The 68778-nt window shown below is 65.9% G+C and overlaps 2 protein-coding genes across 2 annotated transcripts; both read right to left on the reverse strand.

Moving 5' to 3' along the window:
* Positions 1-6156: 6156 nt before the first annotated feature.
* On the reverse strand, positions 6157-51601 carry FIS1 (fission, mitochondrial 1). Its single transcript, XM_050933220.1, has 5 exons — positions 51490-51601; positions 9160-9292; positions 8792-8868; positions 6856-6961; positions 6157-6658 (listed from the first exon to the last, which is right to left on the reverse strand). The coding sequence occupies exons 1-5, from the start codon at positions 51532-51534 to the stop codon at positions 6561-6563; spliced, it is 459 nt and encodes a 152-aa protein (XP_050789177.1). The 5' UTR covers positions 51535-51601; the 3' UTR covers positions 6157-6560.
* A 2867-nt stretch (positions 51602-54468) lies between these two features.
* LOC127039720 (snaclec alboaggregin-A subunit alpha-like) lies at positions 54469-58277 on the reverse strand. The gene is made up of 6 exons (XM_050933576.1): positions 58262-58277; positions 57777-57895; positions 57367-57465; positions 56699-56845; positions 55441-55558; positions 54469-54539 (listed from the first exon to the last, which is right to left on the reverse strand). Exons 1-6 carry the CDS (start codon positions 58275-58277, stop codon positions 54469-54471), a joined length of 570 nt encoding a protein of 189 aa, XP_050789533.1.
* Between the last annotated feature and the right edge of the window lie 10501 nt (positions 58278-68778).

The following is a 68778-nucleotide window of genomic DNA, read 5'->3' on the forward strand; positions in this document are numbered from 1 at the left end:
TGGGGGACTAGGAGCCAGGACTCCTGGGTTCTCTCCCCAGCTCTGGGAGGGGAGTGGGGGCTGGTGGGTTAGAGCGTGGGGGCCGGGAGCCAGGACTCCTGGGTTCTCTTCCCGGCTCTGGGAGGGGAGTGGGGGCTGGTGGGTTCGAGCAGGGGGGGCTGGGGGCCAGAACTCCTGGGTTCTCTCCCCAGCTCTGGGAGGGGAGTGGGGGCTGGTGGTTAGAGCGGGGGGGGGGGCTGGGAGCCAGGACTCCTGGGTTCTCTCCCCAGCTCTGGGAGGGGAGTGGGGGCTGGTGGGATAGAGCAGGGGAGCTGGGAGCCAGGACTCCTGGGTTCTCTCCCCAGTCAGGTTGATTTTGTGCCTCTCTCTTTCCCTCTGGGTGCCTCAGTTCCTCTCCTGCAATCCCCCACCCCCCTTGGCCGGTGTATTTAGGCTGTGGGGGGCGCTCTGGAGCAAGAACTCCCCCGTTGTGGGTCTGCGCATCACCTGGCCCCACGGGGCCCCACTCCCAGGCAGGGCCGGGCAGCCTCCCCGCCAGCGCGTATCCACGCAGCCCAGCCTGGCACAGCCTGGCACACTGGCCGCCCACCCAGCTGCCGCGGGGAAGATTGACGGGCTCACCCCAGCTGGGGCCAGCGGCAAACGGCTGGTTTCACGGTGCCCCAGCCCTGCCCCCCCTTCATCCAGGGGGGTCCTGCGTCCCTCTGATCCTTGTGCCGCTCCGTAGACAGGGACCCTGGCCTTGAGCCCTGGGTGCGAGAGTTGCCACCCGACCCTGGGGGCGGAGGGTGCTGCTCTCTGCCCCGAGGACAGGCGCCCCGGCTGGGGAAGAGCGCTTGCAGGACCCTGAACAGCCCAGCTGGTGCTTGCCGGCAAGTTGCTGCTCTGGGGATGCAGACGAGCCCCGTTCAAATCTCACACAAATCCCTTGCCTCAGTTTCCCCATCTGGCAAATGGGATTGAAAACCCTTCTCCCACTCCGGAGCCCCCACCCTGTTGGGCAGCAGTGCCTCGTTAGAGGTCTGGGCCACGCTTGGCACAAGGGGGGCCCCCATCTTGGGGGCAGCCATGCAGGGGCTGGCGGGGGGGGCACCTTATCTCACCTTGTATGACTGAGTTTAAACACACTGGGACCAACCATCGGTGACAGCTGCACAAACCCCTGGCGGATCCCGGCTCCATGCCCCCCTTCCTCCTCCCCACCAGATCTGGGGGGGCCGCAGGAAGCCCCCTGTGGAAAACTGAACCAGACCAGATCAGAGGATCAGCGAGGGTCCTGGCTCGCGCTCGAGGAAGACATCAGGTTTGTTATGGGAGATGGGGCAGGCCTGCGAATGGGGCAGGGGCCAGGGCTGGCTGACCAGATGCGGCCCACGGGCAGTTGTCTCGTGCCTGCCCCACATATTTTGGGCAGTCGGGGGGGTGCCACCGGGCACACCAAGGATCCCGCTTTCCCATGCTTTGCTTACACCGTTATCCAGGAGCCCACCCCGCCAGGCGCCAGGTTTGGGGTGCCCGTGGCCTCACCCTGGGAAACCGCTCACTGGCCCGAAAAGGGGGGGCACTCCCAGGCTCAGTCAGAGCCTAGCACAATGCGGACCCTGAGCTCCCAGCCACAGGTTCGGGTTCTGTCTTTCTCTGCTGCGGCCCAGGGAACCGGCCTCTCCGCCGCTTCACGGCACGTGCACCTTTCCCCGAGGTCCCCAGCCGATGCTGCGGCCAGAAAGGGCTAATGCGACCCAGGAACACGTAAACCGGGGGCTCTCGAGTGGGAGCAGAGAGGGGATTTTACCTGTCGATTTGGCCCTGCTGTGAGCCTGGGTCTGGCTCTGGTGCCCACAATTCAAGGTGGATGCGGATAGATTGGAGAGGGGTTGGAGAAGAGGCTTGAGAAGGATGAGAGGATTCGAAAACCCGCCTTGGCGTGAGAAACGCAAGGAGCGTGCTCAAGGAGATGGATTTGGCCCTGCTGGGATCCTGGGTCTGGCTCTGGTGCCCACAATTCGAGGTGGATGCGGATAGATTGGAGAGGGGTCGGAGAAGAGGTGCGAGAAGGATGAGAGGATTCGAAAACCCGCCTTGGCGTGAGAAACGCAAGGAGCGCGCTCAAGGAGATGGATTTGGCCCTGCTGGGATCCTGGGTCTGGCTCTGGTACCCACAATTCGAGGTGGATGCGGATAGATTGGAGAGGGGTTGGAGAAGAGGCTTGAGAAGGATGAGAGGATTCGAAAACCCGCCTTGGCGTGAGAAACGCAAGGAGCACGCTCAAGGAGATGGATTTGGCCCTGCTGGGATCCTGGGTCCAGCTCTGGTGCCCACAATTCGAGGTGGATGCGGATAGACTGGAGAGGGGTCGGAGAAGAGGCTTGAGAAGGATGAGAGGATTTGAAAACCCGCCTTGGCATGAGAAACGCAAGGAGTGCGCTCAAGGAGATGGATTTGGCCCTGCTGGGATCCTGGGTCTGGCTCTGGTGCCCACAATTCGAGGTGGATGCGGATAGATTGGAGAGGGGTCGGAGAAGAGGCGCGAGAAGGATGAGAGGATTTGAAAACCCGCCTTGGCATGAGAAATGCAAGGAGCACGCTCAAGGAGATGGATTTGGCCCTGCTGGGATCCTGGGTCCGGTTCTGGTGCCCACAATTCGAGGTGGATGCAGATAGATTGGAGAGGGGTCGGAGAAGAGGCTTGAGAAGGATGAGAGGATTCGAAAACCCGCCTTGGCGTGAATCGCCAGGAGTGCGCTGAAGGAGATGGTTAAGGGGGGACAGCTCGATCCCAGTCTACAAGAAGCTACACCAGGACCAAGCTTTTAATAACGGGCTCTTTGGACCAGCCAAGAAAAGTCTGGGGATTTTTAACGGTGACGGTAATTAACCACGGGAACCATTTACCAAGGACCCTGGTGGATTCTCCATCACGCATCATTTTGAAATCAAGGCTGGACGTGCTTCTGAAAGCTCGGCTCTGGGAATTAGTTTGCGGGGGCCATTCTGCAGATCAGACCAGGTGATCACCACGGTCCCGGCCGGCCGGGGTGGGGGAATCTCCAAAACTATGCCCACAAGGATTCTTTCTAGAGTGGAAACTTTAAAATCGGGGCTGGATATCTGCTCGAAAAGGTCAACCGCAGTTCAAGGAGGAACGAACCCAGGGCAGCACCCGGGGCCCTTGCAGGCTGGAATCAATACGACTCCCTGGCCGCGTTCCTCGAAGATATTTAGACCCACGTCTCCTGCGCGTACGGGGCGGTTCGAGCTGCGCCGAAGGCCCGAGAGGATGGGGGGGGAAGCCGGGAGAGCTGTCTCTTTAAAAGCCACATGTTTACAGGAAGGAGCTTGTAAAAACTCGCTCGAGATAAAAAGCAGATAAGAGAATACTTGAAAGAGGCAAACGGTGCCAATGAAATGGGTCCGGCTGACACGGAGCCCGGGGAGGGGGGAAAGGAGCAGCTGAGGATTTCACCCCCTCCAGGCAGCGCAGGGGTTGTTTACACGCCCGGGAACAGCCCGAAGGTCGGCCGGATTTTCGCCCCCAAATACGTCGGGGAAAGCAGCCGTGTCAGCTTTACGTATTGCCACCAATCAAGCTGATTTTTTATTAAAAAAAGACCAATTCATTCTTACTGCGCCATGTAAAAATACGTCCAAGTTTATGACGTGTCGGTGCGGGAAAAATATGAGACTTCTCAAGGCCAAGTCCAAGCCTCCCTTTCGGTGGTCACACCATGCCGAAACCCGGCATTTAGACAGTGCAAACATGGCCCTGATTCTCATACACCAGTGAGAGAAATGGGGGACCCAGCCGTTACCGGCCTGCGCGTCTCAACTCCTTTTGCTCTGGGAGCAGAGAACAAGGAAGGGGTCGGGTCTGCAACTCAGCAGGGTTGCTAGAGAGGCCGGCGAGCCCCCGTGTCTCAGAGCCAGGAGAAGGCACAATGCCAGAGAACGGCCAGCCAGGATCCAGCCATCAGCTCTGGGCCCCTTGGCGCAACCATTTCACAAGTGGCAGGACCCAGACGCCCCAGCCCCAAATGAAAAACTGGGACTTTGATGAAAAAACATCAGAATTTTTAAGCTCCCCCCCGAATCCAGTTTTTAGGAGTCCTCAAAACTCCCATCCAGCTTCCACAGAGCACGTGAAACATCCGCCTTGCGCCCACTTCCTGGGAGCCCCCCAAGGTTGGGAATTTTCGTTGTAGTTCGTGGTAGCGCTTCTGGGTCACCCAGAGGACACCACCCCAGAAGCAGGAGTTCAGCGCGGGCCAGGAGAGGTCAAGCCGGCCGAGCCGGGACACAACACATGAATTATGGCCGGTCAGCGGGTGGCCAACGTCCAGAGGGGAGAGGACCTGGCGAAGAGGCTGAATTGAGGACAGCGGCTGGGAGATACATTAAGAGTTTCCTGCTCCCATGTCTGACCACAAGCCAAAGCCACCACTAGAGGACTGGATGGACAGGGCTTCGCTCAAGCCAAGGACCAGACCCTGCTGGTGCACGGAGAGACGGGTGAGGGACAGTCACGCCTGCACAGACCCTTGGGTTAGGCCAGAAGGACCCGGGAGACCATCTAGCTGGGCTCCTGCAGGCCACATGGCGTCATTCACCCTATACTCCCCGGCTTGGCACGTCTGCCCCCCTGGATCCGAAGACCCCAAGCGACGGGGAAACCTGCAGCCAGCCCCGGGAGCTCCTGGGAGATGTTTGAAAGACGGGATACTCCCAAGCATTTTAGCTGATGCTTTGGCCTGCCTCTTCCACCCCAGCCACCCGCCTCCTGCCGATACCAGGGCACACCCCAGCATCGCTCCCTCTTACAAACCAGAGCCTCGAGGCCGTCCCCCAGCCCCTGGGAAAGGACGTCGCCCCGCAGCACCCAGAGTCCCCCGTCCCCCAGAGCAAAGATCCCTCTCCTAGCCCGCTATTTCCGAACTGGGAGACGGGATCCTGCCCGGGCCCCAGACGATGGCCAAAGGTGGCTAAGATTTGCCACTAATAACCCCCGGGTCTTATCCAGCCAGAGAGCCCCACATGCTTTGCAAAAATCCGCAGCTATTTTCCCGTCCGAATGTCTCCAGCTGCAACTCCCAGCCAGGAAGTTTGGTCTGCCAGGTGGAAGAGCCCCCGGTTATCAAATCCCTGCTCCCCGTGGAGGAACCGCCCCCACGAGCTATTTCAGAGTCGCCGCATCCCAGGTTTGAGTCCCAGTGGTGGTTCCTAGAGGTACAACCTTCCCGGGGGGGTCCGGAGGCACTGGGGGCGGCCCCTTGACTTTGCTACTTTCACACCTTTTTTTAACGGGGTTTTCTCCCTGGAATTTCTTACCCTTTTTACAAGGGGGGGGGATAAATTCCACGGGCTGAAACTACCCACCTCCCCGTGACACAGCAGCAGCAGGGTTTGAACTCTAGCCCTCACCCCAGCCTCCTCTCCAGGACCAGCTCCAGGAGCTGGCGGCCATAGAAGGTTGTTATCTCAAGGAGGAGAAATCAGAACTCAAATCCCGCTGACTTCACAGCTGAGGCGGCGGTTGGCCACTGGGCCCGTGGGAGGAGAGGGGCACAGGCAAAGGTCTCCACCCGCTTTTCGTCTCAGCCCCATCCCGGGACAAAGCCAGACCCCTCCGGGCGAACATCCTGCTGCCTAACAAAGGCTGGCCCCAAACAATCGGCCACATGGGGCGGCTGCCAGCTCCCCCCTCCCCAGCAGCAGCCGCAGGGCCAGGAACAAAAGGGCGATCGCCCGGCTGGCAGGGCCTGCATGCGAGACCCGCCTGCCATGTGAAGGGACCCAGCTGTTTACGCTGCAATCGGCTGGATTGCCATGGGCCGTGCCCGTGTGTTTACTGCTCCTGGCCAGAGTCCGGGGTCCAAGGCGAGCCGCTTATCGCCCGAGAAGTTTATTGGCCAGGAAATGAGCTCTGCCAGGCGAAGAGGGCTGACCGGACGGGATGGGCAGAAAGGGCCCCTCGCCCGTGGCCTCCCGCCTGCAAGGGGCACACAGCTCTGAGGACTCCATCGACTCTAGCTCCCGCCTCCTGCCCGCGGGGAGATGGGGCCCTCTCTCCCAGCCAGCGATTCCCCCCCACCAGCGTGTCCCCCCACATCTGCTCGTGCTGAGCTGGCCGGGAGCGGGCAAAGCCGAGATCCCGCTGTGGGTCAAATCAGAACCAACCTTTATTTACATAGGGAAGGCAGCGGTTAGAGCAGGGACAGGAGGGGTGCGTGTGGGGCGGGGAATCCTGGCGCAAGGGGGCCCGAGACGGAGGAGCCCGGCGGCCGGAGGTCAGACCATGCCCCGGCCCCCTGCAGGGGAACCACTGCCCGAGGCCCGCGCCTCCCCAGCCATCTCCCCCTGCTGCCGGGGAAAGGGGGGCCGGCCGATCGCCCCCCCCACCTCTCTGGCCGAACCCCTATTGCACTGATTACCCCCCCGAGCACGGGGGGAGGAGGATCCCAGGGAGGAGTCGCCACGGAGGGGGAAGATTAGTGACTCGGAGCGAAGTTAGCGCGTGGGCTCCCGGGCCCGGCGGGAGGGGAGAACGGGGGGGCGCTCCGGAGGGCTACGATTTCGACTTGGAGATGGCCAATCCGATGAGGCCGGCCAGGCCGGCCACGCCCAGGGCCATGCCGCCGACGATCGCCATGCCCACCAGGCCGTCTGCGGAGAGAAGACAGGGCTCAGCCGCGGGGGCGGGGCCTCAGCCCGCCAGGCCCCGCCCACCTCTCCCCTCCCCCCCCAGCTGGCGGTGGGGCAATGCATGCTGGGATGCAGAGAGGCACTGGGGCCCGGCTGGGATAACGGGGGACAGGGCCGAGAGGGAGCCTGGATTTCGGGGGGCGGCGGAGGGGGCTCACCTTTCTGCATGGCCTTGTCGATGAGCTTCTCCAGCTCCAATGCCTGCGTGTTCGTGGGCTCCGTCTTCAGCAGCCCCCGGATGTACTTCAGCGCCTGCTCGTACTCCTGGGGGGCAAGGGGGTGGTCAGCACCCACGGTACCTCCCCCCCCGCCCCCCACCCTTCCCCTGGCACAAGCCCCCGCCTGGCTCCTCCCATCCCGTCACCCTCCTCCCACTGATCAGCGTTGAGCATCGCCCCCTCCCTGCTCTGAGCCCCCCGGGGCCCAGCCCTCCTCTCGCCTATCAGCACCTTGGGGTTTATGAGCTGCGGCGGCAGAGTCCATAAACCGGGCCCCGCCCGGCCACAGCCCCAGCTCCGCCGATGAGCCGCCCTGCGATAAGGCGGGGGCGTCCCTGTGCCCGCTCCCCCCGCCGGGATTCAGCACCGGGGGGACCCTGGCCAGGAAAGTTAACCCACTTCCTTTCTGGCCCCCCCAGTCTGCTCCCTGCATCCCTCTGCAGACACGGAGGGGGGGGAAACGGGGCACGGGCCAGGGCGAGCTGGCCCTCGCCCCCTCGTCGGTCCCTGATTTTTGAGGCTCCCCAAGTCCATATAACCCACTCCCTGTGCCCCCCAACCCTGTCCCTGATTTTTGAGGCTCCCCAAGTCCATATAACCCACTCCCTGCGCCCCTCCAGCCTGTCCCTGATCTTTGAGGGTCCCCAAGTCCATATAGCCCGCTCCCTGAACCGCACAACCTGTCCCTGATCTTTGAGGGTCCCCGAGTCCATATAACCCGCTCTCTGCGCCCCTCAGGTCTGTCCCTGATCTTTGAGGGTCCCGAGTTCGTATAACCCGCTCTCTGCGCCCCTCAGGCCTGTCACTGATCTTTGAGGATCCCTGAGTCCATATAACCTGCTCCCTGCATCCCTCGAGGGTACCCGAGCCCGTATAACCCGCGCTCTGCACCCCTCAGGTCTGTCCCTGATCTTTGAGGGTCCCCGAGTCCATATAACCCGCTCTCTGCGCCCCTCAGGTCTGTCCCTGATCTTTGAGGGTCCTGAGTTCGTATAACCCGCTCCCTGCGCCCCTCAGGCCTGTCCCTGATCTTTGAGGGTCTCTGAGTCTATATAACCGGCTCCCTGCGCCCCTCAAGGGTACCCAAGCCCGTATAACCCGCTCTCTGCGCCCCTCAGGCCTGTCACTGATCTTTGAGGATCCCTGAGTCCATATAACCTGCTCCCTGCATCCCTCGAGGGTACCCGAGCCCGTATAACCCACGCTCTGCGCCGCTCAAGCCTGTCCCTGATCTTTGAGGATCCCTGAGTCCATATAACCTGCTCCCTGCATCCCTCGAGGGTACCCGAGCCCGTATAACCCACGCTCTGCGCCGCTCAAGCCTGTCCCTGATCTTTGAGGATCCCTGAGTCTATATAACCTGCTCCCTGCATCCCTCGAGGGTACCCGAGTTCGTATAACCCGCTCCCTGCGCCCCTCAGGCCTGTCCCTGATCTTTGAGGGTCTCTGAGTCTATATAACCAGCTCCCTGCGCCCCTCAAGGGTACCCAAGCCCATATAACCCGCTCTCTGCGCCCCTCAGGCCTGTCCCTGATCTTTGAGGGTCCCTGAGTCTATATAACCGGCTCCCTGCGCCCCTCAAGGGTACCCAAGCCCGTATAACCCGCTCTCTGCGCCCCTCAAGCCTGTCCCTGATCTTTGAGGATCCCTGAGTCCATATAACCTGCTCCCTGCATCCCTCGAGGGTACCCGAGCCCGTATAACCCACGCTCTGCGCCGCTCAAGCCTGTCCCTGATCTTTCAGGGTCCCTAAGTCCATATAACCTGCTCCCTGAGCCCCTCGAGCATGTCCCACCCAGCGCCCAGCCCCTAGGCACAGCTCCCCAAGCCACCCCAGGACCTGAGGGGCAGCCACGCCCCCCACCCCCACACTCACTTTCAGACGGTAATTGGCCACGGCCAGGTAGAAGACGTAGTCCCGCTGCTCCTCCTTGCAGCCTCTGGGCACCAGGTCTAGATGGCAGAGCGGAGACGGGGTTACCGGGGGCTCTGGCTCCAGGCCCCCCTACCCCCCCGATTCAGGGCAAGGCAGCAGGGCCGGGGGGTGGCATCGGGGGAGAACCAGGCAGACAGAACCAAGGAGGGGAGACCCTGGCCAGCCTAGACTTACCCGGGGTCGCCCTGCCAGGCGGCACGGTTCCCAGAGGAGTGGGCAGGCCTGTGCCGGGTGTCTGCCTCAGTGGGCCAGGCCGGGCAGGGCCGGGGCAGGGAACCAGGGGGGAGCGGGCGCAGGGCGTCACTCACCCTCCAGCAGCACGATGCCCTTTCTGATGTCGTCGTTGTATTTGCTGCGCACCAGGCACCAGGCGTATTCGAACTGCGTCCCCTTGGAGACGGTGCCCCCGCTCAGCTCCGCGTTGTACTTCTTCTCAAAGCGCTGCGGGGAGACAGTGGGGTGAGACCCCCACCCACCCGCCAGGACCCGGCTTGGGGGCACACGCCTGCAGGGACCCAGCTTGGGGGCACAAGCGGGGCCAGGGACCCCGGCCTGCAGGGACCCGGCTTGAGGACACATGCGGGGCTAGGGGCAGCGCCAGGAACCCCTCTCCTGCCGGAACCTGGTTTGGGGACACACACGGGGCCAGGGGCAGCGCCAAGAACCCCCACTCGCCGGGACCCAGCTTGGGGACATACGCGGGGCCAGGGGCAGCGCCAGGACCCCCCCTCCCGCCAGGACCCGGCTTGGGGACACACGCAGGGCCGGGGCAGGGCCAGAAACCCCCCTCCTGCCAAAACCTGGTTTGGGGACACAGGCGGGACCAGGGGCAGTGCCAGGAACCCCCCTCCCGCCAGGACCCGGCTTGGGGACACACGCCTGCAGGGACCCGGCTTGGGGGCACAAGCGGGGCCAGGGACCCCGGCCTGCAGGGACCCGGCTTGAGGACACATGCGGGGCTAGGGGCAGCGCCAGGAACCCCTCTCCTGCCGGAACCTGGTTTGGGGACACACGCGGGGCCAGGGGCAGCGCCAAGAACCCCCACTCGCTGGGACCCAGCTTGGGGACACACGCGGGGCCAGGGGCAGCGCCAGGACCCCCCCTCCCGCCAGGACCCGGCTTGGGGACACACGCAGGGCCGGGGCAGGGCCAGAAACCCCCCTCCTGCCAAAACCTGGTTTGGGGACACACGCGGGACCAGGGGCAGTGCCAGGAACCCCCCTCCCGCCAGGACCCGGCTTGGGGACACACGCGGGGCTAGGGGCAGTGCCAGAAACCCCCCTCCTGCCAAAACCTGGTTTGGGGACACACGCGGGACCAGGGGCAGTGCCAGGAACCCCCCTCCCGCCAGGACCCGGCTTGGGGACACACGCGGGGCCGGGGCAGGGCCAGGGACAGCACCGGGAACCCCCACCTGCCGGGCCCCGGCTTGGGGACACACGCAGGGCCAGGGAGAGGGTGGGGGTAAGATGGCAGAGCAGGGCCTGTCACCCCTAACCCTTCATACCCACCCCTAGGTGTACACAGGGGAGAGAAAGGGAGAGAGAGAGACACACACACACTTCCCCCACTCAGGTTCAGGACTCCTAGGTTCTCTCCTCAGTTCCGGGAATGGGGTCTAGTGGTTAGAGCGGGGAACTGGGAGCCAGGACTCCTGGGTTCTCTACCTGGCCCTGGGAGGGGAGTGGAGGCTGGTGGTTAGAGCAGGGGGGGCTGGTTCCCCTCCCTGAGCCAGGGAGAGGAGTGGAGTCTAGCTGGGGAAAGAAGCCAGGATTCCTGGCTCCCAGCCTCTCTGCTCTAACCACTATACCGCGCTCCCCTCCCCAAGCGGGGGGAAGACCCCTGGGAGACCCAGGCTGGGAAAGGATCACCACAGATCCCTAGCCGGGAGCATTTCTGTCCCGGAGCCTGTCTCCCTCCTGGACTGGGCCAGGCTCCAAGAGGAACAAACTCCCTCTGATTCCGGGTCTCTGATGTCACATTTCACCCGAGCCAAACCACACACTCAGCTACTGCACCGGGCGCGGCGGAGCCACGGGCGGCTGGGCCAATCCCGCCCCTGCTCGGCCCAGGGTACCAGCCTCCACCACCCCCGCGCTCCTGCGTGTCTGAATGCCTGGTATTCACACCCTGCCTGCTGCCAAGCCGGGAGGGGCTGCAAAGGGCTTGGGAGGAGAGGATTCAAATTCAAAACCATCTGGACAACCTGGAGAAAAGGTCTGATGTACACAGGATGAAAATTCAAGAAGGAGAAATGCAAAGTGCTCCACGGCGGAAGGACCAAGCAGTCGCGCACACACAAAAGGGGAAAGGACGGCCTAGGAAGAAGAACGGCGGAAACGGATCGGGGGGTCACAGCGGATCTCAAGCGAAATAGGAGTCAGTGTGACGCTGTTGCAAAACAAGCGAACATCATTCTGGGCTGTATCAGCAGGAACGTTGCAAGCAAGACACGAGACGCCATTGCCCCGCTTTCTCCACACTGATTAGGCCTCAGCTGGAGCAGTGCGGCCAGTTCTGGGCACCACGTTTCAGGGAAGATGTGGCCACATTGCAGCGAGTTCAGAGAAGAGCCACAAAACTGATTCAAGGTCTAGAAAACATGAAAAAAAAAAATGTGCACTGTTTAGTGTGGGGAAGAGAAGCCTGAGAGGGGACATGACCACAGTTTTCAAGTGCATAGAAGGTTGTTACAAGGAGGTGGGAGAAAAATTGTTCTCAACCTCTGAGGACAGAACAAGAAGCAATGGGCTTAAATTGCAGCAAGGGCGGTTTAGGTTGGACATTAGGAAAAACTCCCTAACTGTCAGGGTGGCTAAGCACTGGAATAAATTGCCCAGGGAGATTGTGGAATCTCCATCACTGGGGATATTTAATAGCAGGCTGGACAAACACCTGTCAGGGATTGTCTAGATAATATTGAGTCCTGCCTTGAGTGCAGGGGATGGGACTAGACAACCTCGCGAGGTCCCTTCCAGTCCTACGATTCTGTAATCATCACTCAACGCATGCCTGGCGAAGGTGCCTTTGAAACCCTCCCCCCACTAATTGTTTGCTGATCGTTAATCCCCTTGCGGGATGGCATTAAGCATTACGAACCTAGGCCAGAACGATACCTGGCTTGCAAACACGGCAGAGCGAGTCGTTCAACAGGTCCGGCCTAAACAGAGGAACGTGCGTTTGATTTGCTGACCAGCCTGATACTCGGGCCTAAGCCAACCAAGGTCCGTGTTTCCGGGCGATGGAGAAGCGAAGCAAAGGTCACATTTTGGGAACAAATATGTGATCTTGACATTATGCCTTTATTTCATCCGGTCCACGCCTCAGGCCCGAGAATATTCAGCGACATCTGAGCCACCGACCAAGAATGACGGACCCATACGCTCTCGTCTGGCCCACAGCAACGGGCCCTGCCATTGACTCGCCAGCCCGGTGCTCCATCTTCCCGAGACGGACTTTTTCCCTATTTTCCCAACCAGAAAGAAAAGCAGGAGGATGCAGGAGGTGAGACTGGGAGGACCTGGGAGCTCAGTGGCACGAAAAACAACAAAAGGCCACTGCAAAGATGTGGCCAAATTTTAAAAAACTAACCAGGGAATCCCCCGTCACTGGAGGTTTAGACAAACAGAATTTCCCCATCGGCGGCCAGGTTTTCCATCCGGATGGGCTGCTTTTTCCTCAGATCCGCTCTAGTTCAAGCAGGAATTCCGGGCAGCGATCCGGCCGGTGTCAGACGGGTGGTTATCTGGGGGGCACTGGGGCCGTGGGATCTACGAATACAGGGAGCTCGGCGATCCTTGAGCTCTGTAGCCCCCTCGATCCATAGCCAGCCCCCGCCATGGCCAGCGTCACTGCAGCGTTAGCCGACACTTTCCCATAATTCCCAGGGAAGAGATCAGGGGATGTCTCAGCTCACCTTGGTAAAAAGAACCACAAGGTTACGCCCCTTGAAGTCCTAGCAACAGACACGGGGGGTGGCACAGCCCCAGAGAGGACCCGGTAAGTTGAGGGCGGCCGCTCGGCCCGTGGTGCCGATGGCCTGGGCTTCAGGGACACAGGCCCCAAGCCCGGGGCCGCTGCAGAACTCGAGGACTAGAACCTGCCCGTCTGCAAATCCACTTCGGCGTGGGCTAGACCGTCACTTTGGGCCTTCCTTCACGGGCCACGGCGGAGAAGGCTTGCCAGCACGCTCCTTGCGGTTCTGAATGACGCCAACCACTGGAATCCAATCTCATGCTTCAGGGGCTCACCCGCCGGGGTCAGGAAGGAATTCCTGGCTACCACGCACAACCGGCCGGCTGGATTCACTAGGGGTTGGGGTTGCCTTCCTCTGAATCCTCCACGACTGGCGAGGGGATGCGGCAGAAGGCGGGACAGCAAAGCCTCTTTCTAGCGACCCGGTTCTTGCTCATAAGTTCGGGGCCCAGCCGATCCCCAGAGCGGGGCTCAGGAGGGGATTTCCCCCAGATTGGCAGGGATGTTGGGGTTGGGGGGTCTCGCCCAGGTCTCTCCCGCGCAGGGAACAATTGAGTCTCCTGAGGATTGAAATGTTCGGTCTGGCCTGGGCTACCCAGGTCAGTCTCGATGCTCTAACAGGGCCTTGTAGGAAAGTCTCCCCCTGCCTCCACTTCCCTGCCCCTGGCGCCCTCCTCCCATCCCAGCTGCTACAGCGACTGGCAGATGAACAATTGACCCTGCAGCCTTCCGCCCCACGGAGATTAATAGGGGATTTCCCCTCCCCAGGCTTCCCCATTCCCCACCCTCGGCATGCCCGGCAGAGGTGGCGCCGGGTCCGTATCTGGAAGGCCGTTTTTACGATCAGCCGTCCCGCCCTTGCCAAGTGAGAGCTGGCAGCTTTGACGGTGCCACCGGGCACCCGCCTGACCCCCACACTCCCGCCCTAACGCTGGGTTTGATAAACAGAGCGGAGAGGAGAGGCCCGGCCGGTCGAGGAAGTCAGACGACGACTGAGAAATGCTCTTCTCATTGTAGGCTTCCCCCGCCCCGCTCCATGGAGGAAATTAAACCCGGATTCCTTTGTTTCAACACCCCCACGCTTGCAACACCACGGCACCGGAGCTGGGACATTCCAACCAAGGGTATCGGTGCGAGCCCTGCCGGGCCGCCCGCTCGCGGCGCTCCCCGCTGGCCACCTGCCATTCTCCCAGGCGGGCGGCGCGGCCTAGCAGACGGAGCCCCGGGACCGCCGGACACCCGGGATCTAGTCCCAGCTCTGTTGGGTGACCGCTTCCCCCCTTCTGTGCCTCAGTTTCCCTCGTCTGGAAAACAGAGAGAAGAATCCTGACCTTTGTGAAGCCCCGGGGATTATTTTAAACCAACCGCCCCACAAAGCGAGTGACTAAGCAGGCGTCGGGGCAGACTGGCCGACTCTGAGCTTTCTGGAAGAGAAGCCGGTGACTGGGCTCCATCTGGGGGAAGCGAGCCCGGGAAGGTCCCTTGCCGGTCTCCAAGCCCAGGCCCAACGGCCAGGGGCCGTGTGGGTTTGCTCAGAGGACACGAAGGGTTCGTTAGAGCCTCGCTCCCCGGGGGGAAAGCCCAGTTAAACCACAAAGGGCTGGGGGCTGGAGGCTGGGGGGCAGCCCAGATCGGGCTGGAGGGGAGCTGCAGACCAGGGGGCAAAATGCGGAGCCAGAGGAACGCCGGTTTCTCCGTCTACATCGGGGTGGGCAAAGTTTTTGGCCCAAGGGCCACATCGGGGGTTGCAAAACGGTATGGAGGGCCGGGCAGGGAAGGCTGTGCCCCGCAAACAGCCTGGGCCCCGCCCCATCTGCCCCATCCCGCTCCCTGACTGCCCCCTTCAGAACTCCTGACCCATCCAACCCTCCTGCTCCTTGTCCCCTGAGCACCCCTTCCTGGGACCCTGCCCCCTATCCACCCCCCTGCTCCTTGTCCTCTGAGCACCCCTTCCTGGGACCCTGTCCCCCATCCAACCCCCCTGCTCCTTGTCCCCTGAGCACCCCCTTCTGGGACACTGCCCCCTATCCAACCCCCCCTGCTCCTTGTCCCCTGAGCACCCCCTCCTGGGACCCTGCCCCCTATCCAACCCCCCTGCTCCTTGTCCCCTGAGCACCCCCTCCTGGGACCCTGTCCCCCATCCAACCCCCCTGCTCCTTGTCCCCTGAGCACCCCCTCCTGGGACCCTGCCCCCATCCAACCCCCCTGCTCCTTGTCCCCTGAGCACCCCTTCCTGGGACCCTGCCCCCTATCCACCCCCCCTGCTCCTTGTCCTCTGAGCACCCCTCCTGGGACCCTGCCCCCTATCCAACCCCCCTGCTCCTTGTCCCCTGAGCACCCCCTCCTGGGACCCTGCCCCCCATCCAACCCCCCTGCTCCTTGTCCCCTGAGCATCCCCTTCTGGGACCCTGCCCCCATCCAACCCCCTGCTCCTTGTCCTCTGAGCACCCCCTCCTGGGACCCTGCCCCCCATCCAACCCCCCTGCTCCTTGTCCCCTGAGCACCCCCTCCTGGGACCCTGCCCCCCATCCAACCCCCCTGCTCCTTGTCCCCTGAGCACCCCCTTCTGGGACCCTGCCCCCATCCAACCCCCTGCTCCTTGTCCCCTGAGCACCCCCTCCTGGGACCCTGCCCCCCATCCAACCCCCCTGCTCCTTGTCCCCTGAGCACCCCCTCCTGGGACCCTGCCCCCTATCCAACCCCCCTGCTCCTTGTCCCCTGAGCACCCCCTCCTGGGACCCTGCCCCCTATCCACCTCCCCTGCTCCTTGTCCCCTGAGCACCCCCTCCTGGGACCCTGCCCCCTATCCAACCCCCCTGTTCCTTGTCCCCTGAGCACCCACTCCTGGGACCCTGCCCCCTATCCAACCCCCCTGCTCCTTGTCCCCTGAGCACCCCCTCCTGGGACCCTGCCCCCCATCCAACCCTCCTGCTCCTTGTCCCCTGAGCACCCCCTCCTGGGACCCTGCCCCCTATCCAACCCCCCTGCTCCTTGTCCTCTGAGCACCCCCTCCTGGGACCCTGCCCCCTATCCACCCCCCTGCTCCTTGTCCCCTGAGCACCCCTCCTGGGACCCTGCCCCCTATCCACCCCCCCTGTTCCTTGTCCCCTGACCGCCCCCTCCTGGGACCCTGCCCCCATCCAACACCCCTGCTCCTTGTCCCCTGAGCACCCCCTCCTGGGACCCTGCCCCCTATCCAACCCCCCTGCTCCTTGTCCCCTGAGCACCCCCTCCTGGGACCCTGCCCCCTATCCAATCCCCCTGCTCCTTGTCCCCTGAGCACCCCCTCCTGGGACCCTGCCCCCTATCCACCTCCCCTGCTCCTTGTCCCCTGAGCACCCCCTCCTGGGACCCTGCCCCTTATCCAACCCCCCTGCTCCTTGTCCCCTGAGCACCCCCTCCTGGGACCCTGCCCCCTATCCAACCCCCCTGCTCCTTGTCCCCTGAGCACCCCCTCCTGGGACCCTGCCCCCTATCCAACCCCCCCTGCTCCTTGTCCTCTGAGCACCCCCTCCTGGGACCCTGCCCCCTATCCAACCCCCCTGCTCCTTGTCCCCTGAGCACCCCCTCCTGAGACCCTGCCCCTATCCACCCCCCTGCTCCTTGTCCCCTGAGCACCCCCTCCTGGGGACCCTGCCCCCTATCCAACCCCCCTGCTCCTTGTCCCCTGAGCACCCCCTCCTGGGACCCTGCCCCCTATCCAACCCCCCTGCTCCTTCTCCCCTGAGCACCCCCTCCTGGGACCCTGCCCCCTATCCAACCCCCCTGCTCCTTCTCCCCTGAGCACCCCCTCCTGGGACCCTGCCCCCATCCAACCCCCCTGCTCCTTGTCCCCTGAGCACCCCCTCCTGGGACCCTGCCCCCTATCCAACCCCCCTGCTCCTTGTCCCCTGAGCACCCCCTCCCGGGACCCTGCCCCCTATCCAACCCCCCTGCTCCTTGTCCCCTGAGCACCCCCTCCTGGGACCCTGCCCCCTATCCAACCCCCCTGCTCCTTGTCCCTGAGCACCCCCTCCTGGGACCCTGCCCCCTATCCAACCCCCCTGCTCCTTGTCCCTGAGCACCCCCTCCTGGGACCCTGCCCCCTATCCAACCCCCCTGCTCCTTGTCCCCTGAGCACCCCCTCCTGGGACCCTGCCCCCCATCCAACCCCCCTGCTCCTTGTCCCCTGAGCACCCCCTCCTGGGACCCTGCCCCCTATCCAACCCCCCTGCTCCTTGTCCCTGAGCACCCCCTCCTGGCACCCTGCCCCCATCCAACCCCCTGCTCCTTGTCCCCTGAGCACCCCCTCCTGGGACCCTGCCCCCTATCCAACCCCCCTGCTTCTTGTCCCCTGAGCACCCCCTCCTGGGACCCTGCCCCCCATCCAACCCCCCTGCTCCTTGTCCCCTGAGCACCCCCTCCTGGGACCCTGCCCCCTATCCACCCCCCCTGCTCCTTGTCCCCTGAGCACCCCCTCCTGGGACCCTGCCCCCTATCCAACCCCCCTGCTCCTTGTCCCCTGAGCACCCCCTCCTGGGACCCTGCCCCCCATCCAACCCCCCTGCTCCTTGTCCCCTGAGCACCCCCTGCTGGGACCTTGCCCCCCATCCAACCCCCCTGCTCCTTGTCCCCTGAGCACCCCCTGCTGGGACCTTGCCCCCTATCCAACCCCCCTGCTCCTTGTCCCCTGAGCACCCCCTCCTGGGACACTGCCCCCCATCCAACCCCCCTGCTCCTTGTCCCCTGAACCCCCCCTCCTGGGACCCTGCCCCCATCCAACCCCCCTGCTCCTTGTCCCCTGAGCACCCCCTCCTGGGACCCTGCCCCCTATCCACCCCCCCTGCTCCTTGTCCGCTGAGCACCCCCTCCTGGGACCCTGCCCCCTATCCAACCCCCCTGCTCCTTGTCCTCTGAGCACCCCCTCCTGGGACCCTGCCCCCTATCCACCCCCCCTGCTCCTTGTCCCCGGAGCACCCCCACCTGGGACCCTGACCCCATCCAACCCCCCTGCTCCTTGTCCCCTGAGCACCCCCTCCTTGGACCCTGCCCCCTATCCACCCCCCTGCTCCTTGTCCCCTGAGCACCCCCTCCTGGGACCCTGCCCCTTATCCAACTCCCCTGCTCCTTGTCCCCTGAGCACCCCCTCCTGGGACCCAGCCCCCTATCCAACCCCCCCTGCTCCTTGTCCCTGAGCACCCCCTCCTGGGACCCTGCCCCCTATCCAACCCCCCTGCTCCTTGTCCCCTGAGCACCCCCTCCTGGGACCCTGCCCCCTATCCAACCCCCCTGCTCCTTGTCCCCTGAGCACCCCCTCCTGGACCCTGCCCCCCTATCCAACCCCCCTGCTCCTTGTCCCCTGAACCCCCCCTCCTGGGACCCTGCCCCCTATCCAACCCTCCTGCTCCTTGTCCCTTGAGCACCCCCCTCCTGGGACCCTGCCCCCTATCCAACCCCCCTGCTCCTTGTCCCCTGAGCACCCCCTACTGGGACCCTGCCCCCTATCCAACCCCCCTGCTCCTTGTCCCCTGAGCACCCCCTCCTGGGACCCTGCCCCCTATCCAACCCCCCTGCTCCTTGTCCTCTGAGCACCCCTTCCTGGGACCCTGCCCCCCTATCCAACCCCCCTGCTCCTTGTCCTCTGAGCACCCCCTCCTGGGACCCTGCCCCCTATCCAACCCCCCTGCTCCTTGTCCCCTGAGCACCCCTTCCTGGGACCTGGCCCCCTATCCACCCCCCTGCTCCTTGTCCCTGAGCACCCCCTCCTGGGACCCTGCCCCCTATCCAACCCCCCTGCTCCTTGTCCCCTGAGCACCCCCTCCTGGGACCCTGCCCCCCATCCAACCCCCCTGCTCCTTGTCCCCTGAGCACCCCCTCCTGGGACCCTGCCCCCTATCCACCCCCCCTGCTCCTTGTCCCCTGAGCACCCCTCCTGGGACCCTGCCCCCCATCCAACCCCCCTGCTCCTTGTCCCCTGAGCACCCCCTCCTGGGACCCTGCCCCTTATCCAACCCCCCTGCTCCTTGTCCCCTGAGCACCCCCTCCTGGGACCCTGCCCCCATCCAACCCCCCTGCTCCTTGTCCCCTGAGCCTCCCCTCCTGGGACCCTGCCCCCTATCCAACCCCCCTGCTCCTTGTCCCCTGAGCACCCCCTCCTGGGACCCTGCCCCCTATCCACCCCCCCTGCTCCTTGTCCCCTGAGCACCCCCTCCTGGGACCCTGCCCCATATCCAACCCCCCCTGCTCCTTGTCCCCTGAGCACCCCCTCCTGGGACCCTGCCCCCTATCCACCCCCCTGCTCCTTGTCCCCTGAGCACCCCCTCCTGGGACCCTGCCCCATATCCAACCCCCCTGCTCCTTGTCCCTGAGCACCCCCTCCTGGGACCCTGCCCCCTATCCAACCCCCCTGCTCCTTGTCCCCTGAGCACCCCCTCCTGGGACCCTGCCCCCATCCACCCCCCTGCTCCTTGTCCCCTGAGCACCCCCCTCCTGGGACCCTGCCCCCTATGCACCCCCCCCTGCTCCTTGTCCCCTGAGCACCCCCTCCTGGGACCCTGCCCCTTATCCACCCCCCTGCTCCTTGTCCCCTGAGCACCCCCGCCTGGGACCCTGCCCCTTATCCACCCCCCTGCTCCTTGTCCCCTGAGCACCCCCTCCTGGGACCCTGCCCCCTATCCAACCCCCCTGCTCCTTGTCCCCTGAGCACCCCCTCCTGGGACCCTGCCCCCCATCCAACCCCCCTGCTCCTTGTCCTCTGAGCACCCCCCTCCTGGGACCCTGCCCCCTATCCACCCCCCTGCTCCTTGTCCCCTGAGCACCCCTCCTGGGACCCTGCCCCTTATCCAACTCCCCTGCTCCTTGTCCCCTGAGCACCCCCTCCTGGGACCCTGCCCCCTATCCACCCCCCTGCTCCTTGTCCCCTGAGCACCCCCTCCTGGGACCCTGCCCCCTATCCACCCCCCTGCTCCTTGTCCCTGAGCACCCCCTCCTGGGACCCTGCCCCATATCCAACCCCCCTGCTCCTTCTCCTCTGAGCACGACCTCCTGGGACCCTGCCCCCCATCCAACCCCCCTGCTCCTTCTCCCTGAACACCCCCTCCTGGGACCCTGCCCCCTATCCAACCCCCCTGCTCCTTGTCCCTGAGCACCCCCTCCTGGGACCCTGCCCCCATCCAACCCCCTGCTCCTTGTCCCCTGAGCACCCCCTCCTGGGACCCTGCCCCCTATCCAACCCCCCTGCTCCTTGTCCCCTGAGCACCCCCTCCTGGGACCCTGCCCCCCATCCAACCCCCCTGCTCCTTGTCCTCTGAGCACCCCCTCCTGGGACCCTGCCCCCTATCCAACCCCCCTGCTCCTTGTCCCCTGAGCACCCCCTCCTGGGACCCTGGCCCCTATCCAACCCCCCTGCTCCTTGTCCCCTGAGCACCCCCTCCTGGGACCCTGCCCCCTATCCAACCCCCCTGCTCCTTGTCCCCTGAGCCTCCCCTCCTGGGACCCTGCCCCCGATCCAACCCCCCTGCTCCTTGTCCCCTGAGCAACCCCTCCTGGGACCCTGCCCCCTATCCAACCCCCCTGCTCCTTGTTCCCTGAGCACCCCCTCCTGGGACCCTGCCCCCTATCCAACCCCCCTGCTCCTTCTCCTCTGAGCACCACCTCCTGGGACCCTGCCCCCCATCCAACCCCCCTGCTCCTTCTCCCTGAACACCCCCTCCTGGGACACTGCCCCCATCCAACCCCCCTGCTCCTTGTCCCCTGAGCACCTCCTCCTGGGACCCTGCCCCCTATCAAACCCCACTGCTCCTTGTCCCCTGAGCACCCCCTCCTGGGACCCTGCCCCCTATCCAACCCCCCTGCTCCTTGTCCCTGAACACCCCCTCCTGGGACCCTGCCCCCTATCAAACCCCACTGCTCCTTGTCCCCTGAGCACCCCCTCCTGGGACCCTGCCCCCTATCCAACCCCCCTTCTCCTTGTCCCCTGAGCACCCCCTCCTGGGACCCTGCCCCCTATCCAACCCCCCTGCTCCTTGTCCCCTGAGCACCCCCTCCTGGGACCCTGCCCCCTATCCAACCCCCCTGCTCCTTGTCCCTTGAGCACCCCTCCTGGGACCCTGCCCCCTATCCACCCCCCTGCTCCTTGTCCCCTGAGCACCCCCTCCTGGGACCCTGCCCCCCATCCAACCCCCCTGCTCCTTGTCCCCTGAGCCTCCCCTCCTGGGACCCTGCCCCCCATCCAACCCCCCTGCTCCTTGTCCCCTGAGCCTCCCCTCCTGGGACCCTGCCCCCTATCCAACCCCCCTGCTCCTTGTCCCCTGAGCACCCCCTCCTGGGACCCTGCCCCCTATCCAACACCCCTGCTCCTTGTCCCTGAGCACCCCCTCCTGGGACCATGCCCCCCATCCAACCCCCCTGCTCCTTGTCCCCTGAGCCTCCCCTCCTGGGACCCTGCCCCCCATCCAACCCCCCTGCTCCTTGTCCCCTGAGCACCCCCTCCTGGGACCCTGCCCCCTATCCAACCCCCCTGCTCCTTGTCCTCTGAGCACCCCCTCCTGGGACCCTGCCCCCCATCCAACCCCCCTGCTCCTTGTCCCCTGAGCACCCCCTCCTGGGACCCTGCCCCCTATCCAACACCCCTGCTCCTTGTCCCCTGAGCACCCCCTCCTGGGACCCTGCCCCTTATCCACCCCCCCCTGCTCCTTGTCCCCTGAGCACCCCCTCCTGGGACCCTGCCCCCATCCAACCCCCCTGCTCCTTGTCCCCTGAGCACCCCCTCCTGGGACCCTGCCCCCTATCCACCCCCCTGCTCCTTGTCCCCTGAGCACCCCCTCCTGGGACCCTGCCCCCTATCCAACCCCCCTGCTCCTTGTCCCCTGAGCACCCCCTCCTGGGACCCTGCCCCCTATCCAACCCCCCTGCTCCTTGTCCTCCGAGCACCCCCTCCTGGGACCCTGCCCCCTATCCAACCCCCCTGCTCCTTGTCCTCTGAGCACCCCTTCCTGGGACCCTGCCCCCTATCCAACCCCCCTGCTCCTTGTCCCTTGAGCACCCCCTCCTGGGACCCTGCCCCCCTATCCAACCCCCCTGCTCCTTGTCCCCTGAGCACCCCCTCCTGGGACCCTGCCCCCTATCCAACCCCCCTGCTCCTTGTCCTCTGAGCACCCCCTCCTGGGACCCTGCCCCCTATCCAACCCCCCTGCTCCTTGTCCCCTGAGCACCCCCTCCTGGGACCCTGCCCCCTATCCACCCCCCTGCTCCTTGTCCCCTGAGCACCCCCTCCTGGGACCCTGCCCCCTATCCAACCCCCCTGCTCCTTGTCCCCTGAGCACCCCCTCCTGGGACCCTGCCCCCGATCCAACCCCCCTGCTCCTTGTCCCCTGAGCACCCCCTCCTGGGACCCTGCCCCCGATCCAACACCCCTGCTCCTTGTCCCCTGAGCGCCCCCTCCTGGGACCCTGCCCCCTATCCACCCCCCCTGCTCCTTGTCCCTTGAGCATCCCCTCCTGGGACCCTGCCCCCATCCAACCCCCCTGCTTCTTGTCCCCTGAGCACCCCCCTCCTGGGACCCTGCCCCCTATCCACCCCCCCTGCTCCTTGTCCCTGAGCACCCCCTCCTGGGACCCTGCCCCCTATCCAACCACCCTGCTCCTTGTCCCCTGAGCACCCCCTCCTGGGACCCTGCCCCCCTATCCAACCCCCCTGCTCCTTGTCCCCTGAGCACCCCCTCCTGGGACCCTGCCCCCTATCCACCCCCCCTGCTCCTTGTCCCCTGAGCATCCCCTCCTGGGACCCTGCCCCCCATCCAACCCCCCTGCTCCTTGTCCCCTGAGCACCCCCTCCTGGGACCCTGCCCCCTATCAACCCCCCTGCTCCTTGTCCCCTGAGCACCCCCTCCTGGGACCCTGCCCCCATCCACCCCCCTGCTCCTTGTCCCCCTGAGCACCCCCTCCTGGGACCCTGCCCCCTATCCAACCCTCCTGCTCCTTGTCCCCTGAGCACCCCCTCCTGGGACCCTGCCCCCTATCCAACCCCCCTGCTCCTTGTCCCTTGAGCACCCCCTCCTGGGACCCTGCCCCCATCCAACCCCCCTGCTCCTTGTCCCTGAGCACCCCCTCCTGGGACCCTGCCCCCTATCCAACCCCCCTGCTCCTTGTCCCCTCAGCACCCCCTCCTGGGACCCTGCCCCCCATCCAACCCCCCTGCTCCTTGTCCCCTGAGCACCCCCTCCTGGGACCCTGCCTCCTATCCACCCCACTGCTCCTTGTCCCCTGAGCACCCCCTCCTGGGACCCTGCCCCCTATCCAACCCCCCTGCTCCTTGTCCCCTGAGCACCCCCTCCTGGGACCCTGCCCCCATCCAACCCCCCTGCTCCTTGTCCTCTGAGCACCCCCTCCTGGGACCCTGCCCCCATCCAACCCCCCTGCTCCTTGTCCCCTGAGCACCCCTTCTTGGGACCCTGCCCCCTATCCAACCCCCCTGCTCCTTGTCCCCTGAGCACCCCCTCCTGGGACCCTGCCCCCATCCAACCCCCCTGCTCCTTGTCCCCTGAGCCTCCCCTCCTGGGACCCTGCCCCCTATCCACCCCCCTGCTCCTTGTCCCCTGAGCACCCCCTCCTGGGACCCTGCCCCTTATCCACCCCCCTGCTCCTTGTCCCCTGAGCACCCCCTCCTGGGACCCTGCCCCCTATCCAACCCCCCTGCTCCTTGTCCCCTGAGCACCCCCCTATTGGGACCCTGCCCCCTATCCAACCCCCCTGCTCCTTGTCCCCTGAGCACCCCCTCCTGGGACCCTGCCCCATATCCAACCCCCCTGCTCCTTGTCCCTGAGCACCCCCTCCTGGGACCCTGCCCCTATCCAACCCCCCTGCTCCTTGTCCCCTGAGCACCCCCTCCTGGGACCCTGCCCCCATCCACCCCCCTGCTCCTTGTCCCCTGAGCACCCCCTCCTGGGACCCTGCCCCTATGCACCCCCCCTGCTCCTTGTCCCTGAGCACCCCCTCCTGGGACCCTGCCCCCGATCCAACCCCCCTGCTCCTTGTCCCCTGAGCACCCCCTCCTGGGACCCTGCCCCCTATCCAACCCCCCTGCTCCTTGTCCCCTGAGCACCCCCTCCTGGGACCATGCCCCCTATCCAACCCCCCTGCTCCTTGTCCCCTGAGCACCCCCTCCTGGGACCCTGCCCCCTATCCAACCCCCCTGCTCCTTGTCCCCTGAGCACCCCCGCCTGGGACCCTGCCCCTTATCCACCCCCCTGCTCCTTGTCCCCTGAGCACCCCCTCCTGGGACCCTGCCCCTTATCCAACTCCCCTGCTCCTTGTCCCCTGAGCACCCCCTCCTGGGACCCTGCCCCCTATCCACCCCCCTGCTCCTTGTCCCCTGAGCACCCCCTCCTGGGACCCTGCCCCCCATCCACCCCCCCTGCTCCTTGTCCCCTGAGCACCCCCTCCTGGGACCCTGCCCCCTATCCAACCCCCCTGCTCCTTGTCCCCTGAGCACCCCCTCCTGGGACCCTGCCCCCATCCAACCCCCCTGCTCCTTGTCCTCTGAGCACCCCCTCCTGGGACCCTGCCCCCTATCCAACCCCCCTGCTCCTTGTCCCCTGAGCACCCCCTCCTGGGACCCTGCCCCCATCCAACCCCCCTGCTCCTTGTCCCCTGAGCACCCCCTCCTGGGACCCTGCCCCCATCCAACCCCCTGCTCCTTGTCCCCTGAGCCTCCCCTCCTGGGACCCTGCCCCCGATCCAACCCCCCTGCTCCTTGTCCCCTGAGCAACCCCTCCTGGGACCCTGCCCCCTATCCAACCCCCCTGCTCCTTGTCCCCTGAGCACCCCTTCCTGGGACCCTGCCCCCTATCCAACCCCGCCTGCTCCTTGTCCCCTGAGCACCCCCTCCTGGGACCCTGCCCCCTATCCAACCCCCCTGCTCCTTGTCCCCTGAGCACCCCCTCCTGGGACCCTGCCCCTTATCCAACCCCCCTGCTCCTTGTCCCTGAGCACCCCCTCCTGGGACCCTGCCCCCCATCCAACCCCCCTGCTCCTTGTCCTCTGAGCACCCCCTCCTGGGACCCTGCCCCCTATCCAACCCCCCTGCTCCTTGTCCCCTGAGCACCCCCTCCTGGGACCCTGCCCCCATCCAACCCCCCTGCTCCTTGTCCTCTGAGCACCCCCTCCTGGGACCCTGCCCCCTATCCCACCCCTCTGCTCCTTGTCCCTGAACACCCCCTCCTGGGATCCTGCCCCCTATCCAACCCCCCTGCTTCTTGTCCCCTGAGCACCCCCTCCAGGGACCCTGCCCCCTATCCAACCCCCCTGCTCCTTGTCCCTGAACACCCCCTCCTGGGACCCTGCCCCCTATCCAACCCCCCCTGCTCCTTGTCCCTGAGCACCCCCTCCTGGGACCCTGCCCCCTATCCAACCCCCCTGCTCCTTGTCCCCTGAGCACCCCCTCCTGGGACCCTGCCCCCATCCAACCCCCTGCTCCTTGTCCTCTGAGCACCCCCTCCTGGGACCCTGCCCCCTATCCAACCCCCCTGCTCCTTGTCCCTGAACACCCCCTCCTGGGATCCTGCCCCCTATCCAACCCCCCTGCTTCTTGTCCCCTGAGCACCCCCTCCAGGGACCCTGCCCCCTATCCAACCCCCCTGCTCCTTGTCCCTGAACACCCCCTCCTGGGACCCTGCCCCCTATCCAACCCCCCCTGCTCCTTGTCCCCTGAGCACCCCCTCCTGGGACCCTGCCCCCCCATCCAACCCCCCTGCTCCTTGTCCCCTGAGCATCCCCTCCTGGGACCCTGCCCCCTATCCAACCCCCCTGCTCCTTGTCCTCTGAGCACCACCTCCTGGGACCCTGCCCCCCATCCAACCCCCCTGCTCCTTCTCCCTGAACCCCCCCTCCTGGGACCCCTGCCCCCTATCCAACCCCCCTGCTCCTTGTCCCCTGAGCACCCCCTCCGGGGACCCTGCCCCCTATCCAACCCCCCTGCTCCTTGTCCCCTGAGCACCCCCTCCTGGGACCCTGCCCCCTATCCAACCCCCCTTCTCCTTGTCCCCTGAGCACCCCCTCCTGGGACCCTGCCCCCTATCCAACCCCCCTGCTCCTTGTCCCCTGAGCATCCCCTCCTGGGACCCTGCCCCCTATCCAACCCCCCTGCTTCTTGTCCTCTGAGCACCCCTCCTGGGACCCTGCCCCCTATCCAACCCCCCTGCTCCTTGTCCCCTGAGCATCCCCTCCTGGGACCCTGCCCCCTATCCAACCCCCCTGCTCCTTGTCCCCTGAGCATCCCCTCCTGGGACCCTGCCCCCTATCCAACCCCCCTTCTCCTTGTCCCCTGAGCACCCCCTCCTGGGACCCTGCCCCCTATCCAACCCCCCTGCTCCTTGTCCCCTGAGCATCCCCTCCTGGGACCCTGCCCCCTATCCAACCCCCCTGCTTCTTGTCCCCTGAGCCTCCCCTCCTGGGACCCTGCCCCCTATCCAACCCCCTGCTCCTTGTCCCCTGAGCACCCCCTCCTGGGACCCTGCCCCCTATCCAACACCCCTGCTCCTTGTCCCTGAGCACCCCCCTCCTGGGACCCTGCCCCCTATCCAACCCCACTGCTCCTTGTCCCCTGAGCACCCCCTCCTGGGACCCTGCCCCCCATCCACCCCCCTGCTCCTTATCCCCTGAGCACCCCCTCCTGGGACCCTGCCCCCTATCCAACCCCCCTGCTCCTTGTCCCCTGAGCACCCCCTCCTGGGACCCTGCCCCCTATCCAACCCCCCTGCTCCTTGTCCCCTGAGCACCCCCTCCTGGGACCCTGCCCCCTATCCAACCCCCCTGCTCCTTGTCCCCTGAGCACCCCCTCCTGGGACCCTGCCCCTTATCCACCCCCCCTGCTCCTTGTCCCCTGAGCACCCCCTCCTGGGACCCTGCCCCCTATCCACCCCCCTGCTCCTTGTCCCCTGAGCACCCCCTCCTGGGACCCTGCCCCCTATCCACCCCCCCTGCTCCTTGTCCCCTGAGCACCCCCTCCTGGGACCCTGCCCCCATCCAACTCCCCTGCTCCTTGTCCCCTGAGCACCCCCTCCTGGGGACCCTGCCCCTTATCCAACTCCCCTGCTCCTTGTCCCCTGAGCACCCCCTCCTGGGACCCTGCCCCCTATCCACCCCCCCTGCTCCTTGTCCCCTGAGCACCCCCTCCTGGGACCCTGCCCCCTATCCAACCCTCCTGCTCCTTGTCCCCTGAGCACCCCCTCCTGGGACCCTGCCCCCCATCCAACCCTCCTGCTCCTTGTCCCCTGAGCACCCCCTCCTGGGACCCTGCCCCCTATCCAACCCCCCTGCTCCTTGTCCCCTGAGCACCCCCTCCTGGGACCCTGCCCCCGATCCAACCCCCCTGCTCCTTGTCCCCTGAGCACCCCCTCCTGGGACCCTGCCCCCTATCCAACTCCCCTGCTCCTTGTCCCCTGAGCACCCCCTCCTGGGACCCTGCCCCCTATCCACCCCCCCTGCTCCTTGTCCCTGAGCACCCCCTCCTGGGACCCTGCCCCCTATCCACCCCCCTGCTCCTTGTCCTCTGAGCACCCCCTCCTGGGACCCTGCCCCCTATCCACCCCACTGCTCCTTGTCCCCTGAGCACCCCCTCCTGGGACCCTGCCCCTTATCCACCCCCCTGCTCCTTGTCCCTGAGCACCCCCTCCTGGGACCCTGCCCCCTATCCAACCCCCCTGCTCCTTGTCCCCTGAGCACCCCCCTCCTGGGACCCTGCCCCCTATCCAACCCCCCTGCTCCTTGTCCCCTGAGCACCCCCTCCTGGGACCCTGCCCCCTATCCAACCCCCCTGCTCGTCCCCTGAGCACCCCCTCCTGGGACCCTGCCCCCTATCCAACCCCCCTGCTCCTTGTCCCTGAGCACCCCCTCCTGGGACCCTGCCCCCTATCCAACCCCCCTGCTCGTCCCCTGAGCACCCCCTCCTGGGACCCTGCCCCCTATCCACCCCCCCTGCTCCTTGTCCCCTGAGCACCCCCTCCTGGGACCCTGCCCCCCATCCAACCCCCCTGCTCCTTGTCCCCTGAGCACCCCCTCCTGGGACCCTGCCCCCTATCAACCCCCCTGCTCCTTGTCCCCTGAGCACCCCCTCCTGGGACCCTGCCCCCTATCCAACCCCCCTGCTCCTTGTCCGCTGAGCACCCCCTCCTGGGACCCTGCCCCCTATCCAACCCCCCTGCTCCTTGTCCCTTGAGAACCCCTCCTGGGACCCTGCCCCCTATCCAACCCCCCTGCTCCTTGTCCCCTGAGCACCCCCTCCTGGGACCCTGCCCCCTATCCAACCCCCCTGCTCCTTGTCCCCTGAGCACCCCCTCCTGGGACCCTGCCCCCTATCCAACCCCCCTGCTCCTTGTCCCCTGAGCATCCCCTCCTGGGACCCTGCCCCCATCCCACCCCCCTGCTCCTTGTCCCCTGAGCACCCCCTCCTGGGACCCTGCCCCCTATCCAACCCCCCTGCTCCTTGTCCCCTGAGCACCCCCTCCTGGGACCCTGCCCCCTATCCAACCCCCCTGCTCCTTGTCCCTGAGCACCCCCTCCTGGGACCCTGCCCCCTATCCAACCCCCCTGCTCCTTGTCCCCTGAGCACCCCCTCCTGGGACCCTGCCCCCATCCAACCCCCTGCTCCTTGTCCCCTGAGCACCCCCTCCTGGGACCCTGCCCCCTATCCAACCCCCCTGCTCCTTGTCCCCTGAGCACCCCCTCCTGGGACCCTGCCCCCTATCCAACCCCCCTGCTCCTTGTCCCCTGAGCAACCCCTCCTGGGACCCTGCCCCCTATCCAACCCCCCTGCTCCTTGTCCCCTGAGCACCCTCTCCTGGGACCCTGCCCCCATCCAACCCCCCTGCTCCTTGTCCCCTGAGCACCCCCTCCTGGGACCCTGCCCCCCATCCAACCCCCCTGCTCCTTGTCCCCTGAGCATCCCCTTCTGGGACCCTGCCCCCATCCAACCCTCCTGCTCCTTGTCCCCTGAGCACCCCCTCCTGGGACCCTGCCCCCTATCCAACCCCCCTGCTCCTTGTCCCCTGAGCACCCCCTCCTGGGACCTGGCCCCCTATCCACCCCCCCTGCTCCTTGTTCCCTGAGCACCCCCTCCTGGGACCCTGCCCCCTATCCACCCCACTGCTCCTTGTCCCCTGAGCACCCCTCCTGGGACCCTGCCCCCCATCCAACCCCCCTGCTCCTTGTCCCCTGAGCACCCCCTCCTGGGACCCTGCCCCCTATCCAACCCCCCTGCTCCTTGTCCCCTGAGCACCCCCTCCTGGGACCCTGCCCCCATCCAACCCCCCTGCTCCTTGTCCTCTGAGCACCCCCTCCTGGGACCCTGCCCCCATCCACCCCCCTGCTCCTTGTCCCCTGAGCACCCCCTCCTGGGACCCTGCCCCCTATCCACCCCCCTGCTCCTTGTCCCCTGAGCACCCCCTCCTGGGACCCTGCCCCCTATCCAACCCCCCTGCTCCTTGTCCTCTGAGCACCCCCTCCTGGGACCCTGCCCCATATCCAACCCCCCTGCTCCTTGTCCCCTGAGCACCCCCTCCTGGGACCCTGCCCCCTATCCACCCCCCTGCTCCTTGTCCCCTGAGCACCCCCTCCTGGGACCCTGCCCCCTATCCAACCCCCCTGCTCCTTGTCCTCTGAGCACCCCCTCCTGGGACCCTGCCCCATATCCAACCCCCCTGCTCCTTGTCCCCTGAGCACCCCCTCCTGGGACCCTGCCCCCTATCCAACCCCCCTGCTCCTTGTCCTCTGAGCACCCCCTCCTGGGACCCTGCCCCCATCCAACCCCCCTGCTCCTTGTCCCCTGAGCACCCCTTCCTGGGACCCTGCCCCCCATCCAACCCCCCTGCTCCTTGTCCCTGAGCACCCCCTCCTGGGACCCTGCCCCCCATCCAACCCCCCTGCTCCTTGTCCCCTGAGCACCCCCTCCTGGGACCCTGCCCCCTATCCACCCCCCCTGCTCCTTGTCCCCTGAGCCTCCCCTCCTGGGACCCTGCCCCCTATCCAACCCCCCCGCTCCTTGTCCCCTGAGCACCCCCTCCTGGGACCCTGCCCCCTATCCACCCCCCCTGCTCCTTGTCCCCTGAGCCTCCCCTCCTGGGACCCTGCCCCCTATCCAACCCCCCCTGCTCCTTGTCCCCTGAGCACCCCCTCCTGGGACCCTGCCCCCCATCCAACCCCCCCTGCTCCTTGTCCCCTGAGCACCCCCTCCTGGGACCCTGCCCCCCATCCAACCCCCCTGCTCCTTGTCCTCTGAGCACCCCCCTCCTGGGACCCTGCCCCCTATCCAACCCCCCTGCTCCTTGTCCCCTGAGCACCCCCTCCTGGGACCCTGCCCCCCATCCAACCCTCCTGCTCCTTGTCCCCTGAGCACCCCCTCCTGGGACCCTGCCCCCTATCCAACCCCCCTGCTCCTTGTCCCCTGAGCACCCCCTCCTGGGACCCTGCCCCCTATCCAACCCTCCTGCTCCTTGTCCCCTGAGCACCCCCTCCTGGGACCCTGCCCCCCATCCAACCCCCCTGCTCCTTCTCCCTGAACACCCCCTCCTGGGACACTGCCCCCTATCCAACCCCACTGCTCCTTGTCCCCTGAGCACCCCCTCCTGGGACCCTGCCCCTATCCACCCCCCTGCTCCTTGTCCCCTGAGCACCCCCTCCTGGGACCCTGCCCCCTATCAACCCCCCTGCTCCTTGTCCCCTGAGCACCCCCTCCTGGGACCCTGCCCCCCATCCAACCCCCCTGCTCCTTGTCCCCTGAGCACCCCCTCCTGGGACCCTGCCCCCTATCCAACCCCCCTTCTCCTTGTCCCCTGAGCACCCCCTCCTGGGACCCTGCCCCCTATCCAACACCCCTGCTCCTTGTCCCCTGAGCACCCCCTCCTGGGACCCTGCCCCCTATCCACCCCCCTGCTCCTTGTCCCCTGAGCACCCCCTCCTGGGACCCTGCCCCCCATCCAACCCCCCTGCTCCTTGTCCCCTGAGCCCCCCCTCCTGGGACCCTGCCCCCATCCAACCCCCCTGCTCCTTGTCCCCTGAGCCTCCCCTCCTGGGACCCTGCCCCCTATCCAACCCCCCTGCTCCTTGTCCCCTGAGCACCCCCTCCTGGGACCCTGCCCCCTATCCAACCCCCCTGCTCCTTGTCCCTGAGCACCCCCTCCTGGGACCCTGCCCCCCATCCAACCCCCCTGCTCCTTGTCCCCTGAGCACCCCCTCCTGGGACCCTGCCCCTTATCCAACTCCCCTGCTCCTTGTCCCCTGAGCACCCCCTCCTGGGACCCTGCCCCCCATCCAACTCTCCTGCTCCTTGTCCCCTGAGCACCCCCTCCTGGGACCCTGCCCCCTATCCAACCCCCCTGCTCCTTGTCCCCTGAGCACCCCCTCCTGGGACCCTGCCCCCCATCCAACCCCCCTGCTCCTTGTCCCCTGAGCACCCCCTCCTGGGACCCTGCCCCCTATCCAACCCCCCTTCTCCTTGTCCCCTGAGCACCCCCTCCTGGGACCCTGCCCCCTATCCAACACCCCTGCTCCTTGTCCCCTGAGCATCCCCTCCTGGGACCCTGCCCCCTATCCAACCCCCCCTGCTCCTTGTCCCTTGAGCACCCCTCCTGGGACCCTGCCCCCTATCCACCCCCCTGCTCCTTGTCCCCTGAGCACCCCCTCCTGGGACCCTGCCCCCATCCAACCCCCCTGCTCCTTGTCCCCTGAGCCTCCCCTCCTGGGACCCTGCCCCCCATCCAACCCCCCTGCTCCTTGTCCCCTGAGCCTCCCCTCCTGGGACCCTGCCCCCTATCCAACCCCCCTGCTCCTTGTCCCCTGAGCACCCCCTCCTGGGACCCTGCCCCCTATCCAACCCCCCTGCTCCTTGTCCCTGAGCACCCCCTCCTGGGACCCTGCCCCCCATCCAACCCCCCTGCTCCTTGTCCCCTGAGCACCCCCTCCTGGGACCCTGCCCCTTATCCAACTCCCCTGCTCCTTGTCCCCTGAGCACCCCCTCCTGGGACCCTGCCCCCCATCCAACTCTCCTGCTCCTTGTCCCCTGAGCACCCCCTCCTGGGACCCTGCCCCCTATCCAACCCCCCTGCTCCTTGTCCTCTGAGCACCCCCTCCTGGGACCCTGCCCCCTATCCAACCCCCCTGCTCCTTGTCCCCTGAGCAACCCCTCCTGGGACCCTGCCCCCTATCCAACCCCCCTGCTCCTTGTCCCCTGAGCACCCCCTCCTGGGACCCTGCCCCCATCCAACCCCCCTGCTCCTTGTCCCCTGAGCACCCCCTCCTGGGACCCTGCCCCCTATCCAACCCCCCTGCTCCTTGTCCCCTAAGCACCCCCTCCTGGGACCCTGCCCCCATCCAACCCCCCTGCTCCTTGTCCCCTGAGCACCCCCTCCTGGGACCCTGCCCCCTATCCAACCCCCCTGCTCCTTGTCCCCTCAGCACCCCCTCCTGGGACCCTGCCCCCTATCCAACCCCCCTGCTCCTTGTCCCTGAGCACCCCCTCCTGGGACCCTGCCCCCTATCCAACCCCCCTGCTCCTTGTCCCCTGAGCACCCCCTCCTGGGACCCTGCCCCCATCCAACCCCCCTGCTCCTTGTCCCCTGAGCACCCCCTCCTGGGACCCTGCCCCCTATCCAACCCCCCTGCTCCTTGTCCTCTGAGCACCCCCTCCTGGGACCCTGCCCCCCATCCACCCCCCCTGCTCCTTGTTCCCTGAGCACCCCCTCCTGGGACCCTGAACCCTATCCAACCCCCCTGCTCCTTGTCCCCTGGGCACCCCCTCCTGGGACCCTGCCCCCATCCAACCCCCCTGCTCCTTCTCCTCTGAGCACCCCCTCCTGGGACCCTGCCCCCATCCAACCCCCCTGCTCCTTGTCCCCTGAGCACCCCTCCTGGGACCCTGCCCCCCATCGAACCCCCTGCTCCTTGTCCCGTGAGCACCCCCTCCTGGGACCCTGCCCCCCATCTAACCCCCCTGCTCCTTGTCCTCTGAGCACCCCTCCTGGGACCCTGCCCCCCTATCCAACCCCCCTGCTCCTTGTCCCCTGAGCAACCCCTCCTGGGACCCTGGCCCCCTATCCAACCCCCCTGCTCCTTGTCCTCTGAGCACCCCCTCCTGGGACCCTGCCCCCCATCCACCCCCCCTGCTCCTTGTCCCTTGAGCACCCCCTCCTGGGACCCTGCCCCCTATCCACCCCCCCTGCTCCTTGTCCCCTGAGCACCCCCTCCTGGGACCCTGCCCCCTATCCAACCCCCCTGCTCCTTGTCCCCTGAGCACCCCCTCCTGGGACCCTGCCCCCCATCCAACCCCCCTGCTCCTTGTCCCCTGAGCACCCCCTCCTGGGGACCCTGCCCCCATCCAACCCCCCTGCTCCTTGTCCCCTGAGCACCCCCTCCTGGGACCCTGCCCCCTATCCAAACCCCCTGCTCCTTGTCCCCTGAGCACCCCCTCCTGGGACCCTGCCCCCTATCCAACCCCACTGCTCCTTGTCCTCTGAGCACCCCCTCCTGGGACCCTGCCCCCTATCAACCCCCCTGCTCCTTGTCCCCTGAGCACCCCTCCTGGGACCCTGCCCCCTATCCAACCCCCCTGCTCCTTGTCCCCTGAGCACCCCCTCCTGGGACCCTGCCCCCTATCCAACCCCCCTGCTCCTTGTCCCCTGAGCACCCCCTCCTGGGACCCTGCCCCCTATCCAACCCCCCTGCTCCTTGTCCCCTGAGCACCCCCTCCTGGGACCCTGCCCCCTATCCAACCCCCCTGCTCCTTGTCCCCTGAGCACCCCCTCCTGGGACCCTGCCCCCTATCCAACCCCCCTGCTCCTTGTCCCCTGAGCACCCCCTCCTGGGACCCTGCCCCCGATCCAACCCCCCTGCTCCTTGTCCCCTGAGCACCCCCTCCTGGGACCCTGCCCCCTATCCACCCCCCTGCTCCTTGTCCCCTGAGCACCCCCTCCTGGGACCCTGCCCCCTATCCAACCCCCCTGCTCCTTGTCCCCTGAGCACCCCCTCCTGGGACCCTGCCCCCGATCCAACCCCCCTGCTCCTTGTCCCCTGAGCACCCCCTCCTGGGACCCTGCCCCCTATCCACCCCCCCTGCTCCTTGTCCCCTGAGCCTCCCCTCCTGGGACCCTGCCCCCTATCCAACCCCCCTGCTCCTTGTCCCCTGAGCACCCCCTCCTGGGACCCTGCCCCCTATCCAACCCCCCTGCTCCTTGTCCCCTGAGTACCCCCTCCTGGGACCCTGCCCCCATCCAACACCCCTGCTCCTTGTGCCCTGAGCACCCCCTCCTGGGACCCTGCCCCCATCCAACCCCCCTGCTCCTTGTCCCTGAGCACCCCCTCCTGGGACCCTGCCCCCCATCGAACCCCCTGCTCCTTGTCCCCTGAGCACCCCCTCCTGGGACCCTGCCCCCTATCCACCCCCCTGCTCCTTGTCCCCTGAGCACCCCCTCCTGGGACCCTGCCCCCTATCCAACCCCCCTGCTCCTTGTCCCCTGAGCACCCCCTCCTGGGACCCTGCCCCCTATCCAACCCCCCTGCTCCTTGTCCCCTGAGCACCCCCTCCTGGGACCCTGCCCCCCATCCAACCCTCCTGCTCCTTGTCCCCTGAGCACCCCCTCCTGGGACCCTGCCCCCTATCCAACCCCCCTGCTCCTTGTCCCCTGAGCACCCCCTCCTGGGACCCTGCCCCCTATCCAACCCCCCTGCTCCTTGTCCCCTGAGCCTCCCCTCCTGGGACCCTGCCCCCCATCCAACCCCCCTGCTCCTTGTCCCCTGAGCACCCCCTCCTGGGACCCTGCCCCCATCCACCCCCCTGCTCCTTGTCCCCTGAGCACCCCCTCCTGGGACCCTGCCCCCTATCCACCCCCCTGCTCCTTGTCCCCTGAGCACCCCCTCCTGGGACCCTGCCCCCTATCCAACCCCCCTGCTCCTTGTCCCCTGAGCACCCCCTCCTGGGACCCTGCCCCCTATCCAACCCCCCTGCTCCTTGTCCCCTGAGCACCCCTCCTGGGACCCTGCCCCCTATCCAACCCCCCTGCTCCTTGTCCCCTGAGCACCCCCTCCTGGGACCCTGCCCCCTATCCAACCCCCCTGCTCCTTGTCCCCTGAGCACCCCCTCCTGGGACCCTGCCCCCATCCAACTCCCCTGCTCCTTGTCCCTTGAGCACCCCCTCCTGGGACCCTGCCCCCTATCCACCCCCCCTGCTCCTTGTCCCCTGAGCCCCCCCTCCTGGGACCCTGCCCCCTATCCAACCCCCCTGCTCCTTGTCCCCTGAGCACCCCCTCCTGGGACCCTGCCCCCTATCCACCCCCCCTGCTCCTTGTCCCCTGAGCACCCCTCCTGGGACCCTGCCCCCATCCAACCCCCCTGCTCCTTGTCCCCTGAGCACCCCTCCTGGGACCCTGCCCCCTATCCAACCCCCCTGCTCCTTGTCCTCTGAGCACCCCCTCCTGGGACCCTGCCCCCTATCCACCCCCCTGCTCCTTGTCCCCTGAGCATCCCCTCGTGGGACCCTGCCCCCATCCAACCCCCCTGCTCCTTGTCCCCTGAGCACCCCCTCCTGGGACCCTGCCCCCTATCCAACCCCCCTGCTCCTTGTCCCCTGAGCCTCCCCTCCTGGGACCCTGCCCCCATCCAACCCCCCTGCTCCTTGTCCCCTGAGCACCCCCTCCTGGGACCCTGCCCCTCATCCGACCCCCCTGCTCCTTGTCCCTGAGCACCCCCTCCTGGGACCCTGCCCCCTATCCAACCCCCCTGCTCCTTGTCCCCTGAGCAACCCCTCCTGGGACCCTGCCCCCTATCCAACCCCCCTGCTCCTTGTCCCCTGAGCACCCCCTCCTGGGACCCTGCCCCCATCCAACCCCCCTGCTCCTTGTCCCCTGAGCACCCCCTCCTGGGACCCTGCCCCCTATCCAACCCCCCTGCTCCTTGTCCCCTGACAACCCCCTCCTGGGACCCTGCCCCCTATCCACCCCCCTGCTCCTTGTCCCCTGAGCATCCCCTCGTGGGACCCTGCCCCCATCCAACCCCCCTGCTCCTTGTCCCCTGAGCACCCCCTCCTGGGACCCTGCCCCCATCCAACCCCCCTGCTCCTTGTCCCCTGAGCACCCCCTCCTGGGACCCTGCCCCCTATCCACCCCCCCTGCTCCTTGTCCCTTGAGCATCCCCTCCTGGGACCCTGCCCCCTATCCAACCCCCCTGCTCCTTATCCCCTGAGCACCCCCTCCTGGGACCCTGCCCCCTATCCAACCCCCCCTGCTCCTTGTCCCCTGAGCACCCCCTCCTGGGACCCTGCCCCCTATCCAACCCCCCTGCTCCTTGTCCCCTGAGCCTCCCCTCCTGGGACCCTGCCCCCTATCCAACCCCCCTGCTCCTTGTCCCCTGAGCACCCCCTCCTGGGACCCTGCCCCCATCCAACCCCCCTGCTCCTTGTCCCCTGAGCACCCCCTCCTGGGACCCTGCCCCCTATCCAACCCCCCTGCTCCTTGTCCCCTGACAACCCCCTCCTGGGACCCTGCCCCCTATCCACCCCCCTGCTCCTTGTCCCCTGAACCCCCCTCCTGGGACCCTGCCCCCCATCCAACCCCCCTACTCCTTGTCCCCTGAGCACCCCCTCCTGGGACCCTGCCCCCATCCAACCCCCCTGCTCCTTGTCCCCTGAGCGCCCCCTCCTGGGACCCTGCCCCCTATCCAACCCCCCTGCTCCTTGTCCTCTGAGCACCCCCTCCTGGGACCCTGCCCCCATCCAACTCCCCTGCTCCTTGTCCCCTGAGCACCCCCTCCTGGGACCCTGCCCCCTATCCAACCCCCCTGCTCCTTGTCCCCTGAGCACCCCCTCCTGGGACCCTGCCCCCTATCCAACCCCCCTGCTCCTTGTCCCCGAGCACCCCCTCCTGGGACCCTGCCCCCTATCCAACCCCCCTGCTCCTTGTCCCCTGAGTACCCCCTCCTGGGACCCTGCCCCCTATCCAACCCCCCTGTTCCTTGTCCCCTGAGCACCCCCTCCTGGGACCCTGCCCCCTATCCAACCCCCCTGTTCCTTGTCCCCTGAGCACCCCTTCCTGGGACCCTGCCCCCTATCCAACCCCCCTGCTCCTTGTCCCCTGAGCCTCCCCTCCTGGGACCCTGCCCCCCATCCAACCCCCCTGCTCCTTGTCCCCTGAGCACCCCCTCCTGGGACCCTGCCCCCCATCCAACCCCCCTGCTCCTTGTCCCCTGAGCACCCCCTCCTGGGACCCTGCCCCCTATCCAACCCCCCTGCTCCTTGTCCCCTGAGCACCCCCTCCTGGGACCCTGCCCCCTATCCACCCCCCTGCTCCTTGTCCCCTGAGCACCCCCTCCTAGGACCCTGCCCCCCATCCAACCCCCCTGCTCCTTGTCCCCTGAGCACCCCCTCCTGGGACCCTGCCCCCCATCCAACCCCCCTGCTCCTTGTCCCCTGAGCACCCCCTCCTGGGACCCTGCCCCCTATCCAACCCCCCTGCTCCTTGTCCTCTGAGCACCCCCTCCTGGGACCCTGCCCCCTATCCAACCCCCCTGCTCCTTCTCCCTGAACACCCCCTCCTGGGACCCTGCCCCCCATCCAACCCCCCTGCTCCTTGTCCCCTGAGCACCCCCTCCTGGGACCCTGCCCCCTATCCACCCCCCTGCTCCTTCTCCCCTGAGCACCCCCTCCTGGGACCCTGCCCCCATCCAACCCCCCTGCTCCTTGTCCCCTGACAACCCCCTCCTGGGACCCTGCCCCCTATCCACCCCCCTGCTCCTTGTCCCCTGAACCCCCCTCCTGGGACCCTGCCCCCTATCCAACCCCCCTGCTCCTTGTCCCCTGAGCACCCCCTCCTGGGACCCTGCCCCCTATCCAACCCCCCTGCTCCTTGTCCCCTGAGCACCCCCTCCTGGGACCCTGCCCCTTATCCAACCCCCCTGCTCCTTGTCCCCTGACTGCCGTGACCCCCAGCCCCTGACAGGCCCCGCGGGACTCCCAGCCCCATCCAACCCCCCCGTTCCCCATCCCCTGACCACCGCCCCCCCTGGAGAACCTCCAGCCCATCCAACCCCACCCACCCCCTGTCCTGTGACCCCAAGCCACCCTTCCACCCCCTGACAGGTCCCCCAAAACTCCCACCCCTTATCCAACCCCCCATGCTCTTCGTCCCCCGACTGCCCCACCCCCTATCCACATCCCCGCCACCAGGCACCCCAAAACACCCACCCTCTATCAACCCCCCCATGCTCTTTGTCCCCCGACTGCCCCGCCCCCTATCCACACCCCCACCACCAACAGGCACCCCAAAACACCCACCCCCATCAACCCTCCCGCTCTTTGTCCCCTGACTGCCCCGCCCCCATCCAGACTCTCGCCCCAACAGGCACCCCAAAACACCCACCCCCATAACCCTCCTGCTCTTTGTCCCCCGACCACTCCGCCCCCTATCCACACCCCCGCCACCAGGCACCCCAAAACACCCACCCCCATCAACCCTCCCGCTCTTTGTCCCCTGACTGCCCCGCCCCCATCCAGACCCTCGCCCCAACAGGCACCCCAAAACACCCACCCCCATCAACCCTCCCGCTCTTTGTCCCCTGACTGCCCCATCCCCATCCAGACCCTCGCCCCAACAGGCCCCCCGAAACTCCCACCCCCTAGCCAACCCCTCCCTTTGTCCCCCAACTGCCCTCTCCTGGGACCTCACCCCCATCCAATCCCCCGCCCCGAAGTGCCCCACCCCCGGGACTCCCATGTCTTTCGAACTCCCGTTGTCCCCCATCCCGACTGCCCCCCCGCAGAACCTCACCCCGATCCAATCTCCCCGTCGCTCGACTGCCCTGCCCCTGTCCACACCCCTGCCCCGACAGGCCCCTCAAAACTCCCACCCCCTATCGACCCCCCCGCTCTCTGTCCCCCGACTGCCCTCTCCTGGGACCTCACCCCATCCAATCCCCCCCACCCCCGACTGCCCTGCCCCCTATCCACACTCCCACCCCGACAGGCCCCCTGAAACTCCCACCCCCCATCCAACCCCCCTATTCTGCATACCCTGTCCACCTCCAGAACCTCCACCCCATCCAACCACCCCGACTGACCCCCAGGACTCCCTGCCCTTTATCCAATCCCCCCCCCCCACGGCTCCCTGCCCCCTTACCAAGCGACTCAGAGCACCAGGACGGCTGGGGTGGGGGACAGCAGGGGAGGGGCCGGGGCCGAGCCTCCCCGGCCGGGAGCGCAAAGGCTAGGCAGGACGCGCCCGCGGGCCGGATGTGGTCTACAAATATCGGGGAGGGGGGACCCCAGGGAGGGGGAGGGAAAAGTCACTGAAGCTAAAGGACCACGTTGGCCCAAGAATTAACGAGGGACGAGCAGGGGATCAGAGAAGGCTGCAAAGGGACTGGAATTCCCCGACACCGGCCGTCCTCTCCCGGTCGCGCTCTTGGCCAGGGCCGCTGGGGCCCCCTGCCGGCCGTTCGCAGGGGCAGGGACAGAAATTCGGCAAAGAGAAGGCACCGCAGGGCGCTCTGATCCCAGCCCCGGCTGCCCTCCTGCGTCCCAAACGAACCAGAGCCGCTCTTTCGGGAGGCCACCCAGCCGCGCCTTAAACCCGGGGAATCCTGCGGGGCCCCTGCTGCTCAGTTTCCCTTTTGTTTCTCCTGCCTGTCCCTCCCTTCTCACATTTATCTCCACACTTCTTCTCCGTGTCCAGATCTATTCCGCCACCTACAATCTTCTATTTTGGAAACTTTTAGACAGAGGGAAGGGATTGACTCTGTGCTCGCAAATTTGCAGAGGGACAACACAGTTGTGGTCTGTTATTTCTCACCTCTACACATTAGATATTTATTTAAAAACATTGCTGCCATTGACAAGCATGTTCTCTCCGGAGACACGAATCCAGTTTGAGAACTGCAAAACTACGCATCTCTGATGGTATCTTCTAGACTGAGCCCCGTTGGGTAGATAGAAAGATTAACCACAATAATTGCTACAGAAGCCCCTGGGACCCCATAAAATCGGGACCCTAATTCGTGAACTATTGGAACTCATTTACAAAACTTTCCTTAAACACGACATGAATATATTGTCTCATACTATAGAATTAGAATTTATCATCCTATTCCAGGAGCTATAACGTAGCTTAATTAAAAAACTCTCTTTAGATAGGTTTTTTCCCCCCAGAAAAGAATTTTATCAAAAAGTCTGATTTAAATAAAAAAATCTTTTTAAAATCATTGATTTGTATCCATCCTGGTCTCCAACTGCTGTACCCCCTCCCTCAGCAATATTTCTGGTGATTGCATGCCCCCACTCCGATAGTCTCACGCCCCCCAGTTTGAGAAATGTTGCTTTATGCTGTCAGGACGCTGAAGGGCAGAAATCCCTGAAGGACCTAATAACATGCTTATTATAGAAACGTCTATAACATTTTGAATTTAAGATCGCACCTCATTTGTGCGTGTTACCTGCTTTAACCTTGTCAATAACTCGTTTCTCTGTCCCAGTTAAAAAATACTCGTCGTGAGTTTGTTCTAGGATTGGCTACAAGCATCGTCTCGGGTTTGAGATCTTTGTAACCCTGAACATCTCTGTGCTTTTCGGCGGAAAATGACCATCTACCACAGAGTCCGGCTTGCCTGGGTGCCGACTCAGACCGGAGTGCCCAAGGGGACAGTCCCTGGTAAGACTGTCCTAGTGCAGCGGTCCCCAACCGTTTTCATCTGGAGGGGGCGAGACGACGAGCCACGGAAGACCGTGGCAGCGGACGAGCACCCGCCGAAATCCGCCGCCAACGTCAATAGGCATCACCACCGAAATGCCACCGATTTTCGGCGGCGACGCCTCTGGATGATGTGGCTTGCCGGCGGCATTTCGGCGGATGCTCGTCCGCCGGCCAGCATGCGGGCACACTTAGATGCCATGGCACCCGCCGGCACCACGTTGGGGACCCCTGCCCCAGTGCTTCAGGAGCTCAGACTTGTTACCGTGGAAGGCCTTCTTCTGCAAGCCATATTTGGACAGCAAAAGCCGCGAACGAAAAAGCAAAAACCTCACACCCTCGCATCCCATCTCAATTACATTAAACCACTTAAATACCAGGCTGGTAGGAAGGCTGCTACCCACCACCCCCGGAGAAAGAAACCGATCTGAACAGGTTGAAAGAAAACTCTGTTTCAATGCATTCTGCCTGGCAAGCAGTCACTCATCGACACGCCGTGATTGTGCAATCTAGACGTCATTCGTCTTCTGCCCTTTATGGTCCCCACGTCTCTACTGTTTCTCTGTCCGGTTCTTTCATTGTCTCTGGCCCGTTACAGGACTGATGTTGCTCAGTGTAAATCAGCTAAGCTGGTGGGCTGTGGCTGGTCACAAGAATGGTTGGACAATCGCTTAAGTCTGGTCAGAGAATTGTTTAGTAACAGTTTAGTCAAATGATCGGTTAAGGCACAGGCTCTCAAATTTTAGCAATCCGAGGACCTCCATTTTGGCGGACCCCCAAGCCCCGTGCTCAGCCCCTGGCCCTGCCCTCACTCCACCCAATTCCCCCATGCCCCTTCCCGCCCCCCTGCCCTGCGGCACGCATGAGACACTGGAAGGGAAGGGGAGGAGTTGATCTGCGGGGCCCCTGGAAGACCCTCGCGGACCCCAGTTTGAGAACCCCTGGGTTAACACACACCTAAGCCCGACTCTTGGGAACCAACTCCAGGACAGGATGAGCACCACAACCCTCCCTATCACACCCCCATTTGTGCCACAGCAACAGGCAGCCCATCGGCTCTGCCAGCAGAATTCCCCGCCCGAACGCGCTCTAGACTAGACAAAGCCATTGGCTCAGAGGCCGTAACCCGCTCCCAGCCCCGGAACAATGAGCCCTTTGCTTCGCTCGATTGTTTACCCTCGACATGGACGGCGGCGTCACTTGCCTTCCCAGGCGCACGCCAGCCCCCGGGGCTGCACGGTTCAACGGGCAAAAGGAGGAACGGTTAAGTCCGCGAATGGTGTTTCCTTTGCGGTTTGAAATAAGGGTACGGGCAATGCCGCGCTGGCCCTGGGGGATCACAGGTCCCAAACGCTCTGCCAACGCTCCACAGCTAATCCCAAAGCACACAGATAACTGCCCCATGGCGATCACTGGCATGGGACAGGGATGGGGGGAGGACAAGGGGGAATCCTTGGGCAGGTCACAGAAGCACCGTGCCTCAGTTTCTCCATCTCTACAGCACTGCCCTGCCTCACAGGGAGGATCAATACAGTCAAGACGGAGAGGCACATAGCCCCTCGAGGCGCCTTCCTAGACTGCACGGAGACCTGGGGCATGCTGATGCTCAGGGAACGGCTCCTTTAAGGTGTCGGTGCCGTCAGCCCACGAGACAGGTCGTTAGACCTCTCGAGAGAGAGGGAGGTGAGAGGTCTGATGCCCAGTGTGAACGCAGCCCCCCCACGCTCTGTGCCTCAGGGACCTGAGATACGGTGCAGGGAGGACCTGCTACTTGTGGTGGGACTCACCTCCCAACCCACACAGCTGGGACGAACCCTCGCTCAGCTCTTACACCGCTAATCCAGAGACCTCTGAACCTGCTCTCCCGCCCCGCCACTAAGAAACGGCCGCGATTCTCACAACGCGTCGCCGAGCAGCTGCACCGACGCCAACTGGTCTCCACCCGTTTCGCTGGGCGGCATCAAGCACGCTGCACAGCTGGAAGGGAAGCAATATTCTGCACCGATCGGGCCTCAGCTGGAGAACCGCGTCCAGTTCTGGGCCCCACGTTTCAGGGAAGATGGGAACGAGTCCCGAGAAGAGCAACAAAAATGGATGAAAGGGTTAGAAAACATCACCTGTGACGGAAGGTTGAAAAAATTGCACTTGTTTAGTCTGGAGAAGAGAAGACTGAGAGGGGACATGATCACAGAGTACGTAAGAGGTTGTTACAAGGAGAAGGAACAATTGTTCTCCTTAACCCCAAAGGACAGGACGAGAAGCAATGGGCTTAAATTGCAGCAAGGGCAGTTTAGGTCGGACATTAGGAAAGACTTCCTACCTGCCAGGGTGGTTAAACGCCGGAATAAATTGTCCAGGGAGATTGTGGAATCTCCATCATTGGGGATTTCTAAGAGCAGGCTGGACAAACACCTGTCAGAGATTGTCTAGATAATACTTAATCCTGCCACGAGTGCAGGGGACAGGACTAGATGACCCCTCGAGGTCCCTTTCAGTCCTACCAGTCTACGATTCCCTCATATTTGGCACTGGTGCAACCATTTCTGGAATCCTGACTCCAGTTCCATTCCCGAAGGACGGGGATAAATTGGAGGGGGTTCACAGCACAGCCGTGAGAACGACTAAAGGGTTAGAAGACACGTACCTCCAGCAGCTCAAAGAGAAGGATGACTTGATCTATAACTACCTCCATGGGAACAGAAATTTGATAACAGACAACACTTCTTCAGAGCGTTGAAGGGCAGAAGGCACCTGCATAACAGCTTGTCGGATGCCCTGAATGAATCCCAAGTCGACTTAGAGATGGGATGTTGCCTTGATTTAAGAACCCATCATGGCCCTTGGGAACTTTTCCCAATGATGAATTTCCCCCTCGCTGGTAAAAATTCACACCGTCTTTGCAGTCTGCTCGCTTCCCATCGATAGGTACTTACACGGGAACAAGTCCAATCGTGAACTCTTCAGCCTGGCAGACAAAGGTCTAACAAGATCTGACAGTTAGGAATGGGTGACAAGGGATGGATCACTTGACGATTCCCTGCTCTGTTCACTCCCTCTGGGGCACCTGGCATTGGCCGCTGTCAGAAGACAGGATACTGGGCTGGACGGACCTTTGGTCTGACACAGTCTGGCCGTTCTTGGGATGAATTCAGACTAGAAATAAGGGGCATTTTTTTCAACGAACAACCGGAACCACTTCCCAACCGCTGTGGTGGATTCCCCATCGCTGGCGATTTTGAAATCCAAATGGGATGTTTTTCGGAAGAGGTCACTCTAGCTCAAACGGGTCACGAGCAAGGCCTGTGCGATACTCAGAGCTGGCAACCTTACGCAAGCAGAGCCAACTCCCACAAGAAAGCAGTCGAGTCTCCATCCCTTGACACCTTCCAAACCAGACTTGCTGGAATACGCTTTAGTCATGCGCAAGTTCTCAGGCTCAACCCAGGGGCAAGTGGGTGAAAATTGCCAGCCTGTGACTGCGCTGGTCTGACGTCCTGTCTGTGTCTCTCAACCTTTTAGTTTGCTGCCTTCCCAAACCGCATCAGGGAAAGCTCAAGGACCAGTGCCGGTCCCCAGACAGGTCCCTGAGGAACACTGAACTAGATGACCTATGGTCCCTTCGGATCTACTCTCAATTCTTCCAACTGGGTCCCAGTCAGCTACCGACGCCAGCGGAAGGCCTTTGACCACGCGAGGGAACCACGCGAGAGCTGGGGATGAAGCCTTCTCTGGAGAGGGGATCCGGCTACGGAACAATCTTCCTGCAATAATCAGGAGAGTTCAGAGTCTGAGAGCCTTTCGGAAAAACAGCAAGACCTACCTCTTGGAAAATGACTCTCAGCCGAAAGAATGACGCTTGGCTGGGCATTTCTTTCTACTCAATTAACTCCCAGTCAAGCAAAACAAACAAAACCTCCCCCAAAATTAACTACCCCCGCAACAGTATTTAAAAATCCCACAACCAAAGAGCCTCTCATAACCAGAATTTTGAGCCCAAAAAGGAAGAAAGCACCAGAGATGTTACCAAAATCCTCTAGGGTCTTGGCCAATGCCCAGACACTAGCTACAGTGACGGTCAGCAGAAGAAACCCCTGAAGTAAATGGAAAGACCCTGTGTCATCTAGACCAACCAGGAACAACTCCAGACCTAACAGAAAACCCCAATAATCCTCATTTTCAACAGCGCAGCAACTCTGCGGGCATGGTCCCCAGAGACGGAGAGAAACCGAGTCCTGCTTGTCTAAGGCCGACGTTATAACTGGGTTCGCAAAAAGAACCAGGTAAGTTCCTGGAGGACAGGTCCATCAACGGCTACCAGCCAAGATGGTCAGGGAGGCAACAAAAGTTTGTTCCGATTGTTAATCAGCCTAACTGAAAACACTGGTGCCCACTGTTTGGAGGGGAGGGGGTTAAGGTTGTCTGCTTGACCCCATGGCAGCCAAGCCCCAACCACCACCTCCGTCTCGGCCATCGCTAACGCACCCAGGTGGATTGTCACTTTGTATGGGCAGCCCTCTCACGCCGGGGCCCCTGCCACGTCGCTCACGCCAGCGGCTCAGGAAGGGAACGCAAAGCCCCAGAGCGCTGCACAGGACTCGGGTTTCCTGAGCCCCACCCCAGCGCAGCCCTCCCCACGGCCATGCGCTCCCCACGGCCTCTCCACACATGTACTAGGGCAGAGCCTTTGCACAGCTTACCGCATCCCAACATGATCTCCAGCCAACCCTACCTCTCCCCCACACTCTTGGAGGCACCTGGCTTGCAGGGGGGTGTCACAGCATCTAAGGAAGAACATGGTGCCCCCTCCAGCCCAGGCGCCCAAGGCATCACGCACCCAGGAGAGAAAACCAGCGATAGCCAAACACACAGGCACCTGCTCCATCAGTGCAGAAGGAATTGAGGAGGGGGGTTCACTGGGGCCAGAAGGGGAATGGGGAGCAGGGGATGGTCTCAGGGAGGAGAGGCCCCAGGGCGGGGCAGGGGAAGTCAGTGGGGAGAGAGTCAGGGCAGGGATATGGGGGGCAGGCTCTGGGAGGGAGAAGGCAGGGAGAGCTGTCGGGGAGGGGCTATGGGGGGTGGCCCCAGAGTGGGGGGACTCAGTGAGCAGGACCACGGGGTAGGCTCAGGGGGAGGGGAGGGTGAATTGAAGGTTCAGGGGGAGGGGGGAGGCTCGGGCAGGGGGTGCCTTGGGTAGGGGATCCTCAAGCTCACAGGGAGGCATCCCAAGAGATGGGGCCTCCCAGATAGGATGGGGGCCTCAGAGAGAGGGACCCCTGGGTGGGAGTCCCCAGAGCCTGGGGTGCTCAGGGACAGGGACCCTGGGTAGGGGATCCAGGGAGTTGGGCTGGACAGGGAGGGCCCGGGGGAGTCCTGGGTAAAGCTCCTCCTGGGGTGCTGAAGAGGAGGGACCTTTGGGTGAGGGGCCTGGATTGAAGGTTCAGGGTGGAGGATCCCAGGGACGAGGGCCCCTGGGTAGGGGATATGGGGGGGGGTCCTCAAACTTCCTTGCACTGACAACAGAAATTACTTCCCGACCCCAGGAGGGGGGCCCGAAGCCTGAGCCCAAATCCCACTGCTCCGGGCAGCGGGGCGGCTGCAAACCGAGACCTGAAGCCCTCGGGCCCCAGCAAGCCCAAGCCGGCCCTGGTGAACCCGTTCTAAGGGGGTCCCGAACCACTTTGGGGTCCCAACCCACAGCTTGAGAACCACTGCCCTAGAAGACCAGGGGGAGGGGGGAGCTCAGGGAGAGGAGTGCCGGGGGGCACCCAAGGCCACAGCCTGGGGACGGGGGCTCAGGGCAGGAGGCCCCTGGGTGGGAGATCCCAGCGGGGGCAGGGACGAGGCCCCGGGAGGGGCAGGCTAAGGAGCGAGAGGGGAGCAGAGGGACTCGGGGGGGGCGGGGGGGGGCCAGGGGCAGGGCCTGTGCTGGGGATTCAGGGCAGGAGGACCCAGGTTAGGGGACCCCAGGGGGCGAGGCCAACGCTGGGGGCAGTCTGGGGGCGATGGGGCCGGGGCTGGGGGGGCACCCAAGGGCACAGCCTGGGGAGGGGGGCTCGGGGCAGGAGGCCCCTGGGTGGGAGATCCCAGCGGGGGCAGGGACGAGGCCCCGGGAGGGGCAGGCTAAGGAGCGAGAGGGGAGCAGAGGGACTCGGGGGGGCCGGGGGGGGGCCAGGGGCAGGGCCTGTGCTGGGGATTCAGGGCAGGAGGACCCAGGTTAGGGGACCCCAGGGGGCGAGGCCAACGCTGGGGGCAGTCTGGGGGCGATGGGGCCGGGGCTGGGGGGGGCACCCAAGGGCACAGCCTGGGGAGGGGGGCTCGGGGCAGGAGGCCCCTGGGTGGGAGATCCCAGCGGGGGCAGGGACGAGGCCCCGGGAGGGGCAGGCTAAGGAGCGAGAGGGGAGCAGAGGGACTCGGGGGGGCCGGGGGGGCCAGGGGCAGGGCCTGTGCTGGGGATTCAGGGCAGGAGGACCCAGGTTAGGGGACCCCAGGGGGCGAGGCCAACGCTGGGGGCAGTCTGGGGGCGATGGGGCCGGGGCTGGGGGGGCACCCAAGGGCACAGCCTGGGGACGGGGGCTCGGGGCAGGAGGCCCCTGGGTGGGAGATCCCAGCGGGGGCAGGGACGAGGCCCTGGGAGGGGCAGGCTAAGGAGCGAGAGGGGAGCAGAGGGACTCGGGGGGGCCGGGCGGGCCAGGGGCAGGGCCTGTGCTGGGGATTCAGGGCAGGAGGACCCAGGTTAGGGGACCCCAGGAGGCGAGGCCCAGGTTGGGGGCAGTTGGGGGGCGATGGGGCCGGGGCTGGGGGGGCACCCAAGGGCACAGCCTGGGGAGGGGGGCTCAGGGCAGGAGGCCCCTGGGTGGGAGATCCCAGCGGGGGCAGGGACGAGGCCCCGGGAGGGGCAGGCTAAGGAGCGAGAGGGGAGCAGAGGGACTCGGGGGGGCCGGGGGGGGCCAGGGGCAGGGCCTGTGCTGGGGATTCAGGGCAGGAGGACCCAGGTTAGGGGACCCCAGGGGGCGAGGCCCAGGCTGGGGGCAGTCGGGGGCGATGGGGCCGGGGCTGGGGGGGCACCCAAGGGCACAGCCTGGGGAGGGGGGCTCGGGGCAGGAGGCCCCTGGGTGGGAGATCCCAGCGGGGGCAGGGACGAGGCCCCGGGAGGGGCAGGCTAAGGAGCGAGAGGGGAGCAGAGGGACTCGGGGGGGGCGGGGGGGGGCCAGGGGCAGGGCCTGTGCTGGGGATTCAGGGCAGGAGGACCCAGGTTAGGGGACCCCAGGGGGCGAGGCCCAACGCTGGGGGCAGTCTGGGGGCGATGGGGCCGGGGCTGGGGGGGCACCCAAGGGCACAGCCTGGGGAGGGGGGCTCGGGGCAGGAGGCCCCTGGGTGGGAGATCCCAGCGGGGGCAGGGACGAGGCCCCGGGAGGGGCAGGCTAAGGAGCGAGAGGGGAGCAGAGGGACTCGGGGGGGCCGGGGGGGGGCCAGGGGCAGGGCCTGTGCTGGGGATTCAGGGCAGGAGGACCCAGGTTAGGGGACCCCAGGGGGCGAGGCCCAGGTTGGGGGCAGTCGGGGGGCGATGGGGCCGGGGCTGGGGGGGCACCCAAGGGCACAGCCTGGGGAGGGGGGCTCGGGGCAGGAGGCCCCTGGGTGGGAGATCCCAGCAGGGGCAGGGACGAGGCCCCGGGAGGGGCAGGCTAAGGAGCGAGAGGGGAGCAGAGGGACTCGGGGGGGCCGGGGGGGGGGCCAGGGGCAGGGCCTGTGCTGGGGATTCAGGGCAGGAGGACCCAGGTTAGGGGACCCCAGGGGGCGAGGCCCAGGTTGGGGGCAGTCGGGGGGCGATGGGGCAGGGCTGGGGGGGCACCCAAGGGCACAGCCTGGGGAGGGGGGCTCGGGGCAGGAGGCCCCTGGGTGGGAGATCCCAGCGGGGGCAGGGACGAGGCCCCGGGAGGGGCAGGCTAAGGAGCGAGAGGGGAGCAGAGGGACTCGGGGGGGCTGGGGGGGCCAGGGGCAGGGCCTGTGCTGGGGATTCAGGGCAGGAGGACCCAGGTTAGGGGACCCCAGGGGGCGAGGCCCAGGTTGGGGGCAGTTGGGGGGCGATGGGGCAGGGCTGGGGGGGCACCCAAGGGCACAGCCTGGGGAGGGGGGCTCGGGGCAGGAGGCCCCTGGGTGGGAGATCCCAGCGGGGGCAGGGACGAGGCCCCGGGAGGGGCAGGCTAAGGAGCGAGAGGGGAGCAGAGGGACTCGGGGGGGCCGGGGGGGCCAGGGGCAGGGCCTGTGCTGGGGATTCAGGGCAGGAGGACCCAGGTTAGGGGACCCCAGGGGGCGAGGCCCAGGTTGGGGGCAGTCGGGGGGCGATGGGGCCGGGGCTGGGGGGGCACCCAAGGGCACAGCCTGGGGAGGGGGGCTCGGGGCAGGAGGCCCCTGGGTGGGAGATCCCAGCGGGGGCAGGGACGAGGCCCCGGGAGGGGCAGGCTAAGGAGCGAGAGGGGAGCAGAGGGACTCGGGGGGGGCCGGGGGGGCCAGGGGCAGGGCCTGTGCTGGGGATTCAGGGCAGGAGGACCCAGGTTAGGGGACCCCAGGAGGCGAGGCCCAGGTTGGGGGCAGTCGGGGGGCGATGGGGCCGGGGCTGGGGGGGCACCCAAGGGCACAGCCTGGGGAGGGGGGCTCGGGGCAGGAGGCCCCTGGGTGGGAGATCCCAGCGGGGGCAGGGACGAGGCCCCGGGAGGGGCAGGCTAAGGAGCGAGAGGGGAGCAGAGGGACTCGGGGGGGCCGGGGGGGGCCAGGGGCAGGGCCTGTGCTGGGGATTCAGGGCAGGAGGACCCAGGTTAGGGGACCCCAGGGGGCGAGGCCAACGCTGGGGGCAGTCTGGGGGCGATGGGGCCGGGGCTGGGGGGGCACCCAAGGGCACAGCCTGGGGAGGGGGGCTCGGGGCAGGAGGCCCCTGGGTGGGAGATCCCAGCGGGGGCAGGGACGAGGCCCCGGGAGGGGCAGGCTAAGGAGCGAGAGGGGAGCAGAGGGACTCGGGGGGGCCGGGGGGGCCAGGGGCAGGGCCTGTGCTGGGGATTCAGGGCAGGAGGACCCAGGTTAGGGGACCCCAGGGGGCGAGGCCAACGCTGGGGGCAGTCTGGGGGCGATGGGGCCGGGGCTGGGGGGGCACCCAAGGGCACAGCCTGGGGAGGGGGGCTCGGGGCAGGAGGCCCCTGGGTGGGAGATCCCAGCGGGGGCAGGGACGAGGCCCCGGGAGGGGCAGGCTAAGGAGCGAGAGGGGAGCAGAGGGACTCGGGGGGGGCGGGGGGGGGCCAGGGGCAGGGCCTGTGCTGGGGATTCAGGGCAGGAGGACCCAGGTTAGGGGACCCCAGGGGGCGAGGCCAACGCTGGGGGCAGTCGGGGGGCGATGGGGCCGGGGGGGCACCCAAGGCCACAGCCTGGGGAGGGGGGCTCGGGGCAGGAGGCCCCTGGGTGGGAGATCCCAGCGGGGGCAGGGACGAGGCCCCGGGAGGGGCAGGCTAAGGAGCGAGAGGGGAGCAGAGGGACTCGGGGGGGCCGGGGGGGGCCAGGGGCAGGGCCTGTGCTGGGGATTCAGGGCAGGAGGACCCAGGTTAGGGGACCCCAGGGGGCGAGGCCAACGCTGGGGGCAGTCGGGGGGCGATGGGGCAGGGCTGGGGGGGCACCCAAGGGCACAGCCTGGGGAGGGGGGCTCGGGGCAGGAGGCCCCTGGGTGGGAGATCCCAGCGGGGGCAGGGACGAGGCCCCGGGAGGGGCAGGCTAAGGAGCGAGAGGGGAGCAGAGGGACTCGGGGGGGCCGGGGGGGCCAGGGGCAGGGCCTGTGCTGGGGATTCAGGGCAGGAGGACCCAGGTTAGGGGACCCCAGGGGGCGAGGCCAACGCTGGGGGCAGTCTGGGGGCGATGGGGCCGGGGCTGGGGGGCACCCAAGGGCACAGCCTGGGGAGGGGGGCTCGGGGCAGGAGGCCCCTGGGTGGGAGATCCCAGCGGGGGCAGGGACGAGGCCCTGGGAGGGGCAGGCTAAGGAGCGAGAGGGGAGCAGAGGGACTCGGGGGGGCCGGGGGGGGCCAGGGGCAGGGCCTGTGCTGGGGATTCAGGGCAGGAGGACCCAGGTTAGGGGACCCCAGGGGGCGAGGCCAACGCTGGGGGCAGTCGGGGGGCGATGGGGCCGGGGGGGCACCCAAGGCCACAGCCTGGGGAGGGGGGCTCGGGGCAGGAGGCCCCTGGGTGGGAGATCCCAGCGGGGGCAGGGACGAGGCCCCGGGAGGGGCAGGCTAAGGAGCGAGAGGGGAGCAGAGGGACTCGGGGGGGCCGGGGGGGGGCCAGGGGCAGGGCCTGTGCTGGGGATTCAGGGCAGGAGGACCCAGGTTAGGGGACCCCAGGGGGCGAGGCCAACGCTGGGGGCAGTCGGGGGGCGATGGGGCAGGGCTGGGGGGGGCACCCAAGGGCACAGCCTGGGGAGGGGGGCTCGGGGCAGGAGGCCCCTGGGTGGGAGATCCCAGCGGGGGCAGGGACGAGGCCCCGGGAGGGGCAGGCTAAGGAGCGAGAGGGGAGCAGAGGGACTCGGGGGGGCCGGGGGGGGCCAGGGGCAGGGCCTGTGCTGGGGATTCAGGGCAGGAGGACCCAGGTTAGGGGACCCCAGGGGGCGAGGCCCAGGTTGGGGGCAGTCGGGGGGCGATGGGGCCGGGGCTGGGGGATATCAGGGGGCGGGGCCCGGGGGGAGCTGGAGGGGGCGGGGCCCCGGAGAGGGTCTCAGGGGGCGGGGCCCGGGAGGGATATCGGGGGGCGGGGCCCGGGGGGCTGGAGGGGGCGGGGCCCGGGGGGGGATATCGGGGGGCGGGGCCCGGGGGAGCTGGAGGGGGCGGGGCCTGGGAGGGGGATATCGGGGGGGCGGGGCCCGGGGGAGCTGGAGGGGGCGGGGCCCCGGAGGGGGTCTCAGGGGGCGGGGCCCGGGGGGGCGGGGGCGGGGCCTCTCACCAGCAGATCCTCCACCGCCACCACTTCGCTCAGCACCGACTCCATCGCGTCCTCAACCCCGGAAGCAGCCGCCCCGGAACCGGAAACGCGCCTGCTGTTGTCCGCCAGCTGCCCCGCCCCTCGCCGCTCGCGCGCATGCGCCGCTTGGTTCCGGCCGGTTCCCGCCCCGGCTGCGGAGCGCGAAAGGGAACCGGGGTCGTCTGGCCCAAAGCGGCCACCGTCCCTGCCCGGGAGGCCCCGCCCCTGCCTGCCAGGGAGGGGGCGGCCCCTGTTACCATGGCGCCAGGGCGGCGCTGAGAGACGCGGGCGGCGGAGAGAGGAGCAGCTGCGCCTGCGCAGCGCGGGGAGGGAACGGGCGGCAGTATGCGCATGCGTTGGGGAAAGGGGCCGCGCAGGGGTTGCCGGGAAATGCGGGCTCGAGCCCGGAGTCTGCGTAGTGACTAGGAGTGTGGCGATGCTGGGCACGCCCCCTTAGTTACCATGGGGACGCGACGCTCCGACAGGGACACCCCTCCCTTTTGGGGGACGCGCCCAGCATCCCGTTCCCATGGCAACACGGGGACCAGCCCCCCCTCACTTGGGGAGTTCCCAGCTCCCGTTCCCCTGGCAACACGGGGACCAGCCCCCCCTCACTTGGGGGAGTGCCCAGCATCCCGTTCCCATGGCAACACACGGACCAGCCCCCCCTCACTTGGGGGAGTGCCCAGCATCCCGTTCCCATGGCAACACACGGACCAGCCCCCCCTCACTTGGGGAGTGCCCAGCATCCCGTTCCCATGGTAACACTGAATACCCCCTCGTTTGGGGTGTGTGCCCAGCATGCCGTTCCCACGGTAACACAGGGCTCCCCGATTGGGGGGTGTCTCTGCCCGCTGTCGGTCTGGCTGTGGGGGGCAGGCAGTGCACACGCCGGCTTGGCAGGCTGCGGGGGGGGGGAGAGGGGAGCAGCAGCAGCTCCCCTGGGGGCACATCCTGGCACATCAGCTGAGGGAGGGTCCCGTTCTGCCAGGCCCCTCCACCGGGGGTCCCGCCTGTGCCAGGCGCCGCCCCCGCCCCCTCAGAGCGATCGGCTCAGGCTCTCTGCAAACCCAGGCAGGTGTCACAGGCCCCCTCCCTTCCTGGCACCTCCCTCTGCAGGCCCGATGCCCGCTCCAGGCCTGGCTCCTCTCCTCCCTCCGCTCCCTGGGGGGGGCTGCGGGGGCAGCTCCCCCCTGCCCTGGGCCTGCTGCTCCTTGTGGCACGCCGGGGGTCGCGGACGATGCCCTCAGCTTCCTCCCGCCAGTGTTGCCAGCCGGCCTTCTGCTGCTGCCCGCACCCCGGTGCCAGCCTGCTGCGTGCGGTGCGAGGCCTGGCTGCTCCAACCCCGGAGCCCATCTTCCTTCCCCGCAGCGAGGGCCCTGCTGACCACGTGGGAGTTTTCTCTCGCGTTGGCGTGATGCCGGCGTGTGCCTCGGTTTCCCTTCCCGTACCTTGCACTGCTACTCAGTGGAGGGATGAGTATTAGGTGTGTGCAGGGCACGGAGGCACCTGGCTGTCTGGGCTGCAGCGGAATGGGGAGGACACGACCCCCGGCCAGTCTAAGGGGGCGGTGAGACCACCTGGCTGCCTCTGCCGGAAGAGAGAGCCCCCTCGGAGTCCCCCACAAGACTGCTCCAAAGCTGGGGCATAGAACCGATCCTGGGGCTCCCTGATCCCCCCCATCCTTCTCTGGGACCCAAGGGTGAGAACAACCCTCCTACCCCCCCTCACACACACAGAGCCCACCACCGCCACCACCAGTCCCAGCACCCAGAGGAGCTCCCTCCATCCAACCTCATACGCACAAAGTCCAGGTGGCAGCCTGGGCCCATTCTGTGGTTTCTGTCCTGATGGCCAGACCCCCACCCTAGCCACCAGCCCCCGCTCCTCTCCCAGAGCTAGGAGAGAACCCAGGAGTCCTGGCTCCAGCCTCCCTGCTCTAACCCACCAGCCCCCGCTCCTCTCCCAGAGCAGAGAGCGAACCCAGGAGTCCTGGCTCCCAGCCCCCCTACTCTAACCCACCAGCCCCCACTCCCCTCCCAGAGCTAGGAGAGAACCCAGGAGTCCTGGCTCCAGCCTCCCTGCTCTAACCCACCAGCCCCCGCTCCTCTCCCAGAGCAGAGAGCGAACCCAGGAGTCCTGGCTCCCAGCCCCCCTACTCTAACCCACCAGCCCCCACTCCCCTCCCAGAGCTAGGAGAGAACCCAGGAGTCCTGACTCCCAGCCCCCCCTGCTCTAACCACCAGCCCCCACTCCCCTCCCAGAGCCAGGGAGAGAACCCAGGAGTCCTGGCTCCCAGCCCCCCCTGCTCCAACCCACAAGCCCCCACTCCCCTCCCAGAGCTAGGAGAGAACCCAGGAGTCCTGGCTCCCAGCCCCCCTGCTCTGACCCACCAGCCCCCGCTCCTCTCCCAGAGCAGAGAGGGAACCCAGGAGTCCTGGCTACCAGCTCCCCACTGCTCTAACCACCAACCCTCACTCCTCTCCCAGAGCTAGGAGAGAACCCAGGAGTCCTGACTCCCAGCCCCCCTGCTCTAACCACCAGGCCCCACTCCCCTCCCAGGCAGGGTGGCGAGCTGGGTAGGACGGAGAGCCGGGAATGCCACTACCAGTGCAGGGGAGACAGGTTTATTTCAGGCTTTGCATGCAGCAGAGCGGTGCCCAGCTCGCCACGGCACCAGCCGGGGGCACACAGACCCCCATTGGAGGGGAAATCTGGGGGGCACACAGACCCCCATTGGAGGGGGAATCTGGGGGACACACAGACCCCCATGGGGGGGGAATCCAGGGGGCACACAGACCCCCACTGGAGGGGAATCCAGGGGACACACAGACCCCGACTGGAGGGGAATCTGGGGGGCACACAGACCCCCACTGGAGGGGAATCCGGGGGGCACACTGCCGCCGCACGTCACCCAAGTGGCCAGGGCACAGCAGAGCCAGGCGGGCACCTCCGAGCCCATCAGTCCAGCGAGCGCTTGCAGACGGACATGAACTGCCAGGAGGCTTCGTAGTTATTCCAAGTGATTGCATCTGTGGGGACAAGAGAGTCAGTGAGCAGGGGCCGGGAGCCAGGACTCCTGGGTTCTCTCCCTGGTCTGGGAGGGGAGTGGTGCCTGGTGGTTAGAGCAGGGGGGCTGGGAGCCAGGACTCCTGGGTTCTCTCCCTGGTCTGGGAGGGGAGTGGGGGCTGGTGGGTTAGAACAGGGGGGGCTGGGAGCCAGGACTCCTGGGTTCTCTCCCTGGTCTGGGAGGGGAGTGGGGGCTGGTGGGTTAGAGCAGGGGGCTGGGAGCCAGGACGCCTGGGTTCTCTCCCCAGTCTGGGAGGGGAGTGGGGGCTGGTGGGTTAGAGCAGGGGGGGCTGGGAGCCAGGACTCCTGGGTTCTCTCCCCAGTCTGGGAGGGGAGTGGTGCCTGGTGGTTAGAGCAGGGGGGCTGGGAGCCAGGACTCCTGGGTTCTCTCCCCGGTCTGGGAGGGGAGTGGGGGCTGGTGGGTTAGAACAGGGGGGGCTGGGAGCCAGGACTCCTGGGTTCTCTCCCCAGTCTGGGAGGGGAGTGGGGGCTGGTGGGTTAGAGCAGGGGGGGCTGGGAGCCAGGACGCCTGGGTTCTCTCCTTGGCTCTGGGAGGGGAGTGGGGGCTGGTAGGTCAGAGCAGGGGGGGCTGGGAGCCAGGACTCCTGGGTTCTCTCCCTGGCTCTGGGAGGGGAGTGGGGGCTGGTGGGTTGGAGCAGCGGGGGCAGTGAGCTAAGACTCCTGGGTTCTATTCTAGCTTTAGGGACCCAGCCCCCTGCCCTCCCTCCCACCCACCAGGAAGCGACGCCCATGGGGCAGGGCTGCCCACTGCCCTCAGCGTCAGCCCCAGGAGATGGCCTGGTCCCTGGGCCACTGTATGGACCAGTGAACGGGCGGGGCCTGTCCCCACCCTGCCGCCGGTACCTTGATCAAACTTCCAGGTGGCCACGAACTCCTCCGCGGTGGTCCTGTCCGGCTTGCTGTCCCTGAAGTTGTGATAGTGCCAGGCCGAGCCGTCCGTCCAGCGCCAGGAGCCCTCGCCCTGGGGGCAGCGCGGCGTTGAGAGCGCCAAGCCGGGCCGACTACCTAGCCTGGGCCAGCCCATGGCTGAGCTCGGCTGGAGGAGCAACTGAGGCACAGCGCCTCCGCCCTGTCCTTCAGGACTCTCCTGCCGTCCGAGCCTCGTTCTCAGCCCCCCTTCTGCATGGAAGAGGCCCCGATTTGGGGATGCTAGCCCACTGCCCCTCCACCGGAGCCCCGAATCCCTCCCCCGTAACCGGAGATGTCCTGAGGACCCCCACCTGTGGCCGGAGGAGGCCTGGCCTACCCCAGCCACACCGAGCTGAGCCGCTGAGCCGCCCCCCCACCAGCGCCTGGCCAAGCCACCTCACTCCCCTGCCAGACCCCCCCTCTGCCCGCCGGCTGCTCACCGGGTCCCTCCTTACTCGCCCGCCCCTGAAGAGGAGGGATGCGGTGAGCTGCGAGGGCCTCCGGAGAGGGGACGTGGAGTGGAGGGTCTTGCCCCATGGCAGGCAGCAGGCAGTGGGGGGCCTCGGGAATGGTGGGGGGGGATCTTAGCCTTCCCTGGCCTATTATACCACCCCCCCATGGAGACCATGGTCTCCTCAAGCCAGCAAGGAGGCGGATGGGACTTTGCATCCCAAGTTTTCCATCAGAACCCACCCCCTTGGAGGACCACCCAAATTCAGGGCACCCCTTTGTTTTAGGGAACATTGTCATGAGTTTCCCTGGTGGAAATTTCATTTTGAGAGGGAAAAATACTTTTTTTGGAGGGGGGAAATTGAAATATGAGTCCCCAAAGTGTGGATCTTAAGACCAGCAGCCCCACCGCTAGCCCAGCACGGAGCTACCCTGGTTGGAAGAAGGGGGGCTGGGCAGACCCCCGGAATGGGGCCGGTTTCCTGGAGAACGGGGGGCTCAGGAAAGGATCTGGGGGGCAGGAACAGGGGCTAATGCCATCCCGGGACGTGCCGCGTGAGGAGTGGTGGAGCGGGGGCAAAGCGGAGGTGCCCCAGGGGGAACCTGGAACCCTTCATCCGCCTGAAAAAGGCATTTGACAGAGTGGAGAGGGGACAGAGCCGACCCCCCCACCAGCCAAGCCGAGGGGCCACGTGACCCAGGGGGCTCAGCAGCCCCGAGGCCCAGCAGCAGAGCCCCTCACCTGGGAGTCGCGGCGGCCCCCGAGCCAATAGGCTTCCTTTTTCTCGTAGTTGTGGGGAGTACCCATGAGCTGATAGATGAAGTCGTTCTCCTCGGCGCTGTGCACGGATGCCAGGTGGGCGCCCTCTGCCAGGTCCCTGCAGTCCGTCTGGGGTGTGGGGGGGTGACACACACCGTGGGGGTAGGAGAGCACAGCCTGACCCCTCACTACCCCAAGTCCCTGCCCTCCCCCACTCCTCCTCACATCTCAGGCCCCCCCATTTCTCCACTCCCACACCCCAGTGAGCTCCCCTGCCTCGCCCCCCACCACCGCTGCTCCCCCCCCACATGCCAGCTGTGATGAAATGGGAATTTGCTGTCATCATTTTAGGAAGCTGCTGTGTGCCTCAGTTTCCCCATATGCAAAAAGGTCTTGACTGTGCTCTGGGCAGGCTGAAAGGCAGATGTGAATGGCTCCTAGCTGCGTGGGGCTTGGATCCAATGTCAAGGGAGCCTTTGAGAAGCCCAACCACTCAGACTTTGATACCCAGCAAACCAAGCCGTGTTCGGCCAGCTGGAGGTTGAAGGACTTGGGAGGTGCAAGGGGGTGGTTAAGGGTTGGCTGCTCCGGGTGCTGGGCACACCCCTGAACTGGGGCAGAGAGGACAGGGGGGCTTGGGGCTGACCCACCCGAGCCAGGCTGTGACTTTCTGTTCTCCGGGCCGGCCGAGGACTTTCTAACGGACCCGAGTGTGGCTGCGCCGGCCGGGTGTCCCTGCGAGGCTCGCCCTGGGGAAAGGGGGAACCCCCCGGGGGGTCCGGCACACTGACAGACCCCAAAGCTGGGGTCACAGAGCCCCAGTCCTGCCAGTCACCCCCGCCTCCCCCACAACCCCCTCGCCCTCCAGCCTAGTCACCGCTGCTCCCCCAGGGCTGCAGCCACCCCAGGTACCCCCAGTGTTCCCACACCCCCTAGTCTCCCCTCAGCCGCAGTACCGGGGGTGACACGCCCTCCCCCCAAGGGTGGGGGTCCTACCCCAGCTCCCTGAGGCCAGGCCAAGCCAGACGTGGTGGGCCCTCAGACCCGGGGGGGACCATACCTCGGCTTTCCACCACTCTTTGGTGGCTGTCACTGGGTGGTAGCAGGAGTCACGGTACTGGTACCAGCCGGCGGGGCAGCACCCTTGGGTGCACGGGCAGGAGTGGACGTTGGAGGAGGCTGCGGGGAGGGAAGTGAAACATGAGCCAAACCTGGCGGAGGCTCAGAATCCAGGATCGGGACCCCCGAGCCCCCCACCCCAGGAGAGGACCCCCAGTTCCTGACTCAAGGGGGTTTCCCGGCCTCCCACCCAGCCAGGCTCCGTGGGCCGTGACGCCCTGCTGCCAAACCACGCGTCAGAGAACCCCAAACGGTGAAAACCTTCGGCTGGGGGTGGGAAAAAACACCCCGATAATTTTTTCTCTGCGATTCTCAAAGGAATCTGCCAAGTGGTTTTGTCAAGAGCCGACTGGCTGCCCTGGGGGGCCCGGGATGAGATGGGGGTTCGACTGACCTGCCACTCGCTCCGTAGCAAGAGTCCGTCACCCGCCGCCGGGTTCATCTTCTTCCATATCCTCTCACCCACCTCCAGGGGGGGAACCTGCACCTGTCTGGGCTGCTGGGCCCAGTGGCAGGGAGTTCCCCAGGCTCCTGGCAGCAGGGCAACATGGCAGAACCTCTCCCTGGTTCCAGACCCCATCCTGTCCCTGCCCTTTTGGAGGAGACCAGCGAGGCCGGGTCTTGTCACTCTGTCCCATTGGTTACAATCCACTTATCCATAGCTCCCTGCTCTAACCACTAGCCCCCACTCCCATCCCAGAGCTTAGGAGAGAACCCAGGAGTCCTGACTTCCAGCCCCCCTGCTCTGACCCACCAGCCTCCACTCCCCTCCCAGAGCCAGGAAGAGAACCCAGGAGTCCTGGCTCCCAGCCCCCCCGGTCTAACCCACCAGCCCCCACTCCCCTCCCAGAACCAGGGAGAGAACCCAGGAGTCCTGGCTCCCAGCCCCCCTGCTCTAACCACCAGGCCCCACTCCCTTCCCAGAGCCAAGGAGAGAACCCAGGAGTCCTAACTTCCAGCCCCACCTGCTCTAACCCATCAGCCCCCACTCCCCTCCCAGAGCTAGGGAGAGAACCCAGGAGTCCTGGTTCCCAGCCCCCTCTGCTCCAACCCACCATCCCCCACTCCCCTCCCAGAGCCGGGGAGAGAACCCAGGAGTCCTGGCTCCCAGCCCCCCCTGCTGTGACCCCTCAGCCCCCACTCCCCTCCCAGAACCAGGAAGGGAACCCAGGAGTCCTGGCTCCCAGCCTCCCCCCGCTCTAACCACCAGCCCCCACTCCCCTCCCAGAGCTTAGGAGAGAACCCAGGAGTCCTGGCTCCCAGCCACCCAACTCTAACCACTAGCCCCCACTCCCCTCCCAGAGCCGGGGAGAGAACCCAGGAGTCCTGGCTCCCAGCCACCCAGCTCTAACCACCAGCCCCCACTCCCCTCCCAGAGCTGGGGAGAGAACCCAGGAGTCCTGGCTCCCAGCCACCCAGCTCTAACCACCAGCCCCCACTCCCCTCCCAGAGCTGGGGAGAGAACCCAGGAGTCTGGAGTAGTTGCAGTCCCCAGATCTTCATCCTTTAACACCCTGCCCCAGGGGGCAAGGATCTCAGAAAAGGGGCCCAAGAGCCCCCTTCCCCCGTCTCCCCCCAGCCGGCTCCACCCCTCCGCACTTACCCACTGGGCTAGGGGATCCGAGCAGGAGAGTGACAAGGAAGGGACCCAGGCATCCGGGCAGCCAGCGCAGTGTCCCCATGTCTCAAAGGAAGGGCTCACGGGGGGGAGGAGGGAACCGGCCCTGGAGGGGAAAGAAAGGAGGCCAGTCCCCTGCTGCTGTGTCCTTAACAACCAGTGCTCTGACCACTAGCACCCACTCCCCTCCCAGAGCTGGGGAGAGAACCCAAGAGTCCTGGCTCCCAGCCCCCCCCTGCTCTGACCCACCAGCCCCCACTCCCCTCCCAGAGCCAGGGAGAGAACCCAGGAGTCCTGGCTCCCAGCCCCCACCTGCTCTAACCCACCAGGCCCCACTCCCCTCCAAGAGCTGGGGAGAGAACCCAGGAGTCCTGGCTCCCAGCCCCCACCTGCTCTAACCGCCAGCCCCCACTCCCCTCCCAGAGCCGGGGGGAGAACCCAGGAGTCCTGGCTCCCAGGCCCCCTGCTCTAACCGACCAGCCTCCCCTCCCAGAGCTAGGGAGGGAACCCAGGAGTCCTGGCTCCCAGCCCCCTCCTCTAACCCAGCAGCCCTCACTCCCCTCCCAGAGCCGGGGGGAGAACCCAGGCGTCCTGGCCAGGCTGTCCCTTACTCAGCCAGGCGTCTCTAGCTGACGCGAGGCGGCAGCGTTGCCCCCCGTGGGTGCTCCATGGGTCAGGGCTCTGCCCGGAGCTGCCCCCTTTCATGCGCCCGGCCCAGCTGGAGCAGCTGTGTTTGCCCTGGCTCAGGTTGCCCCAAACAATGGGGACGAGACGCCGCCCGAACCGCCTCTGCCCCCCGGCACCAGGGGACACGCGGCAGCTCTGCCCCGCCTGGATCCAGGCCAGGGTCAGGTATCGGGACCGAATCCGGACTGACGCCGGGGGGAACAGAGCCCAGATTCCAGCCCCTGCCCGGGAGCGGCTCCAGGGGACCCACCCGAGACCTGAATCCACCCCCGCCACTCCTGGGCTCGGGCGCGAACGCTTAGCCCCGCTCGCCCTCTGCCTCTCTAGCCGTGCGCCGGCTTGCACAGGCCTGTGCGTGTGTAACACGCGTGTCTCTGTGTGGGTGTCCGTGCGAGAGGGTGTGTGCGTGAAAGGACACACGTGTGGGTAGGGCGACCAGACAGCAAGGGTGAAAAATTAGATTGCAAAAAATCGGGCCTGGGGTGGGGGGTAATAGGGGCTGATATAAGAAAAAGCCCCCACCCTGGGCGTCAGTCCGGAGTCGGTCCCGATACCTGAGCCTGGCCTGGATCCAGGCGGGGCGGAGCTGCCGCGTGTCCCCTGCTGCCGGGGGGCAGAGGCGGTTCGGGCGGCGTCTCGTCCCCATTGTTCGGGGCAACCCGAGCCAGGGCAAACACAGCTGCTCCAGCTGGGACGGGCGCATGAAAGGGGGCAGCTCCGGGCAGCGCCCTGACCCATGGAGCACCCACGGGGGGCAACGCTGCCCCCTCGCGTCAGCTAGAGACGCCTGGCTGGGTAAGGGACAGCCTGGCCAGGACGCCTGGGTTCTCCCCCCGGCTCTGGGAGGGGAGTGGGGGCTGGTGGGTTAGAGCGGGGGGGGCTGGGAGCCAGGACTCCTGGGTTCTCTCCCTGGCTCTGGGAGGGGAGTGGGGGCTGGTGGGTTAGAGCAGGGCGGGGGCGCTGGGAGCCAGGACTCCTGGGTTCTCTCCCCAGCTCTGGGAGGGGAGGCTGGTCGATTAGAGCAGGGGGGCTGGGAGGCAGGACTCCTGGGTTCCCTCCCTGGCTCTGGGAGGGGAGGCTGGTCGGTTAGAGCAGGGGGCTGGGAGCCAGGACTCCTGGGTTCTCTCCCCAGCTCTGGGAGGGGAGTGGGGGCTGGTGGTCAGAGCAGGGGGGCTGGGAGCCAGGACTCCTGGTTTCTCTCCCCGGCTCTGGGAGGGGAGTGGGGCTGGTGGGTTCGAGCACGGGAGGCTGGGAGCCAGGACTCCTGGGTTCTCTCCCTGGCACTCTCAGGGCAGTGCACTCTAATGCCGGCCCCAAGAACTTACCTTCCACCATGGCAGGTGAGGCCGTTAGTCCCTCACCCTCAAGCTTCTCTCCTGCAGCGTGTGAGTGAGTGCTCCGCGGCGGGGAGACATTCTGCATCCCTGTTGCTTCAGGGCTGTGTGAGGCTCTGGGAGGGCTGGGGGTGGGTGTCGGGCTAGGACCAGGGACAGTTCTGTTCTCTGGGAGCCGGGCACTGGTGCAGCGGGCAGTTGCTCTGCCAGCCGGAAAGGCCCCGTGCCTAGTTGTGCCTCAGTTTCCCTCTGTCCTTTGCCTTGTTGCCTAGTTCAGTGTGCTGAATGGCTACAGTGATGGGGCCATTCAAAGCTGGCTGAAACTGACCGAGATCCACAGGGGGGGTCTGCAGAAAGAACGGACCCTCCAGTGCCTGAACGCAGCCGGATCTCCGGCCGGGGGGGGTTGTGGCCTCCGCGTGGCCCCACCTGGAGGCGAAGGGCTGGACGGGGCCAAGGCCTGGATCCGAGACAGGCCGCATGTCTGCTCCCACTTGCATTGGCCGATTACCTAACGGGCCCCTGGGGTCCGCGCCCACGGGCCCCGGCCAATATTACCCCTCGTGGAAAAATCTCCCTCTGCCCTGGCCTAGGGGCTGGAGGAGCCGGGGCTGCAGTGGGGGGCTTGGAGCTTCTCCAGTCTCGGGGCTGCAGCAGGGTGGGGCCAGGGACCAAACGGAGCAGAGATCTGGGGGGGGTCACTCTGGACGGGACCCCCACACACCTCGCCCCGTCTCTGGCCCACGCCCAGTACCACAGTCACGGCTGGAGCTGGAGATTCCCGGTCAGTGTCGGGAAGGTCTAGTCGTGTCGCTCGGCGGAACAAAGCCCCCGGGAAGGTTTCGTCCCCCCCCCAAAGGTCTGGGTCACTGTTCAGGTGTCCGGGACCCTTTGGGGAGGTGTTTGCCAAGGGACATCCAGGGACCTCCCGCCCCGCGGTGCCAACCTTCGCCTGGGGCCCCGGCGGCCGGAGCCGGGTTCTTTCCTCTGGCCGGAGCCGGGCTCCCGGGCTCCGCTGAGCTACACCGAGGTGGGGGGCCTGTCATAACCTTAGTCCCAGATTTGGACCTTAGCGTCCAAAATATGGGGGTTAGCATGAAAACCTCCAAGCTTAGTTACCAGCTTGGACCTGGTACTTGCTGCCACCACCCAAAAAATTAGAGTGTTTTGGGGCACTCTGGTCCCCCTGAAAAACCTTCCCTGGGGACCCCAAGACCCAAATCCCTTGAGTCTCACAACAAAGGGAAATAATCCTTTTTCCCTTCCCCCCTCCAGGTGCTCCTGGAGAGATACACAGACACAAGCTCTGTGAATCCAAACAGAGTGACTCCCCCTCTCCGTTCCCAGTCCTGGAAACCAAAAGCACTTTCCTATTCCCCCAGAGGGAATGCAAAATCAGGCTGGCAAATCCAACACACAGATCTCCCCTGATTTCTTCCTCCCACCAATTCCCTGGTGAGTACAGACTCAATTTCCCTGAAGTAAAGAAAAACTCCAACAGGTCTTAAAAGAAAGCTTTATATAAAAAAGAAAGAAAAATACATTCAAATGGTCTCTCTGTATTAAGATGATACAATACAGGGTCGATTGCTGAAAAGAATATTGAATAAACAGCCTTATTCAAAAAGAATACAAATCAAAGCACTCCAGCACTTATATTCATGCAAATACCAAAGAAAAGAAACCATAGAACTTACTATCTGATCTCTTTGTCCTTACACTTAGAAACAGAAGACTAGAAAGTAGAAACTACTTCTCCAAAGCTCAGAGAAAGCAGGAAGACAGACAAAGACTCAGAGACTAAATTCCCTCCACCCAGAGTTGAAAAAATCCGGTTTCCTGATTGGTTCTCTGGTCAGGTGCTTCAGGTGAAAGAGACATTAACCCTTAGCTATCTGTTTATGACAGGGCCCCACCGGCCTCTTTGTGGTGACTGAAATACGGGCCGGAAATAATTCACATGGCACCTTTCACACGCAGAGAAACAATCCCCATAGACACACAGAGCAGGGCCTGTTCCCACCCCACACACACACACGGAGCAGGGCCCCCCCACACACACACGGAGCAGGGCTCCCGCACACACACACGGAGCAGGGCCAGGCCCCCCCAAACACACACGGAGCAGGGCCAGGCCCCCCACACACAAACACACGGAGCAGGGCCCCCCCACACACACACACAGCAGGGCCTGTCCCCCCCAAACACACACGGAGCAGGGCCCCCACACACACACAAACACGGAGCAGGGTCTGTTCCCCCACACACACACGGAGCAGTGCCCCCCCACACACACGGAGCAGGGCCTGTTCCCCACACACACACACGGAGCAGGGCCCCCCGCACACACACACACGGAGCAGGGCCTGTTCCCACACACACACACACGGAGCAGGGCGTGTTCCCCCACACAAACACATGGAGCAGGGCCCCCCCACACACACACACGGAGCAGGGCCCCCGCACACACACACGGAGCAGGGCCTGTTCCCCCACACAAACACACGGAGCAGGGCCCCCCCACACACACACACACGGAGCAGGGCCCCCACACACACACGGAGCAGGGCCTGTTCCCCCCCACACACACACGGAGCAGGGCGTGTTCCCCCACACAAACACATGGAGCAGGGCCCCCCCCCACACACACACGGAGCAGGGCCCCCGCACACACACACGGAGCAGGGCCTGTTCCCCTCCACACACACACGGAGCAGGGCCTGTTCCCCACACACACACGGAGCAGGGCCTATGTCCCCACACACACACACAGACACACGGAGCAGGGCCCTCGCACACACACACGGAGCAGGGCCCTCGCACACACACACGGAGCAGGGCCTGTTCCCCCCCACACACACACGGAGCAGGCCCCCCCCACACACACGGAGCAGGGCCTGTTCCCCTCCACACACACACGGAGCAGGGCCTGTTCCCCACACACACACGGAGCAGGGCCTATGTCCCCACACACACACACAGACACACGGAGCAGGGCCCTCGCACACACACACGGAGCAGGGCCCTCGCACACACACATGGAGCAGGGCCTGTTCCCCCCCACACACATACGGAGCAGGGCCTGTTCCCCCACACACACACACAGACACACGGAGCAGGGCCCTCGCACACAGACACGGAGCAGGGCCTGTTCCCCCCACACACACACACGGAGCAGGGCCCCCCCTCCACACACACACACGGAGCAGGGCCTGTTCCCCCACACACACACGGAGCAAGGCCTGTTCCCCTCCACACACACATGGAGCAGGGCCCCCCCACACACACACATGGAGCAGGGCCTGTTCCCCCCCCCACACACATACGGAGCAGGGCCTGTTCCCCCCCCCCACACACACACACGGAGCAGGGCCCCAGACACACACACAGACACACGGAGCAGGGCCCCCCCACACACAGACACACAGACACACGGAGCAGGGCCCCAGACACACACACAGACACACGGAGCAGGGCCCCCCCCCCACACACACACGGAGCAGGGCCTGTTCCCCCCCACACACACACGGAGCAGGCCCCCCCACACACACACGGAGCAGGGCCTGTTCCTCCACACACACACGGAGCAAGGCCTGTTCCCCTCCACACACACATGGAGCAGGGCCCCCCCACACACACACATGGAGCAGGGCCTGTTCCCCCCCAAACACACACGGAGCAGGGCCAGGCCCCCCACACACAAACACACGGAGCAGGGCCCCCCCCCACACACACACAGCAGGGCCTGTCCCCCCCAAACACACACGGAGCAGGGCCCCCACACACACACAAACACGGAGCAGGGTCTGTTCCCCCACACACACACGGAGCAGTGCCCCCGCACACACACACGGAGCAGGGCCTGTTCCCCACACACACACACGGAGCAGGGCCCCCCGCACACACACACACGGAGCAGGGCCTGTTCCCACACACACACACACGGAGCAGGGCCCCCGCACACACACATGGAGCAGGGCCTGTCCCCCCCCCCACACACACACAGGGAGCAGGGCCTGTTCCCACACACACACACACGGAGCAGGGCCCCCGCACACACACATGGAGCAGGGCCTGTCCCCCCCCACACACACACACAGGGAGCAGGGCCTGTTCCCACACACACACACACGGAGCAGGGCCTGTTCCCCTCCACACACACGGAGCAGGGCCTGTTCCCCACACACACACGCACGGAGCAGGGCCCCCACACACACACACACGCAGCAGCAGGGCCAGCCCCCCCACACACACACGGAGCAGGGCCTGTGTCCCCACACACGCACGGAGCAGGGCCCCCCCACACACACACACACACGGAGCAGGGCCTGTGTCCCCCCACACACACACACACGGAGCAGGGCCCCCACACACACACAGAGCAGGGCCTGTTCCCACACACACACACACAGAGCAGGGCCCCCCCCACACACACACACACGGAGCAGGGCCCCCGCACACACACATGGAGCAGGGCCTGTCCCCCCCACACACACACACAGGGAGCAGGGCCCCCACACACACACGGAGCAGGGCCTGTTCCCCCCCACACACACACGGAGCAGTGGCCCCCCCCACACACACACACACGGAGCAGGGCCTGTGTCCCCACACACACATGGAGCAGGGCTCCCCCCCACACACACACACACGAAGCAGGGCCTGTGTCCCCACACACACACACGGAGCAGGGCCCCCGCACACACACACGGAGCAGGGCCTGTTCCCCCACACACACACACGGAGCAGGGCCCCCCCACACACACACACGGAGCAGGGCCCCCGCACACACACACGGAGCAGGGCCTGTTCCCCCACACACACACACGGAGCAGGGCCCCCCCACACACACACACGGAGCAGGGCCTGTTCCCCCACACACACACACGGAGCAGGGCCCCCCCACACACACATGGAGCAGGGCCCCGCACACACACACGGAGCAGGGCCCCCGCACACACACACGGAGCAGGGCCTGTTCCCCCACACACACACGGAGCAGGGCCCCCCCACACACACACGGAGCAGGGCCTGTTCCCCACACACACACGGAGCAGGGCCTGTTCCCCCCCCCACACACACGGAGCAGGGCCCCCGCACACACACACGGAGCAGGGCCTGTTCCCCCACACAAACACACGGAGCAGGGCCCCCCCACACACACACACACGGAGCAGGGCCCCCACACACACACGGAGCAGGGCCTGTTCCCCCCCACACACACACGGAGCAGGGCGTGTTCCCCCACACAAACACATGGAGCAGGGCCCCCCCACACACACACACGGAGCAGGGCCCCCGCACACACACACGGAGCAGGGCCTGTTCGCCCCAAACACACACGGAGCAGGGCCAGGCCCCCCCCACACACACATGGAGCAGGGCCCCCACACACACACACGGAGCAGGGCCTGTTCCCCTCCACACACACACGGAGCAGGGCCTGTTCCCCACACACACACGGAGCAGGGCCAGGCCCCCACACACACACACACGGAGCAGGGCGCCCCCACACACACACGGAGCAGGGCTCCCGCACACACACACGGAGCAGGGCCTGTTCCCCCACACACACACGGAGCAGGGTCCCCCCCACACACACACACACACGGAGCAGGGCCTGTTCCCCCACACACACACACGGAGCAGGGCCCCCCACACACACACACACACGGAGCAGGGCCTGTTCCCCCACACACACACACGGAGCAGGGCCCCCCTCACACACACACACACAGAGCAGGGCCTGTTCCCCCACACACACACACGGAGCAGGGCCCCCCCACACACACATGGAGCAGGGCCCCGCACACACACACGGAGCAGGGCCCCCGCACACACACACGGAGCAGGGCCTGTTCCCCCACACACACACACGGAGCAGGGCCCCCCCCACACACACACACACGGAGCAGGGCCTGTTCCCCCACACACACACGGAGCAGGGCCTATGTCCCCATACACACACGGAGCAGGGCCAGGCCCCCCCCCCCACACACACACGGAGCAGGGCCTGTTCCCCCACACACACACGGAGCAGGGCCTATGTCCCCACACACACACGGAGCAGGACCAGGCCCCCCCCCCACACACACGGAGCAGGGCCCCCGCACACAGACACGGAGCAGGGCCTGTTCCCCTCCACACACACACGGAGCAGGGCCCCCGCACACACACACGGAGCAGGGCCTGTTCCCACACACACACACGGAGCAGGGCCCCCCCCCACACACACATGGAGCAGGGCCCCCGCACACACACAAGGAGCAGGGCCTGTTCCCCCACACACACACACGGAGCAGGGCCCCCCCACACACACACGGAGCAGGGCCTGTTCCCCCACACACACACGGAGCAGGGCCTGTTCCCCTCCACACACACACGGAGCAGGGCGTGTTCCCCCACACACACACACGGAGCAGGGCCCCAGACACACACACAGACACACGGAGCAGGGCCCCCCCCACACACACACACACAGACACACAGAGCAGGGCCCTCGCACACACACACGGAGCAGGGCCTGTTCCCCCCCCCACACACACACAGACACACGGAGCAGGGCCCTTGCACACACACACGGAGCAGGGCCTGTTCCCCCACACACACACGGAGCAGGGTCCCCCACACACACACAGACACACGGAGCAGGGCCCTCGCACACACACACGGAGCAGGGCCTGTTCCCCTCCACACACACACGGAGCAGGGCCTGTTCCCCACACACACACGGAGCAGGGCCTATGTCCCCACACACACACACAGACACACGGAGCAGGGCCCTCGCACACACACACGGAGCAGGGCCCTCGCACACACACACGGAGCAGGGCCTGTTCCCCCCCACACACACACGGAGCAGGCCCCCCCCCACACACACGGAGCAGGGCCTGTTCCTCCACACACACACGGAGCAAGGCCTGTTCCCCTCCACACACACATGGAGCAGGGCCCCCCCCCCACACACACATGGAGCAGGGCCTGTTCCCCCCCACACACATACGGAGCAGGGCCTGTTCCCCCCCCACACACACACAGACACACGGAGCAGGGCCCTCGCACACAGACACGGAGCAGGGCCTGTTCCCCCCCCACACACACACGGAGCAGGCCCCCCCTCCACACACACACACGGAGCAGGGCCTGTTCCCCCACACACACACGGAGCAAGGCCTGTTCCCCTCCACACACACATGGAGCAGGGCCCCCCCCACACACACACATGGAGCAGGGCCTGTTCCCCCCCCCACACACATACGGAGCAGGGCCTGTTCCCCCCCCCCCACACACACACACGGAGCAGG

The sequence above is a fragment of the Gopherus flavomarginatus genome, chromosome 23 (genome assembly GCF_025201925.1).
Source record: "Gopherus flavomarginatus isolate rGopFla2 chromosome 23, rGopFla2.mat.asm, whole genome shotgun sequence".
Taxonomy (NCBI): domain Eukaryota; kingdom Metazoa; phylum Chordata; order Testudines; family Testudinidae; genus Gopherus; species Gopherus flavomarginatus.

Excerpts from the sequence above, each read along its gene's own strand:
- LOC127039720 (XM_050933576.1), bottom strand. Across the intron at positions 55,559-56,698 it reads GGGGCCGCCGCGACTCCCAG|GGCGAGGGCTCCTGGCGCTG; the intron begins GTGAGGGGCTCT and ends CGCTGCCCCCAG. Across the intron at positions 54,540-55,440 it reads CACCTGGAAGTTTGATCAAG|ATGCAATCACTTGGAATAAC; the intron begins GTACCGGCGGCA and ends TTGTCCCCACAG.
- FIS1 (XM_050933220.1), bottom strand. The coding sequence starts at position 51,534 with ATGGAGTCGGTGCTGAGCGAAGTGGTGGCGGTGGAGGATCTGCTG. Across the intron at positions 6,962-8,791 it reads TGGCCAATTACCGTCTGAAA|GAGTACGAGCAGGCGCTGAA; the intron begins GTGAGTGTGGGG and ends CTTGCCCCCCAG. Across the intron at positions 6,659-6,855 it reads CGACAAGGCCATGCAGAAAG|ACGGCCTGGTGGGCATGGCG; the intron begins GTGAGCCCCCTC and ends TTCTCTCCGCAG.